Raw genomic sequence first — 70,758 nt, 5'->3', positions numbered from 1 at the left:
AAACACTTCTTGTTTTCCTCCTCTAACTATAATAAAGGACAAATCAGAAGTGTTTTTGGCCTTTCAGATGATTCTTACCCCTGCCTTTAAATAGCACTATTGAGAGCAATGTAGGCCCTTGTTATATCTAGTTTGCACTGGTTTGGAATAGGTGGCCTTTTGGGATCCATGTATTATTGTTAGCCTAGTCATTGCAAGGGAGACGTGTATATTTTTCGGTAACTGCCTCATGAATTTTAGGCTACAACAACATCAGAAATATATTAACTCGCAGGGAAATGCATTCAGAATAGATTGTGTATGCTGTGAAAAATATTTTAAACTAGCATGTTTCAGACCCTTTGGAGGGTGGGGGCACAAGGATATCAGGAAAATAATAAACTGGTTTGATGTGTCGTATTTTATCCTCAAACAACCTTTTGTATATTTACAAACTTGACTCAGAGCCCAAATTCATTGTGTTGTTTGGAGTGATCAACTGCCAAGCTAATGTCACCCCAGGTCATGTCAACACAATGATGTTACTGGGAAAAAGATCAAGTGCTAAAAAACACTTAATGAAAGAAATAGTACAACATGGTATTGCATAGATTGACTTCTTTATATGCTGATAATTGAAGGACCTTTTTTAAAGTTCCCATGCAGGTTTTTGTTTGCTATATATCTCATAAATAACTGTTTATTTCGTGAAAATATATGTGAGCCTCCTGTGGCCTTTGAAATGCTAACAAGCTAGTGTGCATTAGAAAACATTTTAAATGCATTTTTTTAGGTCATACATTGTTTGTTTACGTGTACACTGTTTAAAAACATAACAGAAAATAAGTGTATGTTTCTAGGTTATAAAAGTTGAAGAAAACAAAGCTCACTCATTAAGTCCAGAAATGCATGTATTAAGTAATTATTAATTTACAACGAGTTTAAACCTTGGCTAATGTGTAACCTACTTAGGACATTAAGGACAGAAAGAGTGGGAAACAAAACTAATCGTTATTGTCGGTGAGACAGAGCTCACCGTTCTCTCTCTCTCTCTCTCTCTCTCTCTCTCTCTCTCTCTCTCTCTCTCTCTCTCTCTCTCTCTATGCACTGCAGATGTACGCAACACAAGCCAGACTGCTAGACAGACAGACACCCCCACACAGTTTCCGTGACATGCCCAATTCGAGTCTGGGTGACGTATCTCCATTAGGTAGATAGTGCTGTGACGTTGCAAGGCTTTGGCTGTAGTGGTTTCTAGCTGCATCAAGTTGTTGACGGTCGGTAGAACGGAGGAGAACCGTGTGAAGAGGATTCCAAACGACCTCATTCAGGCAGGTCTTTTTAAACGGGTTTCGGTATGTCTTTTATTACTGGCAATTGGTAATTTACCACGTTTTTAAGTTTCATTGTTTTATGGTTTACCGAAAAGAGGCACGATTTTATGGTTTAACATGCATTCGCTTATTGTTACTAGCTAGCCTAGGCTAGTTTGCTCTGGCTTCACACAGCGCTGGGTGTGTAGTGGCTAAGCTAAGCTAACCTCGCTAGCCTCAATCTCCGTTTGCTCAGCTCCAATATACATTTTTGTAACGTTACGTTAGCCAAAGAAATGTTAATTCAAGCTGTCGAACTGGCTTTCTGTCATTTTTTTTATTACGCCATCATTAGAACTGTTGACAATGTTGTCCCTTGCATTTCATTTGATTATAATTATCTATTTTATCAGATTATATTCACCGAAACTTAGGATATTTGTTGGTGTAAAATATTGCCAGTAGGCTGCGATTGCTGCTTCTTCAAGCCGGGGGTTTGTTTCTACAGTAGGTCAGCTTGTTACGGTTATGTTGACTTGTGATTGTTGGTCTGTTGACGGTCTAGCTAGTAGTCGCAGACAGAAGCCTAGCCAGTGAATGTCATTATCAGTGCTGTCTGCATACCAGTGCCATCGTGGCGAGCCGGAGGAGGCGAAGTACAGTTTGTAGACGAGGGAAAGGAGGGAGAGCGAGGGTGTTGGAGATGAGGAATGGAGCAGATTGCGAATGCGAGTTGTACGCGTTGTCCTTCCTACGAGGAGGGGGTTACACTACATACAGTGCGAGGTAAAACAGCAAGGGATTCTCAATTATATGGATGTGTGTTAGTGTGTATATATACATTTTATGGAAATATATTTTTTCGAATATTAATATTGACAACCCTATCCGAAAAACGATTTTATTTGATGCTTGGGCAAAATGTAAATCCACGCAGCAATCACATCAGATGAGGCTTACGCTACCTCGCCGCGAGCATATTTGCGTTGGTGAGGATTCAGTATTCATTATTTTATTACGTTGAACCATACTTGTAGGGAATGGGATTATTATATTACGGCAACTAAACCTGCTATGCGGTTTGACTTTTTGTACTTGCTTTAGTGGAAATCTCTGGCTGCACCGGCGGTGTAGTTGCTGCATGGAGGTCAACGGTGCTGCTGGTACAATCTAGCTCTAGTTCGCACAGCTACTGTAAAATACATGGACTGTGAAAACGCCGAGCTGTCTTTAAAATCGGTTTAAATGTAAATCGGCCCCTTATTGGTCGTCCAATGTGTAAATTGTAGTGTAAAAATACATCGGTGACACAAGCATTAATATTATTGTAGCTATGTGAGAGGGTGATTTTCGAGTTTTAACTGCCAAATGTTGAAGCTTTTCGGCGAAAAGGATCCTCATATGTGTGCTGTACTCTCCTAACGTTGGATTAAAATACTCAACATACTGTGTTTACTGTTGATGTAACATTTGTCTTGTCGAATTGATGCGGTGTAAAATTAAATACAGATAGATTCCGTGGTGTAGGGAAAAAACTCGTTCGTCATCCATTGAATGTCACGCTGTGCTTTTCGGTAACAATTGAACGGATTGAATGAGTGCGGTTACTCTTTTATCAATTGTTTTTCACCTAGCTGATGGGGTCAGCGTGGGGTGACCATTAGAGCAGACTTCGGCTTGAGAACAGCAAGCAGGACAACTGGTGGGCTTTGGGAGGCTGGCAATTTAGGCAATTAGGATCCCTTTGGACAAATTGTTAATTTGATTACCTAGCTTACTGATGAACCTGTATTCACTGTACCTAACTAGTGACCTAAAAACGTCCAGCAAAAATATCTGATAAGCTAGTTCTTGATCATCTGGCCACCTGGTTGGTTTTTAAAACTAGTATGTTCTGTGGCCAATGGAATTGTTCTTGACTGGTTTGGTGGGGGATGCATATTGCCCCATGGGGTTCAATTACAAGGGCTGAATGAGGAGATGTTTGGGTGGTGTGGTATGGTAATAGCCATTTGGCCCCCAGTGGGTCCATTGAACCACTCAACCCCCAACCAGGATAGCCTCCATAAAACATTTAAACACCTTTTTAATGTTATTTTATGCTTTGAGAAAAAACATCTAACATGCTGCTTAGATTTACGCCTTTTGGATTGCATAAACAAAAAACACAGTGTTTGATAAACATAGTTTTAAGTTTTACTTTGGAATTGGTTAAGGCTTTCTTTGCCTCCCGTCTTGTATGATAATGTTTTAAACCTTCCCCTGCAGGAAGCAGACAGAGAGACAGACAGACCGAATCAACAGTCTGAATAGAAACCCATCAGTCTCCACCATGCACCTTTCTGAACACCAGAAGATCTGGAACATTTAAGACGAGAAGAGAACTAGCCAAACATTAACTGAAAGGGTTCTATAAATCCAAGGGAAGGTGGGAGTGGAAATAGACAGACCTTTCTTCTCTATTGACTCCGATATGGCCAGTACTCAGACGAGTCTGAAAACCCCATTCAAAGACCTGGCTTCGTTCAAGGGCAACATGAAGCGACTGTACCGCGAGAGGCTAGAGGATGCGCCAATCAAGAAGAGGCTGATGGCTGAGATGAACCTGAAGCGCCGCAACCTGGATGCCCTGCCCGCCCTGCCCCGGGCCTCCAAGGTGAAGAGGGAGGTTGTGGAGGAGCCCAGCCAGCACCAGGAGCCAGCCCGAGGCATGGATCGATCTGTAGAGTTGGACAGTAGAGGGGAGCTCCAGGTATGTGGTGCCAAAGCTCTGGATCTCAGCCCCGGGCTGAAACACACGCTGGCAGCCTTCACCCTCAGCAGCCAGAGCTCATTGGGGGGCCCGGCAGCCTTCTCTGCCCGTGCCGGTCATGAAGCCTCTTCCTCCCCTGGGGTCGGCTCTGGTCCCCGCCAAGGCATGACCCCTATAACCTCCCCCCCGGTGCTGGGAGGGGGCCCACTGCTGGTACCCAGTGACAGCTCCACGGAGCTTAGCCACTCCTCCCTGGAGGGGGAGTCAATTTCCTGCTTCACCGTTGGCGGGGAGAAGCGCCTTTGCCTCCCGCAGGTGCTCAACTCCGTGCTCCGCGACTTCTCCTTGCAGCAGATCAACGCCGTGTGTGACGAGCTCTATGTGTACTGCTCGCGCTGTGACGGCGAGCAGCTCCACATCCTCAAGGTGCTGGGCATTCTGCCCTTCAACGCCCCGTCCTGCGGCCTCATCACCCTGACCGACGCCCAGCGCCTCTGCAACGCCCTGCTCCGCCCAGGCGCCGCGCTGCCTTCCGACTCCGGCGGCAAGCTGTCCGGCCAGGGGCTCCTCAAGGAAACGGAGGCCAGCTTTCAGGTGGAGCACCAGTGTCTGGGCAAATGCCAGGGCCTGTTTGTGCCCCAGTTCTATGCCCAGCCCGAGGCGCCCTGCATTCAGTGCGTCGAGTGCCAGCTGCTCTTCTCGCCGCAGAAGTTCGTGATGCACTCTCACAGGTCACCGGACAAGAGGACCTGTCACTGGGGCTTTGACTCGGCCAAGTGGCCGTACTACCTGCAGCTGGGGAGGAAGTATCTGGGTACCGCAGAGGAGCCGCGGCTCAAACAGCTACTGGAGGACATGAAGGACAAGTTCCACTACAACAGGACCAGCGATAAGGTACGAGCAGATTATTTCGCGGCCTGTGTGTGTCTGTGTGTGTTGGACACGTTGTTGATATTTGTTTGTTTGTCTTGATACCACTGGTAGCTAGTGGGGTCCAGAGATGCCATCCCCAGTTTTTTTTTCTCTTGTTTGTTGCATATTGTATTAGGTCAGAGGAGGGGCTTACAGGCTGACCACTGACCAGCTGCTCTCTGTTGGTCCGCCTCGGGGTGTGTTTGTGTCCGTGTCGTGGGGGAGGGGCATCATTTGTCCTCCAGGTCAGCTGGAGGTCACTAGAATCATCACTAGACAATGGGCCAGAACGCCAACTGACTTGTGTGGACTTTCTCTCACCCAGACCTTTGGGTTGCATGGGTTGCCATTAAATCCCTTCACCTCACTTTACAAGCCATTACATTAATTAATGCGTTCAGTGATGTTTTTAAAAGCCAATTTAAATGGAGGGTCAACACTGACAATGCTTCTAGGTCCAGGACTGGGGTTTAAAAGGATTCTGGGAAGTGGTCCTTTGGCCTTTATCTGTCAGAATGAGTGTACAGAAACAAACTGCCCAGGCCCTTTGCATGGGGAAGGCCCGTTTCCACCGCCCCACCAGTGCCTTCCATTGCCCACCAAAGCCCAGTGGAGGTTTCTAAAGAACAGAGGGTTTCCCCCCTTTTCTTTTCGTTCATTTGTCACATTGGGGGAGAGCGAGCACGGGTCAGGGATCTATAGAAATGTCAGACTCTGACTGACTAAACTAAAAGCTCTAGATGGTTTCATTCCCATTAACTGGTTCTGCTCGGTGTCTCTTGACCTGTTCCTGTTGACCAGACTGGGCTGTCGGGGGCCGGGCCAACAGGCACCCTGCCCTCTACACGGCACTCCATTTTGTCCCGGGCCCATAGCGCTCCGGTCTAAAGTTTCACGTTCCTGAAGTGGTGCGCTATCTTTGGAATAGGGTGTCAGTTGGGAAGTGGGCTCAGTTTTGTATTGTTTAACAACTAACGGGGCAGGTCTCGGCAGTAGGCTGCAAACTAGTCTTTTCAGTACTTTGTCTTCGTTCTCGCCCTACGGCAGGCTATGGGAGAGAGTCGATTAACTTTGAGCAGACAGACTGTGGTGTGTGCGTGTGTACTTCCAGCTTGTGTGTGCGCGGGCAGGTGTGAGAACACTGCCTGCTGTACAGTAATTTGGCACTCCCTGTCTGTCGTGTTTGTGTCTGGCAGGGAGAGGGAGGGGGGTGGGGGGGGAGAAGGCCTAGCCTCTCTCCCTCCCCGTGTGTGTCAGTGACTATGTGTGAGTGTGCCGGAAATACTGTCTGGTGTCTAGTCTAGCCCTAAAACCACATTCCTCCCTCCAAGGCTTGGCTCCATGTTTCACTGGAGAGAGAGAGAGAGAGAGAGAGAGAGAGAGAGACACACACAACCTACTTTCTGGTCAGGGTTACTGTTAGGCAATCATTTCCTGGACGTAGCCAATTTTAAAATGATTTAATGGCAAACTGTCTCGGGTTGCCTGTCATACACCCCAGTATGGTACACCAGTCTGTAGGCCTACAGGTTACTACACGGTACCATGGTCCGCTTTGCACAGCACTGTTACATTATTGCAGCCCGCGGAGCAGCATTTTGCATTTGTATTTAAGTAATTTAGCAGACACTCTTGTCCAAAGCAACTTAGCAGTTAGTACATTTGTTAGGATGGTTTGGTGAGACCACCACACGCTAATGGTGCCCCCAGATTCTGCTCATATTAGTAGCTATCAGCAAGTTCGGTGCATGTAGGACGAAAAAGATGACAAGTGTCAGGAAGGAGGTCGTTAGCTTTGGGGAAACCACGTTTAGCTTGCTTTGGTAGAACAGCTTGACCTTTGTGCTACACTGGTTCGCGCCATATCCTTTATTTCTTATAAATTGGCTGTCACTGACTCATTTGTAAAGTTGGGTTTACATCCTGGGCCAGAAGGCAGATTCTCAGAAAGATCCTTTCCAGTGTTGAGGAAGCAGTGGACACCGAGACAGAACAAACACAGTGTGACGGAACACTTTGTCCCAGCCTGGTCCTAGCCTGCGCACGCGCGCAACTGAGAGGGATGTGGGACTGACAGAAGGCCCGGTCATTTGGCAGATGGGAGCCTAGCTGCAGCCCTGTACATCCTTCAAACTGTAGGTGGGGAAAGCGTCTCAAATGGCACCTCATTCACTAAGTCACAGCTCTTCTCAAAACTACTGCATTATGTAGGGAATATTGTGCCATATGGGATGTGGGTGGTGGAGGGGTACATACCCCCTCTCTCTGTGTGAAGGTATGAGTGCTTCTCTTCAGAGAGGTAGAGGGAGCGCAAACCTTTGGACGGAGGGCGGAGAGAGCGCTAACCTTTGGGTGGAGGGTGGAGGGAGCGCTAACCTTTGGGTGGAGGGCGGAGGGAGCGCTAACCTTTGGGTGGAGGGCGGAGGGAGCGCTAACCTTTGGGTGGAGGGCGGAGGGAGCGCTAACCTTTGGGTGGAGGGCGGAGGGAGCGCTAACCTTTGGGTGGAGGGCGGAGGGAGCGCTAACCTTTGGGTGGAGGGCGGAGGGAGCGCTAACCTTTGGGTGGAGGGCGGAGGGAGCGCTAACCTTTGGGTGGAGGGCGGAGGGAGCGCTAACCTTTGGGTGGAGGGCGGAGGGAGCGCTAACCTTTGGGTGGAGGGCGGAGGGAGCGCTAACCTTTGGGTGGAGGGCGGAGGGAGCGCTAACCTTTGGGTGGAGGGCGGAGGGAGCGCTAACCTTTGGGTGGAGGGCGGAGGGAGCGCTAACCTTTGGGTGGAGGGCGGAGGGAGCGCTAACCTTTGGGTGGAGGGTGGAGGGAGCGCTAACCTTTGGGTGGAGGGTGGAGGGAGCGCTAACCTTTGGGTGGAGGGTGGAGGGAGCGCTAACCTTTGGGTGGAGGGTGGAGGGAGCGCTAACCTTTGGGTGGAGGGAGCGCTAACCTTTGGACAGAGAGGGTTGTCTGTCTATGAAAAGCCTCGGACTGTGCTACAATGTGCACATTTACACTGTGTTTAAACCTGGCTGGCTGGCGGAGTTGTCGGGGGTTAGGGGTTAAACACACAGCCTACAGGGGAGTTGAGTGTTTGGGGGGGGGTGTTTGGGTGGTAGCGTGGTAGAGGGAGGGAGACATCTGGAAGTTACTTGCTCTGCAATGTTGAGGAGTTAAAACGTTGCAGGTCCTGGTCAGTAGGCTCAATGTTGGACAACCACTTGACACGGTGGACATCCTGAATGAAGTTGACTGGCTGTGGCCCTAGTTCTCCTCCCTGACATCTCAGTAGGATGTTAGTTCAACTCGGTTCACGTAACTTTGTCCAGTAATGACCTCGGTTTGACCAGAACGTCTGGCTGAAAACACAATAGGGATGTCGGTGAGACAACAGGCCTATCAACTGACGATAGCAGGCTGTGTGTGTGTCATCTAACACCATGAGGTAAGGAGCCTGGCTGGATGACGGGCTTCTTGTGCGCCCACAGACACACAGATAGTCTGGCGTCTTCAGTGGTAGAAAGAGGTTTTCTGTCTTTGGTGATTAGAGAAGAGCAGAAATTCCCAGTGTGTGACTCATGGTCCTGGTTGTGAAAGACCTGCTGGAGTGTCTGGAGGGACACAGTGTACTAAAATACACCCAATCAGATTAGAAAGAAACAAAACGCTTGTTGCGTAGGCATTGTTAAGATTGTGTGTGTGTGTGTGTGTGTGTACACCTGAGTGTTGGTCGGACCAGACTGGTCATGGGAAAGAGGTCAATGGACTGCAGACTGTGGGGGAGGGAGGGAGGCTGTCATTGGCACGCTGTCAACAACTCTCAGCTAACAGGAGATATTTGTCTAATCCATCATTAATTTATTGTATCAAACCCACAACACCGTTACTCCAGTATGTACGTATCGGGCTGTTTATCCTGCATGATGTTTATAGTATCTTGTGTGCAGATTTCCAAGAAGTGACTGTTAAATAATACCTCCTGCAAGGATGGCAAGTCTCAACCGTGAGGAGGTGGGGCATAGCTTAAGTGACAGGGCTGGATGTGTGCTAATTTGTAGGCTAATTTAGCTGTGGGCCTATGAGGATTCTGGATCAGTCGCCCACAGCTTCTCTCTTACACATTCCATGGCGTTTCCATTATTTGGACTGGTTCCATTGACCTCTTTACTGCATCTATGTTGCCCCGTACTGGTTCCAGTCCTGGCGCTGTCTCGTGTGTGTGTGTGTGTGTGTGTGTGTGTTGTCCAGGGCTAGACGACGGCTGTGGTTCAGACAGCTGCCTCTTTAGCTTCCTCTATTGACTATTTAGAAACCAGTGACTTCATTACCACAGGCCAGACCTGCATTCCCTCTGTCTGTCTTCCTGTCTCTTGCCTCCTTCCGCCTGGGTCTTTCTCTGTTCCTGTATTCTGGTAGTTTCAGGTCTACCGCAAACCCTATTGTCTCTCATTGAAATCCTTTTGGAGCATTCTGCTCTGTTGAATTCTAGAATAGATTCCCATTTCCCAGACGGTGTGTCCAGAGCCCCGCCCCCTTGTGTGTTTTTAACCCGTCGACATCCCTGGGGGCCCAATTAGAAGACAATAAAAAAAAATGTGTTGAAACGAGGCGATAAGCCAATAACTTAGCAGAGTTTCTGTGGAAGAGAAGGAGAGCCTAGAGTATGACAGACAACCCCCCCCCCCCCCACCACGGTCTGGAGGGTGGTAAGAGGGGAAGGGGGTGAGTCAGTCCAGGACAGCTCTCTCTATAAAAATTAACAAAAGAGAAATAATCAGAACCAAGCAGGGAATATTCTGCACACAGTGGTAGCTGTGTATTATCGGCTATGTACCGTGTTAGAACAATGTGCCGATAGTTGAAGTATGAATGGCAATGGAAAATAAAGCATTGAGTCCTAAATCATTCTGCTTTCATGGAACACTGGGGTATATGACCTAACAGTTCTCTTAAGTTGTCAGTATTTGATTTCTTTTCAGCTGCTGTGTACACAGTTTAGGCCAAGTTAGCATTCCAATTTGCTCTGTTTTCTGGCAGATTCTTTTTTCCTTTTCTTTTTTTCCTTTTGTGTAATTCTTCTCCCCGTTTCTCATGATTTGGTTGGGTTTATTTGCTGTTTTCCTTGGGCTCTGTCAGGTCTGTTTGGACCCTAACCCACCAGTATTAGTGGCACTTCTGTAGATTCATCTCTCTTGCTTAGTTATGGAAGGTTTCTGAATAGTTTTCCTTTAGGATTAGGGAAATGTAACAGCTCTTTTCAGTAGCTTGGTGATTACCGGGTGTGTTCATAATTCTGCTCTGGTTGCCTTATTAGGTGTTTTGCAGGATTCTTCATGCAGAGTAGAGGTTGACACAGAAGTGAAAATTCATTCCTGTCCGTTCTTGTCCTGTCAACCCCCCCCCCCACACACTGCCTTGATACCAGAACATTTCTATAACCCTGACAACATACTGTACTGTCCTGATAGAGAGGACACATGTCTTGTTCTGTGCTCATTTCTTTTGCGTGCATACATCAGAAATGATTTCCTCTGTTCGCTGCAATCCTGTCAAAACACCCCTTCCTTGCTGCTTGAGAGTTTCCATAGCGACAGCTCCGTTTTGGACTGGTTTTGAGACCAGAGACGTGTTGGCTTGCTTTAGCCATCTACCTTCATTACCCCGCTGAACGTTATGATCTTATGAATAGTGATTGGAGACTGAAGAAGGCATGTTACTTTAGGGTACAGTGGTCCGTCCCTGTCTTTCTGTCCTGCCCATTTTCTCTCTCTCTCTCTCTCTGTCTCTCTGTCTCTCTGTCTCTCTGTCTCTCTGTCTCTCTGTCTCTCTGTCTCTCTGTCTCTCTCTCTGTCTCTCTCTCTGTCTCTCTCTCTGTCTCTCTCTCTGTCTCTCTCTCTGTCTCTCTCTCTGTGTGTCTCTCTGTGTGTCTCTCTGTGTGTCTCTCTGTGTGTCTCTCTCTGTCTCTCTCTCTGTCTCTCTCTCTGTCTCTCTCTCTGTGTCTCTCTCTGTGTCTGTGTGTCTCTGTGTGTGTCTCTGTGTCTCTGTGTCTCTCCGTTCTTCATTTTCCTTTCCTATCTGTACGTGGTTCAGACTTGTAAATGCTGCAGCATGTTATGAACACCCCCCCCCCCCCCCCCCCCCCACACACACACACACACTTTCTGTTCTTCCTCTCCCCCCCTTGTTCAGGGAGAAACTAACCTCGCAAGACCTCTTCTGAATGGAACTCTGCCTGGAACAACCCTCCTGTTCAGCCAATCACACGCCAGGGCTGGCCTTGGTCGCTCTCTTTTCCTCTCTCTAGCTCTTAGCTGGCTTTCTCCCTCTCTGGAGGAAGGCTTGCATGTTGCCCCGGAAGGTGACCTGCAACAGTTTTGACTTTCACAAGTTGAACTTTCCTTCCTGTGTGCTGTAATAACAAACGTTTCAGGGTTGTGGATGTATAATGAACCACTGCCACATTTCTAGATGGACTCGGCTGAGGAAACAATGGTGGAGTCACTAGGGAGACGTCCAGCTCCACTTCTCTCCCCAGAGCTGTGCTCCTGCCCTGTTGTTTCTGGCCGTAAGAGGCCCTGGGGGAGGGGCCTGCAGCAGCTGCTAGCTGGGTGCTCCAGCCCAGAGCCAGACAGCAGACTAAACATGCAGACACACGGCTGTGGTCTTGTCTCCCCTCCAGACATGCACAGGCGGGTGGACGTCTGTCTCCCCCCCCCAGTGCCATGCACCATGTAGAGGCCAGGGTGCCGTACATTTAGATTACCAGTGTCTGGTCTCCCAGAGACTTCCCACTCCTGTCGTCCTTTTCTTGTCTTCTCTCTTTCCCCTGTCATCCGTCTCTTCAGTCATCCTTCTCTCTTTCCATGACGCGGTCGTGGGGAAATCCAGGGAAGAGCGGAAAAGGCTGGCTGTTGCTTTGTGGGAATCCAATCCTCTTTGCGTGGCTTTAGCGCTCGTTCATCTGCAGCAGGTTGTGTCACTTCCCTCACACCCTGTAGTGGGGGTGGCGGCTGATTGGGTGCCATGATGCAGTACTAGATGTGTACTAACGTCGGCGCCTTGGACTGGACCTACCTGGACCAAACAGCCATTTAGAACACGTCCATATTACCTAGAGTGCTTTGGACCTCCACATCGCTGTGTGATTTAGGAGTTCAGTACAGAATAATGTGTGATGGAGATGTTGTGTTACCATGTCCACATGGCCCCTGGGCCATGAAAATACAACCCCGGTTGTGCATGTGACCCAGCTGGCTGCTGGGGGTCGGGCCCCAGTCCTCGGGCCCCAGTCCTCGGGACCCAAGCGGGTGGAAATGATTTCCTTCCCCCAGCGGGAGACTTTTTCAGATGAAAGGCTTAATGTAGAGCGAACAATGGAGAATCACTGCCCTGGCCGATAGCCAGACCTTGAATGGGGGCGATGGAGACAAACACACAGGCTGGCCTTTGGAGCTCTTTATACACTGGGCTTCATAAAGGAGCCAGTGGGCCTGCAGACACACAGCCTCATCCTGGACGTTGAGTGGATGTTTCAGCGGGGTGTTTGGCTCCTGTACTGAGGGGATCCAGTGACACACAGGGCTCCCGTCCTCCTTCCTTGGGTCATTCCCTCCGTGACTACTGCGTGTCCCTGATGATGCCTGGTCACGTGTGTTGCTGCACCCATGGAACTAGGAGGCCCGACTTGTCAAGTAACCTGTTGCATATCAGGAGACATTTTGCTGGTCCTCATGAAAAAGGCTCGGTCATCTTGGGGTTAGGATTTAATTTTGTAAATTGTAATTGTCATTTTGGGAACATTTTGGTCCCCAAAAATTCCTTACAAGTATTGCTATGAGAAGCATTGACAGTTTGTCTTCTGTCTGGAAAGACGGACAGACAGACAGACTGTGTGTGTGTGTGTCTGTCTGTATGTGTGTGTGTCTGTCTGTCTGTGTGTGTGTGTCTGTGTGCGTTGAGTCGAAGGTAAGCAGTGCCAGCTGGGTAATACGTGCTGAAGGCCACACACACAGAGTATAATGGCTGCTCCCAGGTTGTAAGATGGCTGAGAGAAGCAGAGAAAGGGAGGGGCAGACAGGTTGTGTGCTGCTGTCGCTGATGACAGCCGTCTAGTCAGGCAGGCAGACAGGCAGGCAGGCAGACAGACACGCAGAGTACTCATGTGGCCGGAAGAATGTGCTTCAGGCCCACAGCCAACTCTGGTTTGGAACAAACCTGTCCTTATCTATCTATCTGTCTGTCTCGGTGTGTGTGTGTGTGTGTGTGTGTGTGTGTGTGTGTCTCTGTCTCGGTGTGTGTGTGTGTGTGTCTCTGTCTCGGTGTGTGTGTGTGTGTGTCTCTGTCTCGGTGTGTGTGTGTGTGTGTGTGTCTCTGTCTCGGTGTGTGTGTGTGTGTGTGTGTCTCTGTCTCGGTGTGTGTGTGTGTGTGTCTCTGTCTCGGTGTGTGTGTGTGTGTGTGTGTGTGTGTCTCTGTCTCGGTGTGTGTGTGTGTGTGTGTCTCTGTCTCGGTGTGTGTGTCTCTGTCTCGGTGTGTGTGTCTCTGTCTCGGTGTGTGTGTGTGTGTGTGTGTGTCTCTGTCTCGGTGTGTGTGTGTGTGTGTCTCTGTCTCGGTGTGTGTGTGTGTGTGTGTGTGTCTCTGTCTCGGTGTGTGTGTGTGTGTGTGTGTGTGTGTGTGTCTCTGTCTCGGTGTGTGTGTGTGTGTGTGTGTGTCTCTGTCTCTGTCTCTGTCTCGGTGTGTGTGTGTGTCTCGGTGTGTGTGTGTGTGTGTGTGTGTGTGTGTGTGTGTCTCTGTCTCGGTGTGTGTGTGTGTGTCTCTGTCTCGGTGTGTGTGTGTGTGTGTGTGTGTGTCTCTGTCTCGGTGTGTGTGTGTGTGTGTGTGTGTGTGTGTGTGTGTGTGTGTGTGTCTCTGTCTCGGTGTGTGTGTGTGTGTGTCTCTGTCTCGGTGTGTGTGTGTGTGTGTCTCTGTCTCGGTGTGTGTGTGTGTGTGTGTGTGTGTGTGTGTGTGTGTGTGTGTGTGTGTGTGTGTGTGTGTGTGTGTGTGTGTGTGTGTCTCTGTCTCGGTGTGTGTGTGTGTGTCTCTGTCTCGGTGTGTGTGTGTGTGTGTCTCTGTCTCGGTGTGTGTGTGTGTGTGTGTGTGTGTGTCTGTGTCTGTGTCGGTGTGTCTGTCTCGGTGTGTGTGTCGAGGTGTGTCTGCTTGTTGGGTAATTCCTGTTTGTGTCTGAAGCAGAGGAACAGGTGTGTGTCTGTCTGTGTGTATGTAACCTGACAGTCACAAGGTGCCTGTCCGTTTAGTTTTTTTAAGGACCTAGAGTGAACAGGGTGTGTGTCTGAGCCGATTGGATTACATTTACCTCACAATGAGATCTATTATATGGGCTAGTTGACATGGACCAACGCACAGACATGCAGATGGACAGACACACACACCACTCTAATATTGCTTGTATAGTCGTGATGGAACAGGATGTGGTAGATCTAGACAGGGTGGAACCTTGTGTGTCTTCCTTCCTTGTTATCGTTGAGACACCCAGCTTTGTAATGACTAGTGTGACTGGAAGGAAGAAACGTCCATCTGAGCGGGCGTGTGTGCGCGTTCGCACACGGCAGTGGCTGACTCTAGCTCGATACTCTCCCATTCGTATCAGTCCCTGTCCTCTGCTGCAGTCTGAGAAGCATCACAAACCTTCTTGTAGGTGAACAGGCCTCACACGGTTGTTTATTACTGGACATATAGGGACTTTTGGTTTCCACTTAAAATCCTCACCCCAAACCCTGGTACTTCATTCTGTCCCTTACTGCTAAGCCTACAATGTTTTTCTTTTGAGACCAACCTAATTCAATTTGGTTGGCTGTTCTGATACTAGAATAGTAAAACAAAAACCCACATTAATGTGCGTGCACGCGCGCAAACGCACACGTTGGCGACCGCGCCTTCAGTATGTACTGTAGTCCGTGAGCGATTTAAAGCACATTTCCTGCCCATTCTGACAGTGAGACAGTGAATGGTTGGTTTCCCCCCTGTAGTGCCACATCGCTCTCCGTTTGTTTCCATCTCCGTCACCTCACCACAGACCTTCTGTGTGTTCTCTCCAGTGGTATGGTTGGGTCATTATGCTCCTGGTGTCCTTGTCCTAACCCTGTCTCTGTCTGTGTGTGTCCGGGGTATTTCAGAAGGTGGATGATGAAGACCGGGACGAGGACAGCCAGGTGAGGAGGTCGCCATCTCCTGATCCTCTGGTGTCTCCGAACAGCAAACTGGTTGACAGCAGCAGAACAACCAAGGTAGACGCATGGAGGAGCGACTAACACGCTGTCCTATTGAAAAGACACGCTCCACCCCCCCCCCCCCACCCCCACCACCCGATGTCAAAGGCCAAGCTCTCTGTGTTCTCCACGACCAACCCCCCACACTCCACTCCCCTGGACACACACACACTCGAACAAGTCACATCTTTATCAGGCTTTTCGAAAGAACACACACACACACACACACTAGGGCTGCACGATTTGGATAAAATATTAATTTGTGATTTCTTTGACAAATTATTGCAATTATGGTTATGACTTGCGATTTTCAAACATGGGTGTAAACAGCGTAGATAATCTCACTTAAAAATAGCCTGCATATAATGTGCAATTAAACTGAATAAAAATCCAGTTAAAGTTCAGTGTTTTCTATTTTACACTTTTACCAATTTGAAGGAGCAGCCTGTGTCGAACTATTCGTTTAACAGCTGATTTAATGCAGTGGCGTTTGCAGTGTTTGCAGTGTTTGTGCCGTTGTCATAGCTGGTTTGGCAAAAATTCTCAACCTTTTTAGGTTTATTTTCTCCCATATTAAGTTTGTTTGTAGGCACCGACATTGTAGCCAAAACCTTTAATAACCATGCTGTTGTGTATGAGGGACAATATCTTGGTGCCACTCGCTAGCTTGCAGACGACTTCACTAGCAGTTGCAGTGTTAACTCCAACAAACACTGAAAAACCATCAAGTATTTAAACATTTTGTATTCAGGTATTTAAGTAAAAATACCTACAGCATCTGCAAGAAAACCTATTACGGATGTATGATGCGTGCCCGTGATGCACATCTCATTTAGCTTTTTTTTTAGCCTGAAAAGTTGGCGATTTGGATATTGCACATCAGTATCGCAATTTCGATTATAATTCGATAAAGCCTTAACACACACACAATTATACACACATGGTTTTATCTCCATTAAATGAGTTGGTAGTGTGCCTGTCCATTAACAGTTATTGCATATTAACAAGTGTATTAATGTGTGGTTATGTTTTGAAGTGTGTATCGTTGTATACTGATGTGTTTTTTGTTTCCAGGCTGAAACCAACGCCACTCTGGTGTTCAACCGTCTGTTCCCTCCCATCAAGGAAGAGCCGGGCCACGCCCCCATGGTCCATCCCAGGTACATATCACATGTCTGTGTGTCTGCACCCCCACCCCCCCATGGTCCATCCCAGGTACATATCACATGTCTGTGTGTCTGCACCCCCACCCCCCCATGGTCCATCCCAGGTACATATCACATGTCTGTGTGTCTGCACCCCCACCCCCCCATGGTCCATCCCAGGTACATATCACATGTCTGTGTGTCTGCACCCCCACCCCCCCATGGTCCATCCCAGGTACATATCACATGTCTGTGTGTCTGCACCCCCACCCCCCCATGGTCCATCCCAGGTACATATCACATGTCTGTGTGTCTGCACCCCCACCCCCCCATGGTCCATCCCAGGTACATATCACATGTCTGTGTGTCTGCACCCCCACCCCCCCATGGTCCATCCCAGGTACATATCACATGTCTGTGTGTCTGCACCCCCACCCCCCCATGGTCCATCCCAGGTACATATCACATGTCTGTGTGTCTGCACCCCCACCCCCCCATGGTCCATCCCAGGTACATATCACATGTCTGTGTGTCTGCACCCCCACCCCCCCCATGGTCCATCCCAGGTACATATCACATGTCTGTGTGTCTGCACCCCCACCCCCCCATGGTCCATCCCAGGTACATATCACATGTCTGTGTGTCTGCACCCCCACCCCCCATGGTCCATCCCAGGTACATATCACATGTCTGTGTGTCTGCACCCCCACCCCCCCTTGGTCCATCCCAGGTACATATCACATGTCTGTGTGTCTGCACCCCCACCCCCCCCATGGTCCATCCCAGGTACATATCACATGTCTGTGTCTGACTCTCTAGTCTACTGTTCAGTAATCTGTTCCATATTAAGACCTAGATTAACTGGATTACAGGAGGCAGGGCAGCATGTGACCACAGGACACTGGCCACTGACTGGCTAGACGATGACCTCTGACCCCCCACTCACAGTGGGACCAACATCCATTGTTTTCCAGTGCTTAGTTAACCCTTAATGTTCATGCTGAGACTGACCGTCCTGCACTGATACAAGTCAGTTGTTGGATATACCTGTGGATGCTATTTCTTGCCATGGCCTTATTGCGAACCGGGAAGGATTCTGGTCAAGTTTATGACCTGACAAATTACTGACACGTTTCAGCTTATCAAACCAGTCTAATGCCTTAGGGTTCCCGAATCTAATATAACTGTTAAATGTTGTTCTAAACGGTTCTGGCTAAGAAATCAAATCCAAAGCCATTTTATTTCTCTGAAATGGAGGTGGGGACAATGTACAAAAAGTGCTGTCATTTTTAATGGTCATGGATGAAAATGCATGTGATAGTAATTGTATGGTTTTCTATCCAAAGTCTTCCGTACAGGCAACACTAAAAGAAGTCTCTGTCTGTCTCTCTCCCCAGTTACTTCCTGTATACGTATGATAAGATGGTGGCCCCAAATGTTTCTCTGAGAGGTCAGCCAGAGGTCAGCCCCGAGGTTCTGGGTGCGCTGCTCAAACATCACTACAGCAGAAGACTGACCCATGACCATGATGAAGCTGCTCTGGGTCAGTACCACACACACACACACACACATTACTGTCTGTCTTTACTTGTTAGTTTCAGGGACTCACCCATTCCCTCCCTGACTACTCTCCCTTTCTGTGAGATACTCATACATGTGTTTCTGTCTGACTCAGTGGGTGAGTCCCCCAAAGGTCTGCTGCAGTCCTACTTCCCTATCCTCCTACATCTGTGGTCACATCCCACTGTTCCCCTTGGAGCCCTTGTTCAGACCGAGGTCCATGGTCATAGTAGTGCCCTGTAATGATGACCGAGTGTCTGGGTCTCAGCCCTAAAGGATCCAGTCAGTCTGCTGAGGACCACACTGCTACTGACCAGATTAACCTGGAACACACTGTGGGGTTTCTCAGCACATTGACCTAAAACATGACCACAAGCATAGTAAAGCCTGACCATTTGGTCTTCACACATTTCCCTAGAGCAGAAGCATAGTAAAGCCTGACCATTTGGTCTTCACACATTTCCCTAGAGCAGAAGCATAGTAAAGCCTGACCATTTAGTCTTCACACATTTCCCTAGAGCAGAAGCATAGTAAAGCCTGACCATTTAGTCTTCACACATTTCCCTAGAGCAGAAGCATAGTAAAGCCTGACCATTTGGTCTTCACACATTTCCCTAGAGCAGAAGCATAGTAAAGCCTGACCATTTAGTCTTCACACATTTCCCTAGAGCAGAAGCATAGTAAAGCCTGACCATTTAGTCTTCACACATTTCCCTAGAGCAGAAGCATAGTAAAGCCTGACCATTTAGTCTTCACACATTTCCCTAAAGCAGAAGCGTAGTAAAGCCTGACCATTTAGTCTTCACACATTTCCCTAGAGCAGAAGCATAGTAAAGCCTGACCATTTGGTCTTCACACATTTCCCTAGAGCAGAAGCATAGTAAAGCCTGACCATTTAGTCTTCTCTCATTTCCCTAGAGCAGAAGCATAGTAAAGCCTGACCATTTAGTCTTCACACATTTCCCTAAAGCAGAAGCATAGTAAAGCCTGACCATTTAGTCTTCTCTCATTTCCCTAGAGCAGAAGCATAGTAAAGCCTGACCATTTAGTCTTCACACATTTCCCTAGAGCAGAAGCATAGTAAAGCCTGACCATTTAGTCTTCTCTCATTTCCCTAGAGCAGAAGCATAGTAAAGCCTGACCATTTAGTCTTCACACATTTCCCTAAAGCAGAAGTGCTGTTTCCATGTTAGGGGGTTAGGTACATGGTAAAACGTACTGGGGGTTAAGGTTAGAGGTTATATAATGTTTAATTTGAAAGGTTAGGTTATTCTAAGGTTATCGTCAGGACTCATATGGATTGGTGTGTGGAGGTAAGATAAATAGTTGCTCACCAGCTGTGTGAGGAGATGTATGTTATTGTGTACTTATGTGTCTGTGTGTTGGCTATGGGGCGTGCGTGCGTGCGTGCGCGCGGATGTGTCGGAGTCTTTCTGTACTGCTTTAATCTCAACATCAATCCTGTCTTTCTCTTCATCCCCCTCTCCTCAGATCTCCACGCCTCACCCCCTGCTCCTCCTGGAGTCCACCAGGCCAAGTCTCAGCAACGAGTGTTTGCTGACCGGGAGCGCCAGCAGCCAGTTTCCATGGAGACCAGCCCCTGCAACAAGAGTTGTTCTGCGGTAGCAGTTCCCACGGTGATAGCGGCGGTAGATCCAGCAGCAGCGTCACTGGAAAGTAAAGATGTTCTGTCTTCAGGCTGTGAGGACGATAAAGACAGGATCGTAGTGGAGATCGTTCAGATGTACAGCCGACAGCAGGAGAAGCTGCACTCCACCCTGCACAAACAGCTACAGCTAGAGATGGTGAGACATTAGAGATAGATAACTGCACCCTGCACAAACAGCTACAGCTAGAGATGGTGAGACATTAGAGATAGATAACTGCACCCTGCACAAACAGCTACAGCTAGAGATGGTGAGACATTAGAGATAGATAACTGCACCCTGCACAAACCGCTACAGCTAGAGATGGTGAGACATTAGAGATAGATAACTGCACACTAGAGATGTTCTCTTATGTTCTTTATTCTTTCTCTGTAGGAGTTGGAGGCGCTGCGTGGAGGCGAGGCGGCACGGCTGCAGCAGCTGTCTGCAGAGCAGTGTGCACTGCAGAGTGAACTGGAGGCAGTCCACACTGAGCATGCTCAGAGACTGGGGCAGGTGAGGGAGGAGCAGAGGGACCTGGAGAACCGGCTGGAACAGTTGCGGCAGCAGAGCTGTGTGTGTAACAACGACACACACACACACCAGGAGGCGCACTACGCTAACCAGGTGAGGCCTGGGGAAACGTTGTATACACACACGCTGAAACCTGAGGAGTCTTCCTCACATCATACTTGACAGGAAACACTGTCTGTCTAGGAAAAATATACTTCCTCATCATTGTGTGTGTGTGTGGCACTGACTCTTTGTTTGGGTTTTCAGTACTGAGCTTTATCTCCAGAAAGTGCTTTTGGCTCACTCCACAGAGGGTTGAGACAGCGCACACACACACACACACACACACACCCCTCCCATCCGGCTGTCTCATTCAGCCTTGTTGTCTCTCCGTGTGTCGGCCTCTCTGTGTGTCGGTCTCTCTGTGTGTGTGTGTCATACTAACCTGACCTCCTTTTGTCCTCTAGTTGGCGGAGCTGCGTGGGAGGTTGGACCGGGCAGAGGCTGACAGGGAGGAGCTCCAGGAGGAGCTGAGGAGGGAGCGGGACGCCCGGGAGGCGCTGGAGAGGATCATCTCTCAGCTTAAACAGCAGATGGCCCAGACAGCCCCCCGTTCCTCTGCCTCCTCCGTCACTACACAGAGCCCCTCCCCACCCCCCACCCCCTCCACACACACCCCAAACTCGGAGGGACACGTCACAGGTCCTGAGCTGCCGAACAGCCAGAAGTAACCCCGTCACCAAATGCCCCCACCTTCCTCTATTACCCCCCCCCCCCCCCCGCTGATTTAGACCCCACCCCCCACGAAAGAGAACTCGCTCCCTCAATGTCTCTTCCTTCAATGCTATTTCGTTTCCTCCTCTGTTCTTCCTTATCCTTCCCTCCTACTCTATAGTTCCTTGGGGAAAATACAGCTTTGTGTTGTTTTGTTTTTTAATTTGACCTCCAATAAGTGTTATGATTTCTCCTTCACCCCTATCCTTCAACAGTATTTAAGATTTATTAGCTGGGGGTTTATGTATTTGTTTTAATTTATAGTTTTACTGAACAAACCAACTACTGCTTGGCAGAGAGAGATGTGGATGGTTTTTCTGGCCCCTCTTCTCCTTTCTTCCTTCATCCCTCCCTCCCTTCATAGACTTAATGTCTTGTAGCCCACCGTGACATGGAGGTCCATCAGGCAGACTACCCATGACTGTTTTACACTGGGTTTACAGTACCGCTCAGTCTCTGCTCCCCCGGTTTTTCTACTACTACCTGGCACGCCAACTGAAGCCGCTGGAGCCAAGATGGTGCCCGTGTGGGCATTATACCTATCTGTACATACACCCAGCCAAGCCCAGCCACTCTTTACCAGCTACCAGCCACCCACAGCAGGAGACAGGCATTTTATTTTCACCTTTACTTTAGTTTTTTTATTTTCTTTCCTAATTCCTAATAATTGCAAAGTAAAAGGAAAACAACAAACATGTAAAACTTTAAGGTATATGAAAACATTGTACAGTGTTTGCGTTTGTCCTTGTTAAACCTGGTTTAAAAGCTGAGGTGCCGCAGATTTTTTTTGATTGAACAAGATGCGAGTGATGAGGCTGAGTGCTCCCAGGCTTGTGACCAGCCAGCTGAACTGGCCTATTGGTCTGTATGATCACACATGTGGAAACAGACACAGCACATTTCCTTGTGGAAACAGGAAGTTGGTCCTGTTTAACTTTTGGTTTGGTTCCCCTGGTAACAGAGTGGGGCAGACACACCAGTGGCTATCTGTCCCGTCTCTCCTGTCTCCTCTGTCTCACCCTTCTCTGCTCTGCCTCTCCCCTCTCTCTCCTTTCTCCTCAGTTTGTCTGCCGGGGGGGGGGGGGGGGGTTGTAGTAGGACACAGGTGAAAGGCATTAGTGCTGACTGACTGTGTGGTGTGGCTGCCGCCTCGGATCCTGGCCACTGTTCCCTCCTTCCCCTCCATGTTATTCCCCCTCACTGAACAAACAGAGCCTGACTGAGAGAGGGAGACAGGGGGAGCGGGAGAGAGGCGGGAAAGGGAAATGTGGAGGCAGGGAGGGTGGGAGAGCATGGGGCTGACCAGCTCCCTCACTCCCCCGCTGTCTCTGTGATGCTCCCTCTCCCCCGGTCTCCCTGTCTCGCAGGCTGGGTGGGCTGTTAGAGGGAAATGGGCATGAGGGAAGGAGAGGGGGAGCGTCGGGAGGAAGTTGGGGAGCCCCTTTTGTCCCTTCAGAATGGGGGCAGATGCTATAGTCTGGGGCCTCTCGCTCGGTCTCTCCCTTGCCCCTAGAGAACTGGTACAGGAGCGCCCCGCCAGCACACACACACACACACACACACACACACTAGCACCACCATCTATCCCACAGAACAGGTTTTTCGTTCTTTTCTAGCCCACCAGGAAGACCCTAAGACAGCCAGGCATCGTGTAAATAGTTGTTTATAAGAGGGATTGGCCATGGCTTCACTCTTAAGCTGCTGCTTTATGCATCTGCTATACATGCAAATTGATAGACATTCCACTGTGCTCAACCTTTCAATGCAGACCTCTGAAGAGTTCCCTTTACAACAGACTGCAGAGAAAATTCAATCCATACTGCAAATGTATTCTCTCCACCTATTGTTGTTCCATATAAACTTTTCTTGGAAATTATAAAAAGAAAGAAGAATAAGATATTTAATGTATTAACTAAAGATTTATATTCACTTTGTACATACATTTATCATTTAATATATTAACTATGTTGTTATGGAATAATCTTTTAAAGGTTATATTATTGACTGGACCTGACCAGGCCTGAGGCTTCAAACAGCCCAATGTTTTTGTTGAGTCCTTTTTTTTTTTTTGAAGAATTTTGAGTTCACTGTTAAAGGGCCACACTGCAATATTACATTATACACAGTCGGTGATAGCCTGTTTACCAATTATCAACCACCAACATAATTCAAGACTGACCCTTTCCAATTTCTTGAAGCATGCCTACATTAGGACTATGCCAAAGTGGCAGTCTTGGTCGATTTGAATTTAGTGTTGTCACCGTGCTGTGTGATGACGCTGCGGTGTGCGCCTTCCATGGGGTGTAAAATTGCTGTTGGGAGTTGAACTGCGTGGTGTTCTGAGGCGACCACAGGACCGAGGTCAAGGTTGACAAGGAAAGAGGGACAGTATGTTGTTACAGTACTTCCCCTGGACTGATTGCCTTCATTTGATGACCTTGACAGACTGCTTATGTGTAATGTAACATTTCTAGCTTAATACCCTACACTAAATGCCCACCTCAGACAAATTTGAAGATGCACCAAACAATTGTTTATATATAATAACAAAACAAAACCAGTGTGCATGCAAAAAGTGAATAGATGCCCTTGATATAGTTTGTTAGTGGAATGGTTTCTTATTTCTCACTGAGCAACGCAATTTATATTTGTATTCATATTTAAAGAAGCGTATGTCCTGAATGGCACCTATTCCTGGTTCATTGGGACCCCAGCGTCTCCCTCTCCACAACAGACAAGGTGTTGCTCTACTAGCACGACCTCTGACTGGCAGAGGGCATCTTCGCTAGTTAGGTGGTTGAGTACCCTTCAGGCTTGAGAAGGGTGTCCACGTATAGATGGCTTAATGGAGCAGAAGTCCAATCACCTAATAATATCATACAAATGTAGCCTCATTAAATTCGGCAAAGATGAGAGAGCTGAGTGTGTACTGTGTGCGTGTGTGTACTGTGTGTGCATGTTTGCCGTGGATTTGCCAGTAACGAAGCACAGTAGCTATGACAAAGGGAGACGCTGTGATGTAGCGCTGTGGTCGTCCTCCTGAGGGCTCTGTGGAACTGCTTTGTTTACATCACCAGAAGAACAGTATTAGGTTTGTTGTTATCACCATAGTTACCTCTCAGTCTAAAGCATTTTTTTTTTAAATATTGTTTTGAGTTATCTGATGTACTTCTGTAATTTTTTTTTTTTTAATATTCTGGTGAAAATGGGAATTTTACACAAGATGGCGCTCTTTATCTACTTTAGTTTTATGCCATAATTAATAGATAGGAAAAAAATTGACTTAAAGAAAAATAAGTTAAGTACTATACTATAAAACAGCTTGCTGGGGCCTCCTTACTTGCAGTGTTATGAGAGCTTAACGTTTAAGTCCCAAATGGCACCGTATTACCTAAATAATGTGCAACATCAGATCCTAAACTTACAGGCAATGGTTAAAACCAGTGCACTATATATGGACTATGGTTCCATTTGGGACACCTCCAAACCCAGATGTTTTGTACAGTTATTTACATTTTTTGTAGGTGTGCAATTTGCCCAACTCACTACTAGACCACTAGGCTTGGTCCTGACTTGCCTTTGGGAGCACAGCTATGGAGAAACTAGCATTTCCAAACAATCCATCCCAAATGGATCGTTTTAAGACTTAAAGGGATTGCTCAGTGATAATGTATGAGCTGTCTTACATTGTTATTACAACTCTTTAATGAAGGCGGCAATGTAGTATAGAAGTGGCATTCTTTAACAATATCAACAAGTTGTGTTCTGGCTCTGCAAAGTAATGCTGGATCATTTGTTTCCATTTATCCTTTGTAGTTGAATATTTATTTACAAACATCATTCTTATTTACTAGCGTGGGAGATGGCTAGCTATTACACCTTGTTTATATGATTTTACAAAATGGTCATTATTACATTTGCCTGGTATAAACATGCCCGGTTTTCAGTTTATATGTAGTAGGCGACACCTGACACATCACTGTTTAAAGAAGATAAATAATACAATATTTTATGGCTTTGTTAAAAAAACAATTCAAATGTTTTCTTTGAAATGCTATATTCTGAAACATGTATGGCAGTGTCTGTGTATGACCGTTGCATACCATGTTGCCAACAACAACAGTGTGACTGAACGTTTGTTCTTTGCATGAAACGAGACACTGTTCTCCTACCTCATGTTGTGATATAAAATATGTTTTTTAAGCAGAGGACACTGCGTCTTTAACTGTCGATCACAATTGATATTTACTAGTAAATGATGACATACCTGTACATGCTTTTAGCTAATACCTCAGTTGTATACGTAGTGTTCTGTTCTTTTTTTTTTCCCTTCTTCCTTATTTCAAGATCTTGTAAATATACTCTGTATAGACAATGAACTTGGATCAAATTCAAGTAAAGTTCTGTAGTGTCATTCTGGTGTCATGAATCATTTCTTGAGACTGCTGTACCTGAGTCCGTTTTTATATACACATAGTACAAAGTATAAACACGGGTACATCATAAAAATATCTAATTACGTAGAAAAATTTACCTCCATATCATGTAGATTGAAATCCATAAAGGTTAAATTGGTTAACATGGCAAGTGACAATATAATAGACTTGACAGACTTTGACTATAAAGCACATCAACGGAGTGGACCTCAAGACGTCTACCTGGTTAAATTGACTGTAAACTAGGTATATAATTGTTCTTTTCTGTAATATTGATTTGAGGGCGCACCGGTGTCCGATCCTCAGGGGCGCTGCAGCAGTCCATTTCCACCAGCGTCTTCCACCGCCAAATCTTCCCGTGACACAACTAGAAACTCCACAGGATTAACCCTCCAGAGGAGGCAGACATTGTTTTAAAACCGTCTATTCAGCACAGTACAACCCACTCAATCTGTACACCACACATTGTATTAAATTAAGTTGACCAAGGCACTCACTAATGAAGCACTTAATATTGGTGCTGTCAGCTTAACCCATATATAATTATACTTTTTTTAAGAACTAATGTTACACCCATGTTTTGTAATGTCCAATTTGCGATTATGGCCTTGCCTCATCGCAGTAACTCCACAGCTGGGACAAATGAATCGAAGATCAAGAGGTCTTTCCTCTGAAGGACACATTGCCAAGCTGTTCTGCTTTTCACCACACTACGCGCTCGATCAGTTTCGCTGTATATTTTCTGTCAATTTGCCATATTGTTTTTCTTCACACAGTATAACATGCAGCATTGGTGCTTTATGATCAATATTCAATTGTATATGTCCTGAGTTAAATCCATGCTTGCCACTTTTCTGTATCATGTATTCTTGCCTTGCATGCTAACAGAGTGACAAATTAGTATACATGTTGTTTCTTGGAGCAATAATTGATTGCATGAAGGGACCGTCACTTTATCTGTGGACAAACAAATAATCACCATTTGGCACCACACTACAACACAGCAAATTGTTTTCTAACTATATATTTCACACATTCAGATATGGCGACATACATTGTCATAAAATAGTCTATCAGGTCCATTTACCAGCATTTTGCCACATAGCCACCAAAGAAATAGAGCTGCCTGTCTCTTTCCTGATTTGCCTTGCATTCAAATTCAAGCCTTTAAGGTTAAGAATTAACTGAAATTTACATATCAGTCATCAGGCAAGGACCACACATTATTAAATGTATATTTTAGAATTATTTTCACTGGGGGAAAAATATATAAAAACTAATGATTTAAACACAATGATTGCACAAACAATTATTGTATAGGGGCTTTAAATGTCAGTTGAGAAGAATAGGTCCACCAGCACATTGACTTTCTACAGGACTCAGACTCCAGTTACAGAAGCCATCAGTGGTCACTGAACCCTGAGCTAGCTTTGGAGCCGGGCAGCGAACACACAATACAACACCAAGCAGGAAGCTATTGAGCAGACACAGCCAGGGAACGTTTAGCCCCAGGTATCCAGGAATCTCAACCTGGCAGACCAGGCAAACAATCAGAAAAACCAGGAACAGAGCCCACGTGTTGAGAAAAATCCATAACAATTGGTGGACTACCTCAGCTCTGCCCTGCCTGTCAGTGTAACTCCATAATAGAGCCCTCATTCTCACTAACACCCTTCGACCCTGGAAGCCTCTCATAGGGGACTCTGTGTGGCTATGAACATACACAAGAGCACAGGCCAAAGTCAGTAGCAGTGTTCCATCAACTCGACGGGTATGAGCACTAGTGAACACCCAGCAACGGTTCAGCTGGTAGGGAGACTGGTTCCCCAGCACTGGGATGAGCCCAGACCCCAGGATCACATAGACCAGGGCCACTATCCACAGCAGACAGACAGCTGTTAAGTAGGCAATCTTTAGTACCCACACTGGAGGCCTCCTCCTGACGCTGGATAATGTTGCCCCTGGATGAAGACGCTGACCTTGTGATAGCTTTGCATTTCCCAGACTAGTAGGTGAGGTGGGGATTGAGGGAGACAGGGATCTAAAACCTCCCCCCGGGGGACACTTCACTTCAGAGCAAGGAGATCTCAGAGTGGGACCAGGACCCTGGATCTTGTTGGTCCAGAAGTGGTCCAGTCCGGTCACCACCGCTACAGGCCAGAGGAGACAGTTGTAGGTGAAGCCGGCAATCTGGGCAAGCAGACAGATGTGGTGCCTGGTGAAGTGAAGGCCCAGGAGGGACATGTTTTCCTGTGTGTGATGGAGATATAGAAAATTAGGGGGATAAAGGGATAGAGAAAGTTTTTACTGTATTTCTACCAGACAACTGGAAGAAAAAAAACTTAATTCAATTTAAATATTACAATAACAGACAATGCTGAATTAAACACAATACAAAAGACAAAATCAATCAATAAAATCTATCAGCTGTACCTGGAAGTAAAGGGCTGACAGGAACAGGCTCAGCAGAGTGTCTACCAGGGTCAGAGAGAGGGAAAACACACCCAGGAAGCTGTGGTTCAGATAAGATCGGTGGAAGAGAAGCAGGGCCAAGCCCATCACAGCTTTCCCACCCAGACCCAGCAGGATTGAAGGGATGGACACGTCCATGATGAGTCCCGGGACAGATAAAGCTGTTTCCTTGGGGAAACTGGAGAGGGGCATATCCAGTTGTGGAAAGTGACTTTTTAAAGTGCTATTTAAGTATTTAGGGTTGGGGGGTGTATTTACTCAACTACAGACTAAATAAAATATATACTTTTTACCTCTCAGGTGCTTAACAGGTCCTGCCTACAGCCCCTGCTCTGGCAGACTCATTACACCCAAATTATGTTTGAGTGTTGAAGTGTGCTCCTGGTTCCTGGTTAAACAAGACAATTGGGTCATCTAAATTGTTTAACATAAATCATTTGAAAGGATTTATCGCATATACTTTTGATACATTTTTTTAAAACTTTCAAGTAGGATTTTATTGGATGATTTCAGGTTATGGTACTGCTGCTCTCAGGCACAATGCATCACAGAGTGCTGGACACAGTGCTTAGCCGTGGTATATTGGCAATACATCACAAACTGGAAGATGCCTTATTATGCTTATAAACTGGTTGCCAACATAGTTAAAGCAGTAAAAATGTATGTGATATCATAGCCTTAGTATGGTCTCATCAGCCAATCGGTATTCAGGATTCAAACCCTCAAGTAAGCAATAAGTCATGACGAGATGTTGCATATGGCTGATACACCACGGTTAAGAGCTGTTCTTAGGCACAATGAATGTCAGAGTGCCTGGACACAGCGCTTAGCCTGTGGTATATTGCTAACCTATCACAAACCCCTGAGATGTCTTACTGCACTTAAAGGCGAGTCACCAACGCATTAGAGCAGTACAAACTGATGTGGATGTCAGTGATCCCGCAAAAGGTGTTCAGTTGCAAAATCACACTGCCAAACACCACTTCAAATCTTTTGTATAATTTGACATATTTATTTCTGTATTCTCTGTGTTGGTTTTAAGAACTTGATAGCATGGTATCCAATAACCTAATAAACTTGATATTTACTTCAATACTTGATTTTCTTTGTTTTACTCAGACACAAAAACCCATACTGTAGAGCCAATTGGCCTACTTTTCAATTATTACCCATATAATCTTTTTAAACTATATTCCTATCAATGACATAGGTTTTTATTGTTTATTGGGGGCATCAGGGTCAATGGATCCCAGGATTTTCACTATTTTCCAGGGGGGTCACATTGACCTGTCTGCAATATTTGTTTACCTCCCTGCTTTTGAGTATTTCCAAAAACATGTGAGTCAACGGCAGTGTCCTGCAAACAAGCTCCAGAGCCCCAAGCCTCACAGTAGACGTGTTCACACTCCTCCTCCGTCCAGGGCTAAGCAAATGTTCACACTTACATATTTTCATGTGGGCTAGCACCACCCTTAGCCTAGGGCTAACTAGCCCTGGAGCTGGGTTAGCAGCGACTTTTTAAGGGCTTGCCCAACAAACACAGCAAGAATTTAACCAGTGTGAGATCACGATCAAGAACAAAACCATAGAACATACTAGTTTAGTAGCTTACTATATACTAAACATTACATACTTGTTGTACGTAGTATGCGATTTGAGATGCACTCTTGGAGGCGAACATTTTGCCTAGTCACACTGCCTAGTGGACGCACCTTCTACTACTTTTTTCCCTACTTCAAATACGTTGTTGTACCGAGCCGTAGGCCTGCACTAGCTGGCTAGCTACAGGACCTAGCAAATGTGAACGTCCACATAAACACAACAAATAGTGTACACGCCCACAAGCCATGAACAAATCAAGCGAAAAGCATGTGGACACCCACGGTTTTAACTGCTATGCAGCCTATTGAATAAATTACTTCAAATGCATACGTTTGTCTAATCACAAAGAAGGAAGCTGGAATGAAAGTTGCCTCAGATATTCCAACACAATTCTAACATAAATATACTATTTTTATAGCAACGACAACTTCAGATAGCAACCGAAAAGCAGGTTGGCCCTGTCAACTTACCGATTAGCTTTACAATTCGGTAGTAGTTGTAGATATATTGATTGTATAAATTATTGAACTGTTGTAAGCAATGAAGCAAAATATTAAGTCTTTGTAACATGAGCTAAAACTGAAGGTGCAAGTAGGAAATCCTGTTCAAGCTGTGGCCGGGGATAGAAAGATTGTCTTTTGACAAACAGGAAACAGGTTAACGATACACACATAGTCTGGAACTGAGTTCAGAATAGAGAGACAGAAAACCACAAAGGGCAAAGATGACGCTTGGGGCTGCATTTACACATATAAGGTATAGAACATAAATTGGACCAATGGCACACTTGCTTTGCTAACTTAACACCACTATCTTTTGGGCGTATTTGAAGTATAAATAATGCTGTATGACTGTTGATCTTTGGACATTGTGCGGCGACACTTGTCTCCAGAAGCTTCTGTAATAAATGGATATACGATATGATAATTGACCTGACTCCTGGTGATTTATTCTCCTTTCCAACAAACCAACTTGGGGAAGTGTTAGACTTCAACATAGTGTAGTCTGCTGTGTTTGCGCGCAGATGCAACATTAATTGCAAGTTGAAATTTGGACTTATTGGTTCTCGCAAGTAGGGTTGTCACGATTATGAAATTTTTGTTTTAATGTCATGTAATGACTTTCAATTATGTAATGTTTTAATTGTGTTAATTAATTGTATATACTGTACATGTTATGCCACACGTGGTGGATCCGGAAACGATTCTTCTGATTTGTGGCGTTTGCGCAATTGAGCGCCACCTTTCTGGAGCAAATCTCTTTCAATTTGTCTTAAAACCAAAATGCGCCCATTGTTGTGCTGTTCTGTAAGTAAATCAATGTTGTTAACGTTTGCTGTTCACAAAACGCAACCGCAAAGCAATGACAATAACATTTCGCTGCACATCGTGAAGCATCCTAACTTATGGAAACGGACATAATATGCGTGGTATTTGTTGAGATGTTTCTAACATTTGCCTAATAAAAACCTTATTCAGATTGGAAAAATATCATTTTGGAATCAAAATGTTGTGCAAAAAGATCGTTGTCTATAAAATTGCGATCTGACTCAAATAAGCAAGGGCGTTTTTAGGATTGTAGTTCTGGAGGGGCTGGGGGGGGGCTCAGCCCCCAAAATTGGCCATGGGCATGTTTCCCGTGCCTGTAGTGAAGGGGGGAGTGTTCCCAGAAATTATTCAAAGCTGTTAAACAGCTTAGTTTTGAACAGTACATGTTGAGGAGAGAGTATCATAAGACACAGCAACAAAAATGATGTATAATGCTACACCTTAACATTATGCCAGGTGACTCTGACAAGCAATCCACAACTATTTGTTTTGAATATTTCAACTATAATATAACTAAGCATTAATTCATAGTGAATGTTCATGAACACTTATATTTGACCACTTATATCTGAAATGTTTCATGAATAAAACTAAATTGGCCATTAGTGGTGTCAAAAACATATAAATGAACTTGACATATATTAGCAAATAACTTTTGAGTAAAAAAAATCTGAAGTTTACAAGTTTGCAAATGTTGCAATAATACTTTCACTGTAATGAAAATCAAAGCAAAAGCCAACTGAAAAATAAAGCAAGCAAACCAAGTCACCAAAAAAGGTGGGACATACTCAAAATCCAAATCATTGTTCTTTAAAATAAAATAAAAATGTAATACTTAAGACATGTTTCATTTAAAAATTTCAACTGCAATGATATATTACATGATATTATTAATTCGACAACGCACAACAACAAGGAAAAACATTAATCTCATACCTTTTTCCAAGGTAAATGGGATCACCCATGAACCCATGAACAGCGGTACTCTGCCCGTGAACAGCTGTGTTCTCTGCACACACACGTTTTTATTCCTAACAAGATTGTGCTTCATGTGTTTCCACCAGTCTGGACACTGATCAGGGAACAGTTTTCCAAGTTGAAATGAGGGTTGCGATGGTAAATTTAGGGGTGCTGATGCCCCTCAAAATAGGGTCTAACAACGCCAATGCAAATAACCACAATCAGGCATCTATGTAATAACTGCAATAGCCCTACTCTCAAGTAGAAAGTCAAGTGGCATTGCCTCTCATTATTGCTTAAATGGTAAAATGGTCTGGTATAGGCTACATTACAGTTCTCTAGATTTTTGACCAATCATGAGGCTTCCTGGCTAAACACCAGCTAACCCAGGGTTTATCAATCCTGATCCTGGGGACTGCAAGGGGCACTTGTTTTTACACTAGCCCTCACACACCTGATTCAAATGTTGCCCTACCACTTACTTGATCGACGTAAACAACCTACTGTGAAGTCTTTAATTTGAATCAGGTGTGAGTGCTAGGGCAAAAACAAACACGTGCACCCCTTGGGGTCCCCAGGATCAGGATTGAGAAACACTGAGCTAACCTAACTTCCTTTCTTGTAAGCTATAATTACATTAGTGTTACCTTGCCAAGTAGATGTTGTAGTACCAAGTGTTTTAACACATGTACACATGATTTTAAAGAGGCTTTTTCATGGGTTATAAAATTTTTTTTTTAAAGTAACTTGATAGTTTTTTATGAAATAATTTTTCCATTGACTTTTAAAAGTAGGGCTATTCTTTTTTATGTAAAAAATGTGTGGATGAAATACAAAACAAAGTAACTATGTACTGAAAATGAAAATCAATATTTTTCTCAAAAGATGTAGTGGGTAGCCATTAAAATGTTTCAACTTCAGTTCTGAGAAATAACGTTAGACTACACAGTTAGTTTCTCATTTCAAAGAGCATCAAAAACTGATGCCATGGAAGTGTTGCCAGATTTCATACAGCCAATCACCTGAGGTCACTACAAATAAAATGCTCAAATTGAATTTTTTCTATATAACCCCATCTGTAAATCAACCTGCCCAAGCCATTTCTTGTCTGCACACCGTCATTAAAAAAGTTCAGTTGTTTGGGAAAATGTCCCGTCTGGTAATGGACCGTAAGTCTGTTAATTTCGCAACTGTAATAGCAAAATTATGTTTGCACTCTGATTTCAAGATTAAAAGAAGGCCGTGTCTACTCTTGACACTTACATGCACCTTCAGAACGTTGATGTGGGAGACTCAAAGCACCATGTGTGAAGCCATGTGGCATAATCCTTGTACTGTGAATGACCCAACTGCTATGTTGCAAAGTTTTCTGCGACCAGTATAGGTTTTTGGCAAAAACTCAAAGGACATAGTGTTATTTTGTGTTTCCTTAAATGTGATTCTACTGTGGCAATTGGTTACTAACCTTTTAAATTATATTCCTATGACATAGGTTTTTATTGTTTATTGGGGGTGTCAGGGTTATTGGATTCCAGGATATTCACTATTTTCCAGGGGGGTCACATTGACCTGTCTGCAATATATGTTTACCTCCCTATCATTACACAGATGGACCTTACAGGTACAGGAGATAAAAGCCAACTCAAGAAAATTGTGGTTTTGTCACGCAACACCTTTACATTCTCCACAGGTCCATAAATAAAATAAAACAATACTTTTTCCCTGTATACTTTCATTATATTTGTGATAATCACAGCACTGCACTGTCCAACAACAACAAAACAACAATCCAGAAAGAGGACAACACAAAGAACACTTACATATGGAACTTACAATAGGTGATTTAAATGAGGTCCGTCCGTGGGGTGCATTGCTACATCTAATTTTGGTTTGTGTGTCATTCTGGCTAAGCTTAAATGTACTTAACAAATAAAGGAGATTTTGATTAAAAATTAAGGAGGCAATTAAAATGTTTAATTGACAACTTGTCTGTATGAGAATCTAGCACTAGACTATTAACCCATATGAGTTTCTAACTCATCACCATCTGCGCTAAGCATATTGAAGTCAATTATATTAGACTTATCCTTCACTTGGCTGTTGCTTACAGTGGGACTACTTATAAAGAATTTGTCTTTCCAAGTCCATTTTTGAACCAATTAGAATTTTTGTTCAGACAATCGATTCCCATGTGTCCCCATTTATTTGAGTGTGGGGTGACATGCACAAACAACAACCTGTCTTTTAGATATTGTGACCATGTTGCAATCCAACTTAATATCCTGTTTTGAAAACAGCAAGGGCTGAAATCTTGACAAGGGTGAAATAAAATACATTTTTGCAAAAGTGATGCAACAAACAAGTCTAACAGTGATATAAAATTAGCTTTAGCTTTCGACTGGACCCCATGTAATTGGAACCTTTCAGTATCATTGACATTTTGGATGATTCCCCGTGGTAATAGAAAAGTCCTGATCCAGGCGATCTTATTTAAAATGTTGTTCAAAAGTTCAAAATCAATAAGCCTTCTTCGGTAGATTGCAGATAACTTAATTTTCCTCACCCACTGAAAGCACACACAGGGAAGTGCCTTTATTTCCTAGTTTGAGCCAGCGCTTTCTTAAAATGCAAGCACACAGTGAAGGCTCTGTGCATAATGTTGCCCTGGTCATTATGCAAAGGGTATGTTGGCTCCATGCAGTGTTTATAAAAAATATATTAACAAAATAAAATGCTGTCTAATCTAATCTATAGCTAAAATGTCAGTGTTTCCTTTCATCAAACTTCTGTATTCCTAAGGCCCTATAATCCCAGGGCCTTTGGTAATCTAAATTTTGTATCTGATGAGGAAGAATCTAAATTTCACATCTATGTATTTTTTGTTTCATTTCCGTGTTTCCATTGACAGGATATCAAGCACAAGTGGCTAGGGAGAAAGGTACGTAAAGGGAGACAGGGAGAAAGGGCACGTACATTGGGCCAAGCCAGGCATGAACCCCCATTGCCAGGGGGCATCTGGGGTTCATTCAGGAACATAGACCACTTCAACAGATTTCTGCACTGTCTACATGTTTAAATGATATGAATATCCTGATAAGTGATTAGATAACCGCCGACACTTTTTCTTACATATACAGTAATTGACTTGTATTTTGGTAAGTTTTCTCAAGCCTTAAAATAACCTGACTAATTTATGTACAAGACCAACTGCTGCAATGGTTGTTTTGTTTTTTATATGCAAACCACTTCCTGTGGGCCTTCATGTGACTGGTGTGCACTGTGTGGACCAGACAACACATTTTCTGAGCAAAAATACTAACCTTATTAATTAAATGTAACTACATTTACATTTATGTGCAGTAAATAGAAATAGAAATACTAAAACAAACAAATGCAGCTCTTCACTGTATTTCCAGTTGTTTGTTTTACATGACTGAAGCTGATAAGCATTGGATAAATCCAACACCGAATAATATCTGTTTCCATCTGCTATTTGTTTCCTGGGCCCTAGCTTCTCAGTGCCCTATGTTGTTGCAGACATGCAGTTAATATCATTAGAAAGCAGAAATTAACTATTAACTATTAGATAGGAACTATTAGATACCCTGCAATTGGTTCATGTTCTTCTTTTCGGTTTGTATTTCTGTTCTGAAATCTAGCGCAACATCAGTTGTTTCATTTGAATACCAAGTTCCAGAAAAAGGTGGGCTTTAAGAAACAGGTTGTATGTACATGTCACTGTAATTTCCAAATTTTTTCTTTGTATACTTAGGTCGTAAAACTCCCAATCAATGTGCTTAATTATTGCAATTATGTCCTCATTTGGTAAAAGAAACAGAATAATAAATGCAACAAATGAGTGTCAACTTTGATCTAAATTTAGGCTACTAAATAAGCACCTATATGAAAGGTAAATGTATTCTGTTTGGAATAGGTGACATGTTTTTTGGCTAAGCGGTCCCCTCCCCACTTGTGCTTCAGTTCCTTGAGGAAGCATTGAAACAACTTGTTTGAAATACATTTTCCTTGGAGCAGTTGGTTAACAGTGAACTATCTAAAGATGTTGCAGCTCTCTAGCTACAATTTCCTGGATAACCAGATGATTTTCTCAAGCCAAAGACAACACTATGTGTCCACAAATATATGCTTATAATGAACCACAGAGCAATTCTTTAGTGTGAGATTAGGGCTGCCCATCCCTGTTCCTGAAGATAAAGCTTTCAGGATAATAATTCTCTATGACCTGGATTGGGCAAACAAATATACCTATAGTATGCTTTAGCCTACTTCCTGAACAAACAAAGGCATTTCAAATCAATAAAAGCATTAATTTACCTTTTGCTGATGTGTTCTGTAGGTTTATACAGCCATGACCCTCTCCCGTGTTTCCCATATAAGTTTTAAGGACGTGTAAGTGGAGAATGGAAATGTTGATATACTTCATGTTTTTGAAGAGCAGGCTAACAGGATTGCCCAACAGTTAGACACTAGAGGAAGTGTTCAGAAGAGAAAAAAACTATGTTACATAAACGGAATAGAGTGTTTCTTAATTTGTCAGTAGAGAACAAGATTCACAGGTGCACATTTCAAATGGAACTAAAGATATAGGGATTAAGGGCCATGCAGATGTGTGTTCATGACAGTATATCTACTGGACAGATACTAAAGCAAACTGGCCTAACAATGGGATTTGCATTTGTCCATAGAAACTATAACGTTGTTCAAGTGCCCTATTATTCCCCTCTTTTTGGGTTTGGTATTTGTATACTGAATTTTTATTTTTTTATTTAACGATCTGTATTCAATGTAGCATGAGATGCATTGCAAGTCTGGTGAATGTGTATTCATGATCTTCACGAAATTCAACAAGAACAACGCTGATGTAACTGATTTAATTTCCGAAAAGTTTCTAGTTTGTCACATTCATATTATGTCAGCATACTTAACAACCTAAGTATAATAAAACTTTTATGGAATCAAATAAGATTAATTCACCAAACTAGCAATTATGTTACCCTGACTGAATTTGAAACTCTTGATAGCCATAAAAAACCTGCCCTCTTGAAAACTCCTAGTTCTCTGTGGTCTAGTAATGGGTAATTCGGACACAAATGTCTCTTTTCAAACAGATCATTCTGGTGATTACCACTAAGTTTACTGCACCTGAAAGACGATTTCAACATCACACATGCAGCACTGTGATGCCTTTGGACAGGGCATTGGGACTGTAGAGCTTTTTTTTTGTAATTATTTAAATCTGTGTTTACTGGATTAAGTAACACATTACAAGATCATGATCTTTGATGGAGGAAAATTTACATTGGATTTGTGTTTATTTACTTTTTACCAGTGCATTCCATAATCAACAGAATAATGTCTGGTATTTAGCTATTTCATATTGTTTTTAATAGACACAAACCAAATGTATGTACTGTAGGTTCCGTCAGAGACTGCTAACATGTAATTACTTCCACTTTTCAATGTATTAGTTACTAAACATGCAGCCTTCATGCTTCTCATTTTTAAATGAATAACCTTGTGAAGTTGTGAAACAGTGAAAGAGTATGTTAAATATCCAACAACAAGTGAGTCAACGGCAGTGTCCTCCAAACAAGCTCCAGAGCCCCAAGCCTCACAGTAGATGTGTTCACTCTCCTCCTCCGTCCAGGGCTAAGCAAATGTTCACACTTACATATTTTCATGTGGGCTAGCACCACCCTTAGCTATTTAAGTATTTAGGGTTGGGGGGTGTATTGGATGATTTCAGGTTATGGTACTGCTGCTCTCAGGCACAATGCATCGCAGAGTGCTGGACACAGTGTTTAGCCGTGGTATATTGGCAATACATCACAAACTGGAAGATGCCTTATTATGCTTATAAACTGGTTGCCAACATAGTTAAAGCAGTAAAAATGTATGTGATATCATAGCCTTAGTATGGTCTCATCAGCCAATCGGTATTCAGGATTCAAACCTATCACAAACCCCTGAGATGTCTTACTGCACTTAAAGGCGAGTCACCAACGCATTAGAGCAGTAAAAACTGATGTGATGTCAGTGATTCCGCAAAAGGTGTTCAGTTGCAAAATCACACTGCCAAACACCACTTCAAATCTTTTGTATAATTTGACATATTTATTTCTGTATTCTCTGTGTTGGTTTTAAGAACTTGATAGCATGGTATCCAATAACCTAATAAACTTGATATTTACTTCAATACTTGATTTTCTTTGTTTTACTCAGACACAAAAACCCATACTGTAGAGCCAATTGGCCTACTTTTCAATTATTACCCATATAATCTTTTTAAACTATATTCCTATCAATGACATAGGTTTTTATTGTTTATTGGGGGCGTCAGGGTCAATGGATCCCAGGATTTTCACTATTTTCCAGGGGGGTCACATTGACCTGTCTGCAATATTTGTTTACCTCCCTGCTTTTGAGTATTTCCAAAAACATGTGAGTCAACGGCAGTGTCCTGCAAACAAGCTCCAGAGCCCCAAGCCTCACAGTAGACGTGTTCACACTCCTCCTCCGTCCAGGGCTAAGCAAATGTTCACACTTACATATTTTCATGTGGGCTAGCACCACCCTTAGCCTAGGGCTAGCTGGCCCTGCTCTGGAGCTGGTTTAGCAAGGAATTTTTAAGGGCTTGCCCCAGAAACACAGGGACAAAATTACCAGTGTGAGATCACGTTCAAGGACAAAACCATAAAACATTCATTGTCCAATCACAAAGCCTGACCTTTCACTTGCAATTTTTTTTCAGATGCTTTGGTACTATTTACACAATTATGTTTTTTTAACCACTCTTGGTACCCAAAACACAACAAAAGACCCTTTTTAACAACTTTAAGTACATCAGACATTGACTGAGTACAAAAATATCTAGAAAATCCTGTTTCACATTGAAAACAATATGTTCATACAAACAATCACTTTTGATAAGATACTCTTCTCTGTTGTTAAAATACATTTACTATCACTACGCTCATTGTTCCCAATTGATCATTACTCAACCATTTGGTGAAGAAACGTAATGTATTTTACATTGTTTTGCCTACCAAGTTCAGATTGAAAAGTACAGAATAGTTACTGCAGTTTGGTTTGGACATAGATCTAGCAAATATGTCAAAATAATAAAGGTTGACTAGTCACCTTCTCTGCCTTGTGTTCATATTTTCACGTCGCCGTTTTTCTCTTTCTTGGCGTAGTTTTAGCAAAGTTGTCAAAGCAAATACCGACAGACTGGTCACCTTAATCAACCGACGTCAAGAAGTCGTTGATTGAATCGTGGTAATGTAACAGTGATCGCGTGTCAGCGATGTAGTAACATTATTCGCGTGCCGGAGTGAACGTAACATTGTTTCTTGTCATAGACAGAATGTATAATGGTCTGGTCTCGTATTTGTCCGTTAGTCCAGGGCTTAGGAATTCAAGTGTGAATCCCAGACTGAGTGTCAGTTCCTGGATGATGAAGGTTGACTGGCCCTCACATTCTCCAGACCTGTATCCAACTGAGAACCCCTGGGACGTTATAAATCGGTGCACCTGACGCTGCCAAGTAGCGCCACAGACTGTCTAGGAACTCCCTGATGCCCTGATACATATATGGGAGGAGATCCCGCAGGACACCTTCCGCTATCTCATCAGGAGCATGCCCAGACGTTGTCGGGAATGCATGCGTATAAGCTATTAAAACGGTCAGTGGCAAAAGCCATGCAGTAGATGCTATTTGTGGTGGAATAAGAAACGTTGGTCAATTTAACCCAATGCTTAATTATGTCTAGCTAAATATTAAAACTTGCCGTGATATTAAATCGCGACAAAATGATCTGATGTTGAGACGCAATGTTAAGACAGTATGTCCCAATACAGGAATACTAACTCACTATATGCCAAACAGTATACTTCATCATCACCCGGGAAGTACATAGTATGTAGTATTGGATTTGAGATTAAACCAATGTCTAACCTTCCATTTAGGGCTGGATGGGTATATGTTGTTTAAATCACACCTCATTTTGCCTTAAAATTCCAAGCATCTTGAAAGATGCATGGCTGTTACCTATTTACATATTCAAAATTATGAATACACTGAGGACATGGGCCTGTTTCACAGACACAGATTAAGCCTAGTCTAAGACTAAAACAACAAGCTGGAGTTTTCTATGTATTTTTTTAGTCCTAGACTAGGCTTAATCAATGTCTGGGAAACCGGTCCCGTTTCTTAAGGTGGGCCACAGGCTTTCAGGAAACCAGTTTTTTTTTTCGAGCAGAAGGGGTTCTCATTGCTCACTGCAGGTTCATGTACAAGTTATTACCAGAGGCGAACGCTTGAGTAGGTTTTCCCTGCCTTTCTCACCACATATTATATTGAAGTTGGAAAATCTGTTTTATGACAATCCTACTCATTATGCTTTTATAATTTGTTAGTGTAATATTATCGGCTGTGCAACAGCTTGACAAAGTTTTTCCCCACATTACTGTAACATTATTAGAAGTTTAACCTATCTACTATTCTAAATCCATTAATTAAATGTAATTGTATTGTTTGTTGATAGGAAATCATAAACATAATAACTGTTGCTAAATTACACTTGTGTGCTTATTGATTATTACTAATGTGAACGCAAACTATAATGTTATAAGTTTATAAGAGAACTGAGTAGGCCTACAGTTATTCAGTTAAAGCGTGTGCCAGTAAGACCGCTCTCAACAATTAGAGACAGAATGAGGTTATCCGTCTGTAACTCAATTGAATAAAAATATTGGTATATCATTTCAAATTCGAATATACGTATTTTGTATTGTAAAATGTTAATCTATAACAGCTATTTTCTTGTTGCCATCAAGCTGTATAAAATCCCACCATGCAGATGACGAGAACACGCGTGGAACATGCTTTCGGTGTGACGTAAGACGTAACGTTATGTTGATCTTTTTGTTCTGTATAGAGAAAGCTTGCTTAAATAATTGTCAAGTGGGAGTAACAGACAATATTCCACGCCTAACGGTAAAAATATAAATAATCCAATCCCCCCCAAAGATGGTTGAAATTATTTTTTACAAAATCGATTCCGAGGGTAACCACTATTATTCTAGGGGACTCTTATTCTGAAAAAACAGAATGCGTACTGCCAATTTATCGTGCTGCTAGATGAACGTGTTTTGAAGACAATTTAATGTTTTATTTTGTAACTAGCATTATCGTTGTTTGCAAAAAAATATCTAAAACAACAGTCAGACATTTTATTTTACTGACCTCGATTATCAACCCGATGAAGCGGACACATTTTATATGTCGCAACGAGAGCTGTTAAGCAACCAAGTAAGGTAGCGTTAGCAAACCCGGCTAGCTAGCTAGTTAACGTTGTTGGTTTAGGCAGCTTGGCATAACCGTTACATCGGTTAGTAAGTAATCTTGGCATTAAACTAATGTAATTCATGTCTAACGTATTGTATGTTTATTTTTGTTTAGAAGCTGTCATGCCAAGGTCACGCATACTGTTTGAATGACTGTAGTAGTGAAGATTTATGTGAACATGCCAGCAGCTAACTAAGAACTGTTGCTAGTTAGTTACATAACTAGTTACATAACTAGCTAGCTAGTTTTTGTCCGTCACCTTTTAAAACAAAACTATATACTTAGACAACATGCATATAAAGATGGGTGCTAAAATTCGCCCTTAAACCCCAATTTGCATGGTGTGGTTTTCTAGCGCCATGTTGACAGAAGTTTCTTTACAACACTAAAAGTGGATTCAACCAATTATCAGTAGTTCTGGCAGCCCCAGTAACTACGGTCGTTTTTCAAGTATGCCAGTATGTTCCTTTAGGATGGAGGACAGCCAGGAGTCATCATGTTCCTCAGCAACACCAGAGAGAGGCTCCACCCCTCCAGGAATATCCAGTTCCTCCAAACACAGGAAGTCATCTAAAAGACGATGGGAGGGAAAGAGGTCCCAACACCATCATAAGGATGACCAGGAGAGTCTGCTTCTGCCGGACAAACACAAACACTCAGATCTCTCTGGGTCTTCAGCGGCAGAGATGACAGAGAGCTCGCCTAAGAGGTCAGGGTTTGAGAAATACATGTACCCTTGGACAATAGTTCCTTAGTTACTTTTGCATACACACTACTACTGGGACTGAAGTGCCATATAACCCAAAGTACTGGCTTAGAAAGAGGTAGACAGCCAATCGTTCCATAGCCACAGTACTTGCTGCTGTTTATTTGTAAGGTTAGGACAAAATTAATCTGTCTTCCTTTCTTTTTTTCTGTCTGATTGACTCTCTTCATTTCTAACTTGTACAGGAGAGCCCACTTTCTACATGGACCGTACCCTGCCACTCATTTTGGACCCAAAGCATGTATTCTTCCCAACCCAACCTCTGTCATGTAAGTCTTTGGTAGGAAGTTGTTTACAGATACTTTACACCAAAACCATTTAACATAAGAAACTGTTTACCCTCAGTCTGTGTTGAAATTTGAGGGGCATCATACAGTGTTTTGCCCTTATATAACTGTCTCATGCCTGAAAATAAGAGTTGGAGCATTGGGTAAATTGGCTAGTTTAGTGTAGACCAGGAGACACAGGGTCCTTAGTTAAGCCAGGTATAGCCTTCCTGCTAGTTTACACACAATAGTACAAATTAATATCTGCCTTGAGATAGAGACCGGAGGGACAAATGACTCTTCACCCTCCAGCACACTCCACCATGCCTGTGAGAGAGAGCTCTTACATGGTAAAACGTTACAGACACACAGTGTCCATCTTCACTAGAGGTATTCAACTAGGGGGCTGCTGAGCTACTGCTGGGAGTCCTTGGAAAGATCCTTCAGAAATTTTTCTTTACAAACCAGTCAAAAGTTCGGACACAACTGTTTATTTGCTACTTTCCACATTGTATGATTACAGTGAAGACATCAGGGAGTAATCGCAGGGAGTAAGATCGCACTGACAATGGTGCCACATTTACTACGTATTTTTTTGCTCACCATTGTTTTTATTGTATTTATTTTAGTTCATGCTGCACTGTCACACATACAGTATGATCGACAATAACTTTTGGATACTCCTTATGCTTCCTAACTGATTCTCCTCTAGTTTTGCTAGTGTCCTTGTGGCTACTGGTAGCATGAGGTGGTACCTGCAGCCCATTCAGTTTGTGCAGGCAGTCCAGCTACTCCAGGATGGCACATCCATATGTCCATACATGCCGTTGCAAGAAGGTTTGCTCTGTCTCCCAGTACAGTCTCATGAGCATGGAGGAGATACCAGGAGACTGCTGTTACACGAGGAGAGCTGGACAGGTCCGTAGAAGGGCATCAACCCAGCAGCAGGACCAGTACCTGCCCTTTTGTGCGATGAGGAACAGGACGGGCACTGCCAGTGCCCTACACAATGACCTCCAGCGGGCTACTGGTGTGCATGTTTCTGACCAAACTGACACCATGAGGGCGGCATGAGGGCCTGACGTCCTCTAGTGGGACCTGTGCTCACGGCCCAGCACCATGCAGCATGATTGGCATAGATGACAGCAGGTTCAAACTGAGCACATGTGACAGACATGAAAGAGTCTGGAGATGCTGTGGTGAACGTTATGCTGCCTGCAACATCATCTAGCATGACCGTTTTGGCGGTCAGTGATGGTCTGGGGAGGCATATTCCTTGGAGGGTCGCAAAGACCTCCACATGCAAGCCAACCATAGCCTGACTGCTGTTAGGTACCGGGATGAAATCCTCAGACCCATTGTCAGACCTTACGCTGGTGCAGTGGGCCCTGTGTTCCTCCTGGTGCAGGACAATTCCCGGCCTCATGTGGCTAGAGTGTGTAGGCAGTTCCTGGATGACGAAGGCATTGATGCCATTGCCTGGCCTGAATCTAATTGAGGATCTCTGGGACGTTATGTATCGGTGCATTCGACACCGCCAAGTAGCGCCACAGACTGTCGAGGAGCTCACTGATGCCCTGATCGTGTTCTGGGAGGAGATCCACCAGGCCACCATCCGTTGTCTCATCAGGAGCATGCCCAGACATTGTCAAGAGTGCATACAGGGACGTGGGGGCCATACACACTACTGAGTCAAATTATGAGTTGCCGTGATAAAATTCATTTAAGTTGGAACAGCCTTTGATTTCAATTGTTTACTTAGATTTTCGGGATGCGTTTGAATCCAGCCCTCAGTCGGTTAATGATTTTGATTTCCGTTGTTCATTGTTACGTCATTTTGTTCTCAACAAATTACACAATGTACAGTTAAGATTTTGGTTTTTATTATATTTTGTTCTTCGAGACCCGATGTGTAATTTAAATGTTCCCTTATTTTTTTGGAACAGTGTTCATCAAGCAAGAATGGGAAAACATTTCCCTTTCAAAACTACAGCAAGTAGATTCCTCAGTTCCCAAATGGTTACAGAGTGTTGTTAAAACAAAAGGTGATGCTACAAAGTGGTAAACATGCCCCTGTACCAACTTTTTTTGAAACATGTTGCTGACATCAAATTCAAATTGGGCATGTATTTTTCCAAAAACAATAAAGTTTCTCAGTTTCAACTTTTGATATGTTGTCTTTGTACTATTTTCAGTTAAACTTCGGGATAAATTATTTGCATGTCATTGCATTCTTTTTTTATATGCATTTTACGCAGCGTTCCAACATTTTTGGAAGCAGTGATTTAGAATACATACAGTAAAAGAGCTGATTTAGTTTTGCCTACCCCTTAAAAATATAATGAATATTTACATTTGCGAGTATTAAGCAGTAAGTAATTTAGCTGATGCTCAGAATGTTGGACCGTAGTGAGCTCACACATTCTAACACTGAGAATGAAATCAACCCAGTGAGCTTCATGGGACAATATATTGTGGGGGTTACTGGATTGACTAATGGCTTGGATGGGGGTCCCTGGACAGGAATCTTCATAGTAAAAAAAATACATTTACCTAGAATTTTCTCAGACTGACTAGCTGTGGAGTTTGGACCTTGTTCAATTCACCTCTGCCAACATGTCTTTTATGTTAATGAATGACAGCCTGGACGATGAATTATTTTCAATGCAATCATCAGACCTTTTGTACAAGGTAAAATAAAGACAATTTCTTTGAAGACTCATTGAGAGAAAAGTACAATTTTGAAGTACAGTGGTCTGGGTTTTGGTTATCTGGTATGATGAAGGGAAACCAGTCAATGTGAGTGGCAGTGTGTGTGTAGCGTTAGTATTTAATGTCTGATGCTCATGATTGGATTGTACTAGATGAACAAAGAACTTGGTAAGTCTGTCTTTTAGTTATTCATCACTGAAATGGGATAAGCTGCAAAATGATCTCAGACTGGAATGCATTGTGTATTTTAGCATGTTTTAAATAATGCTGGACGTTTGGCTTGTGGACAAAAGTGTCGGTTTTTTATTTTTGTGGGTTTGTGATGCTTGTTTAATTAAAAAATATTAAATAACATTGAAAAGTTGTTGGAAGATATGACAATTATACTGTGTGTTATTTACTTCTCCAATAAAATGTGTTGTGATGAATTGTTATATTTTATTTAATGACTGTGTTGGAAAATGAAAATGCTTGTAATGACTGTTTGAATGTTCTCTATGTATTCTACATTGTCTGTGTTCTAACTGTGTTCTAACTCTGTGTATTGGTTCTTCTCCTCAGGCACATCCAAGACCCGGCCAGTCAGCGTCTGACGTGGAACAAGCCTCCAGTCAATGTTCTGGTTATTAGGAAGATACGAGATGAGAGCCTGGTGGAACCATTCAAAGAACTCTGCTGGTTCCTTGTCGAGGTACTTTACTGTTAGTTGTACTGACTATGCATGGAGTAAAGCTAAAATGTGTTGGTGTTGTGTAGGATGTGAATGAAGAACTTTCAGCTTAATTTAAAAAAGTTTACATCCCAACACTGTTTTTGTAATAATCCAAGGGATGAGGCTTGCAAATACATCTCTGGAAAAAAATTTGTTTCATTCTTTCTTTTCCAAAAAAGTTGGAAAGGAAGGTTTTGATTGAGGAACAGAAGAGTTAAAATTAAGAGACCACTGCAAATTGAACGCTTCTGTTGCTCACTCAAAACTTTCTCACTTTTTGGAAAGGAAGGAAAAAGTTGCAGTGGGCTCCTTATTTTTCCCAGAGCTGTATAAACACTGTTACAAAACAGACAGAGTTATATGAATTCAAGGATTGACCATCCATGAGATTATATGATACAGTGGGGAGAACAAGTATTTGATACACTGCTGATTTTGCAGGTTTTCCTACTTAGAAAGCATGTAGAGGTCTGTGATTTTTATCATAGGTACACTTCAACTGTGAGAGACGGAATCTAAAACAAAAATAATTAATTTGCATTTTAGTGCATGATGTAGGTATTTGATCACCTACCAACCAGTAAGAATTTCGGCTCTCACAGACCTGTTAGTTTTTCTTTAAGAAGCCCTCCTGTTCTCCACTCATTACCTGTATTAACTGCACATGTTTGAACTCGTTACCTGTATAAAATACACCTGTCCACACACTCAATCAAACAGACTCTAACCTCTCCACAATGGCCAAGACCAGAGAGCTGTGTTAGGACATCAGGGTTAAAATTGTAGACCAGCACAAGGCTGGGATGGGCTACAGGACAATAGGCAAGCAGCTTGGTGAAAAGGCAACAACTGTTGGCACAATTATTAGAAAATGGAAGAAGTTCAAGATGACGATCATTCTCCCTCGGTCTGGGGCTCCATGCAAGATCTCACTTCGTGTGGCATCAATGATCATGAGGAGGTGAGGGATCAGCCCAGGACTACACGGCAGGACCTGGTCAATGACCTGAAGAGAGCTGGGACCACAGTCACAAAGAAAACCATTAGTAACACACTATGCCGTCATGAATTAAAATCCTGCAGCGCACGCAAGGTCCCCCTGCTCAACCCGCATGTCCAGTTCCATCTGAAGTTTGCCAATGACCATCTGGATGATCCAGAGGAGGAATGGGAGAAGGTCATATGGTCTGATGAGACAAAAATAGAGCTTTTTGGTCTAATCTTCACTCACTGTGTTTGGAGGAAGAAGAAGGATGAGTACAACCCCAAGGACACCATCCCAACCGTGAAGCATGGAGGTGGAAAAATCATTCTTTGGGGATGCTTTTCCTCAAAGGGGACAGGACAACTGCACCGTATTGAGGGGAGGATGGATGGGGCCATGTATCGCAAGATCATGGCCAACAACCTCCTTCCCTCAGTAAGAGCATTGAAAATGGGTGGTGGCTGGGTCTTCCAGCATGACAATGACCCGAAACATGCAGTCAGGGCAACTAAGGAGTGGCTCCGTAAGAAGCATCTCAAGGTCCTGGAGTGGCCTAGCCAGTCTCCAGATCTGAACCCAATAGAAAATCTTTGAAAGGGAGTTGAAAGTCCGTTTTGATCTCTGTAATTGCAAACAAAGGTTTCTGTACCAAATATTAAGTTCTGCTTTTCTGATGTATCAAATACTTATGTCATGCAATAAAATGCAAATTAATTACTTATAAATCATACAATGTGATTTTCTGGATTTTTGTTTTAGATACAGACTTCTACATGCTTTGTAAGTGGGAAAACCTGCCAAATCAGCAATGTATCAAATACTTGTTCTCCCCACTGTGTATGATATCATATCGTTTTAACTATGTTTTGAAACTACAAGATGTTTGTTTGTTATCACATTGTTACAAGCAAATGAGTCAAACAAGTTTATATTTTGGCCAGAGGTGTGGTGTATGGCCATTATACAGGCTGTTCTAGTGCACGACACAACGAAGTGCCTGGACGCAGCCTTTAACTGTGTGTGTATATACATGCAGTACAAGTCAAATGTTTGGACGCACCTACTCATTCAAGGGTAATTCTTTGATTTACTATTTACCACATTGTAGACTAATATTGAAGACATGAAAACTATGAAATAACACATTGAGTTGTGGAGCATCCAAAAGTGTATTCAACAGATTAAAATGCATTTCATTTTGTTGATTCTTCAAAGTAGCCACCCTTTGCGTTGATGACAGCTTTCCCCACACATTGCATTCTCTCAAGCAGCTTCATATACCTATATATTCATACCTAAATATATTTCTATATATCAAATCTTTGAAGTGCGTTATTGCTATTGCTATTTTAAAGTACAAAATTAAAGTAGCTTCATAACCTAGGTATATTGTATGTTATAAATTAATTGGCTGAAAGCTAATTGGTTGAAAGCTGTGCAATATCAGACATTTGGTACTTTTAGTCCCGGTTGCACCTCACCTGGATGATTGGGTATATATAAGCAATAAGGTGTGAGTACCACTAGTGTTAGGAAACACTAGTGTTGTAAATGTCAAATGTACCATTACTAAGGGCTGTTTTTAGTCCACAGTCTCATATACAACAGCTTTCTGCCAATGACCACTTATGGTTCTAACCAACAGCCATTAGTTTAAACCCAACAGCACGGTTTTAACCGACCGTTTTATAACCGCCATTATAACTACATCAGGGGTTTCCATGGTCCCCAGGGTTCCAAGTCTCCCCTGGGTTGTCCCAACCATCTTCCTTCCTGGGTTCTCGCTCTTTCACCCTTCAACCCTTCATTGGTTACCTGACCAGGGGCTCAAAGTTCTGAGATATTTCATGTTTTTGAAGTTGTGTTCAACTGAAGTGGGAAACTGATCAGGCTATTTTCAATATTTACTAGAATGATAACGGTTCTGCATTGCCAATCAAGAGAAGTAATTTTATAGTCATTAATCAATTACTGCAGTTAACTTACTCTAGGAACACACCCTGGGGCACTAGAGACAAGAGAGTATAATCAGCTAAAAGACCAGAAGCAAATAAAAGAAGGGCAGTCTACACAGAATATTTTTGCTATTAACTTTTATGTAAGAAAAAATCAATTTGTGTGTAAGAAATAGTCTCACCTGTCAGAATTAAGGGGTGAACAGCCTGCCTGCGTCTACGGTGCTTTCCCAGCAATTATCTCCTTCTGAACTGGTCCAGCTGTCATCAAACTGGCCATTAGGGGACGTAGAGATGGTGAGGAATCCCTGTCCTAGCCCTGACCTGGCCCTGTTTCGTATTGTTTTCACTTCAAATCCAATTTCACAGAAGTCCATTACATCATCCAGATTAGGGCTTGTTATTGGCTCCTCCCGCCACCCTCTTAATCTGGGATCGCCGCCCTTGGTAACCATGGCAACCTCCGCTGGGCATTATCTGTTTCCTTTGGCGGTTTTGCTCTCAGGCCCTCTGTACTACAGTGGCTATGAGTGTGTAATGCACCCGTTGTTACATGTACTTCTTACTTCCTCATCCAACCTTTTGCCAGGATATCTGTCACACTTTGGAGGTTTGTGGGGAATGGGCAATGTGCCCCCACTAAGGGCTGCATACAGGCACGCTGCATTGTGCATTGGTGCAGCCCCTAGCTGATGGAAATCTGGAGCATATCTTGTGTCTGTGTGTCCAGGAGAAGCAAATGATGGTGTATGTGGAGCGGAGGGTGGTGGAGGACATCGCACTCACTAATGACGAGGGTTTTGGCTCCATCCGAAACCAACTCTGCACCTTTAGAGAAGGTAACACACAATCTCCTGGGAGTGGGGCGTTTTACTCAAAAAACTTTGGAGACAGATCCAGTTGACCAATCACATTAATTTCTGCCTTTAGAAATATGCTGAAGCTTGTGCCCATTCATGAATTTAGAGCACCAGATTATAATTTACTGTGTAATATACAGTGAGGGAAAAAAGTATTTGATCCCCTGCTGATTGTGTGCATTTGCCCACTGACAAAGGAATGATCAGTCTATAATTCTAATGGTAGGTTTATTTGGACAGTGAGAGACAGAACAACAAAAAAATCCAGAAAAACGCCTGTCAAAAATGTTATAAATTGATTTGCATTTTATTGAGTAAGTATTCGACCCCTCTGCAAAACATGACTTAGTATTTGGTGGCAAAACCCTTGTTGGCAATCACAGAGGTCAGACGTTTCTTGTAGTTGGCCACCAGGAGGTGGCTAGGCCACTCTAGGACCTTAATGTGCTTCTTCTTGAGCCACTCCTATGTTGCCTTGGCCGTGTGTTTTGAGACATTGTCATGCTGGAATACCCATCCACGACCCATTTTCAATGCCCTGGCTGAGGGAAGGAGGTTCTCACCCAAAATGTGACCCCTTAGCAGAAAAACACCCCCAAAGCATAATGTTTCCACCTCCATGTTTGACGGTGGGGATGGTGTTCACCCTACGAGGTGAGATCTTGCATGGAGCAACAGACTGAGGGAGGTTGACAGTTCTTTTGTGTATCTTCCATTTGTGAATTATCGTACCAACTGTTGTCACCTTCTCACCAAGCTGCTTGGCGATGGTCTTGTAGCCCATTCCAGCCTTGTGTATGTCTACAATCTTGTCCCTGAAATCCTTGGTAGCTCTTTGGTCTTGGCCATGGTGGAGAGTTTGGAATCTGATTGATTGCTTCTGTGGACAGGTGTCTTTTATAAAGGAAACAAGCTGAGATAATCTCAGCTCGTTACCTGTATAAAAAACACCTGGGAGGCAGAAATCTTTCTGATTGAGAGGGGATCAAATACTCATTTCCCTCATTAAAATGCAAATACATTAAAAGAAAATGTGGATTTTTTTTTGTTGTTATTCTGTCTCTCACTGTGCAAATAAACCAACCATTAAAATTATTGACTGATCATTTCTTTGTCAGTGGGCAAACATACAAAATCAGCAGAGGATCAAATACTTTTTTATTTGCTTTATTGAGCTCATATTAGTTTTTTATTTAATTTAATATACAGGTCGTTATTGTAAAAAATTACTTGTTCTTCATAGCTTGCCTGATTAAATTAATGTAAATAAAAAAGAAATCCCATTTGCCCTATCCTGTTTCTGTGTGTGTCTTTCCTTCAGGTTATGATGACATCTCTGACTGTATTGATCTGATTATCTGTCTGGGAGGCGATGGGACTCTGCTGTATGCCTCCTCTCTCTTCCAGGTGATTAATGTTAGACCACAGCATAACTTTTCCTATATGGCTCTTTTCAGCCCTTATCAGCACCCATTCTGGTGCTGTGGCTTGGTGGGCCTGAGGTGGTGATGAGGGGTTTGTAACAACTCTGTTCAGTTCTTACTTATTCAGATTTTTGTGTGAACCGTTTAATTGTACTGTTCTTCAGAACCGCTGGCAGCAAGGGGTTCTACAGCAGAAACACAGGCAGGGTCCATGCCTGTACTTTGTACTCAAACTCAGTGCTCCAACCAACAACTGTTTGTTTGGTGTGTGCAGAGAAAAAACGAATCCAGTTTGGGGCAGAATTAGAGAAGCTGTTTAGTACTGATGATTGGACACACGGTGTAGGAATGAATGCAAATGATAGATTATTGAATGCCTTAATAGACACTGCTTTATAAAAACAAACATACAGGGCTCAAACCATTGCTCTGCAGTTTGCAAACTGCTTGTACTTATCTTATTAGTTTGCAGCCATAACTTTTAAAGTTTCAAACAAACTCTTTGTCTGTATGCCAAGCAGTACCTTTTTTGTTGAGAAGCATCAAGTAATCTCAGTCTCAAATAATAGCAATAAGCTTCCTAAGTTGAATGAGATCTGAATGAGAGGCTTGTATGTATGTTCCCTTTCAGGTTTGTTGCTCTCCCGTAGGGGATCCAGTGGGCTTTGGTCATTACTGAGTCAAACAAATTATATTAGCCAAAATATTTTAGTTTTCAGCGAATGACTCTCGTTCTGTCCATGCATGGCCAACAGCAGTGCATGTGGGTTAGTCATCAGGGTCGTCATATTCGAAGGAGTGCTGAGCTGAGTGACCGAGTCAACCCGGTCACACGCTCAGCCAACTGAAATTGCCCTGATCTCACCCTGTCCCAGACATGACCGCCGGGCACACCTCGGTGGGCAACAGATGTTCTGGGAAGGGGAGGCTCTGCAGTTCACCCCAGATCAGCTGGAATCGGTCTTATAAATAAATGATTCGTTCACTACAGTGGGTGTGGCTTTTCAGCTGGTAGGAGATTTCAGATGGGTGATGTTGTGACTCAGTTCTTTGAGCGCCCTAGTCCCAGCATGGGGAACACAGGGACTTAGATTCAGATTCATGTTTTCAGTATGTAATAAGATATTTGCTCACTTACAGGGCAGTGTTCCGCCAGTTATGGCTTTCCATCTTGGTTCTCTGGGTTTTCTGACACCGTTCAAGTTTGAATCATATAAGACAGAGGTGGCGAAAGTGTTTGAAGGTAGTATGAATCAGTATTGTTTTGAAGAATAAATTCCTGTGCGATCAATCGGTGATCTATGCGTCTACGAGTTTGTAATCTGATGGATGTCTCTGTCTTTTTTTGTTGTTCTCTGTGTGTGTTGTGTTTGTGTTCTCTGTGTGTGTGTGTGTGTGTGTGTGTGTGTGTGTGTGTGTGTGTGTGTGTGTGAATTTTCTGTGAGTGTGAATTATCTGTGTGTGTGAATTTTCTGTATGTGTGAATTTTCTGTATGTGTGAATTTTCTGGGTGTGTGTCCTCTTTGTGTGTGTCCTCTTTGTGTGTGTCCTCTTTGTGTGTGTCCTCTTTGTGTGTGTCCTCTTTGTGTGTGTCCTCTTTGTGTGTGTCCTCTTTTTATGTGGGTTCTGTGTGTGTGTGTTTTCTGTGTGTATGTGTGTGTGTGTGTGAGTGAACGGGTTTGTTCTCCATGCGTCTGTTCTTTGTGTGTACCAGGTAATGCAGCCATCACTCTCCGTAGTCGTCTGAAGGTGAAGGTGGTGAAGGACCTCCTCCAGAGGACCGGGCTGCCAGGCCAACAGCAGTACCTGGGCCTTGAGGGCCCGGGGTGTGTGGACCAGGACCTTGAGGGCCCGGGGTGTGTGGACCAGGACCTTGAGGGCCCGGGTTGTGTGGACCATGGCCTTGGGGGCCCGGGGTGTGTGGACCATGGCCTTGAGGGCCCAGGGTGTTTGGACCAGGGCCTTGAGGGCCCGGGGTGTGTGGACCTGGACCATCCTGACAGCCACCCTGAGGCCCAGCCTGACTCAGAGCACAACGGCCTGCCGCCACACGATCACACCAACACAGAGCCTGGTAAAGTTACCCTGCAAATGCAGGTGAGAATGGGACTGAATCCCAAACCGTTGTATCAGTCCAATCTATTATTACATGCTGCTTGTCCCCTTGGGTGGTCCAGTGGGCTAAGACACTGCCTGTGGTGCACATGTACTGCCACAGAGTGGGATAGAATCCTGTGTACTGCCACAGAGTGGGATAGAATTCTGTCTTCAGCTCTTTCAGAAAAAAACTCCTCAGTCACTCCATATTTGTCCACTGCCTCTATATTTTGTCCACTGTCAGATTATTCATGTTTAAAATGTAACTTTGAGTGGAGAGCATCTCAAAAACTTCTCTAATGTTCTTGAATTATTCCTTTAGACAAGGTGTACATAATATATGTCACGCACGTCAGGCTCTGGACAAAACACAATTAATTAGGATGTCATTTGGGATACAAGTCGCAAAGTTTCACATCTTCCTTTATGACATCCCTCTTGTTATTGCAACTCCCCATTAACTTTATTTCAGATTTTGTTGTTTTGCCATGACAGGTAGCCAATACATACTTCATTTCTATATAGACTCTTAACTGAATTAACCCTTCATCCTGGGGATGGATGCTAAGCCCTTTATAGTGCTCTAGAGGAGGGATTATATTGTTTCAAGCATCATGTTATGACATCACTCCCATTTCTTTTCCCTCTCCTCCGCTCTTCCAAACATTCTGTCTCTGCGCGTCACCCTGTATCCATGGCAGCAGTCAAAATATAACAGGGCTGGTTGAATGTTATCGGCCCTGTTGCGCTGGTTGTCGTGGTTACAGGGACGTCACCCAGACTGATTTTGACTGGTGACCGGTAATGTGCTCTGACGTGTTCTTACAACGACGCTCACACACCGATGCTGACACACAGACACTCACACACACTGAGACTCACACACTGAGACACACACACTGAGACACACACAGACACACACTCACACTCCGACACTCACACACACAGACACTCACACACACAGACACTCACACACACAGACACTCACACACACAGACACTCACACACACAGACACTCACACACACAGACACTCACACACACAGACACTCACACACACAGACACTCACACACACAGACACTCACACACACAGACACTCACACACACAGACACTCACACACACAGACACTCACACACAGACACTCACACACAAACACTCACACACAGAGACACATACACTCCGAGACTCACTCACACACACCGACGCTCACACACGAGCACATACGTTAGTCTGTAGTTTAAGATGCATGGATTATACAGAGTAGAGTGAATTTTCACTGCAGAAACATTTCCTCTTCTGCTAGTGAGAACTTTTCTTCACATGTATTGAAGACATACAAGTTAAGCTTCTGCTTAGAATTTTTTCTTCAGAGACATTTTCTCTTGAGAAATATCAACTCAAACAGGAGCTTTGGGATTTTTTGCTTAATGCCACCTGTGTTTATTATACCAGAAATAATAACTGTTTTGTTAATGAGTGTTGGAGCTGGAGTAATGACATTCATAGACCAAGGCTAATTTTAACCATGTTTTGAGTCAAAACGGCTTGTTTAGATTAATATTTTTTACAAAAAGTGAGTAAGGCAAGATGGTGTGACAGTTGAACTGGACTTTGGGTAGCCAGTATATCACTAGTTCATTTCCTACAGAATCACATTTACCAGTGCCTGTGTGCGTTTCTTAACTATATAGTGAGGACAAACGAAATAAATCAGAAAAGCTGACTAATGTCCCCATTTTGAAAAAGGCAACAGGGTTAGAAATAATGTCTGGCATTACCTGTTTGGGTTAGGCATTATGGCTAGGTTTAGTTTAGGCATAAATGTTATTGAGGCCTAACCTCAACAGGTAGGTTAAACTAGGTTGAATTAGTGTAAGGTTTAGTTGTCAGGATTAGTAAAACTGCCGTCTCCATTTAGATGTCTTAAGTAAACGTGTGAGCGCACTTGTGTGTCTGCCCGCAGGTTCTCAACGAGGTGGTGGTGGACCGAGGCCCTTCTTCCTATCTGTCTAACGTTGACCTCTACCTGGACGGACGCCTCATCACCTCTGTACAGGGAGACGGTGGGTACAGCGCCGCGCACTGGTGGGAGGGATGAGCGTCCTTCCGTTCCGTGGCGCCAGTCCTAACCCCTCTACCTGTGTGCAGGTGTGATTGTGTCGACCCCTACTGGCAGCACAGCGTACGCTGCAGCAGCCGGAGCGTCCATGATCCATCCCAACGTCCCGGCCATCATGGTCACACCCATCTGCCCTCACTCCCTCTCCTTCAGACCCATAGTGGTGCCGGCTGGGGTGGAGCTCATGGTGAGGGAGGGTGGTTATTAAATGAAGGCAGCCTCACGGTTTTTGCGCGGCTCGTACTTATCTGGTAGCGCTCATCCGAATCAGGTGGCCACTAATTCTAGTCTTAACCGTTACTAGCATGAAACAATTTCTGACCCTGTGTTATTGGCTATTGCTATGTTGACCGGTCTGTCTGTGTCTGTCTGTCTGTAGATCACCCTCTCGCCTGATGCCAGGAACACATGCTGGGTGTCATTTGATGGCAGGAAGAGACAGGAGATCCGACATGGAGACTGGTAATTTAATCTTCACCATCTTTAACTACAGAGTGTTTTAGCTCTAATATATCATGTTAGAAATGATATTACAGACATGATTGTGACAAGATATTGATCAGGCCTTTTTTTTCTTTACCAGAAGTAAGCGTATGCATCAGTTGGTGTATGCATCAGTTGGTGTATGCATCAGTTGGTGTATGCATCAGTTGGTGTATGCATCAGTTGGTGCATGCATCAGTTGGTGCATGCATCAGTTGGTGCATGCATCAGTTGGTGCATGCATCAGTTGGTGCATGCAGCAGTTGGTGCATGCATCAGTTGGTGCATGCATCAGTTGGTGCATGCATCAGTTGGTGCATGCATCAGTTGGTGAATACATTTTCATACTGTTTGTGTACTGGTCCTCCATGACAACTGAACCCACAACCCAAGATCCATGTTGTACCAGAGCCACACTGGACCCTGATCCCCTCTCTGCCTCCACCCATTCTCTCTCTTCTCTCTCCATTTCCTGCAGTATTAAGATCACTACTTCGTGCTACCCGCTTCCGTCTATCTGCTGTCATGATCTGGTCTATGACTGGTTTGAGAGCCTGGCCCAGTGTCTGCACTGGAACGTGAGGAAGAAACAGGCTCGTCTGGCCGACGATGTTTCTCAGTCTTCGGATACGGAGAACTGAACGCACACACACAGTGACAGAAAGACGGATGAAAACACAGTTCTTGCCAGGACAGTGGAGATAGGTGGGCACAGTCGCACGATGAACAGGTTATGTTGCGAACTGACTGTAGTTTTCATGGGCCTCCTGCATCATTCAGTTCATGTGTGGAATGTGTTTTAGTATAGTTGGAATCATTACTCTCAGTATCCAGTTACATTCCAGATACTTCAGAGGTTCTGTTTGTCAACTGTCCTGTTGACTTCGACTGACCACACAGCTGGAGGGTGATGCCACAGAAGTAGAAGGATGTTTCTCACTTCAGGTCTTCCTACTAAAAGAAGATCTTGTTCCATACATTACCAGTGAATCCCAAACCAGTCCTTGGCCACTTTGTTGTCACGTGCTGACAAAACCACGACGGGTCATTTTGAAAAAACTTTTTTCAATGCTTTTAATGATGCAATAATTGTAACTTTAATATTATATAAAAATGCATTAATTTAAACAAAAGCATGTGACATATAAATAACGCTGTGCCCTATCAGCATTTTAGCATTTCTGGCACAAATTTCATCCAAGTCCAGAGACCTATATTAGGATTTGACATGTATAGTGAAGCTTGATAAAGACCGGAGATGATCTTGACATTACCAACTACAATTATAATATCGCTACCAAGATCATATGAAACAAATCCAATTCAAGTACCAAGCACTTTTCATGCATCATGTTCAAATCATCTGGGTGAGGCCTTTGTTGAGCCTCACAATCAGGTTCAGATGCTTTTGGACAGTTTGTGGATATGATGTGCAAAAAATGCTAATCGAGGTCTCAGGATATGGATAGAATTTGTGCCACAACTGCTAAAATGCTAGGATTTGTAAACATTGCTGGGAAACTAACAAATGCCCGGGTTCCTGTTAAACCTTAGACTGCTTCCAGCAGTGTTTCTCAGCCCTGCCCCTGGACGCCCCCCTGACCGGCAGGTTTTCCATCTCTCCCTGCCCTACCATACCTGATGTTAGTGATGGCCATTCGAGGCTTCATTAGCGTTATTTTAGCAGCAGGATATTATGCTGGCAGCAATCAGATTTTCTTTATCACAATAAAAGCCATCATTGAAATTTATAAGGCAGTATAGTTAACAATCTAGTCTGTGAAAAAGAACAGAATAATATTGGAACGGACATTAAACATAAAATGTACAGGCTATATTGTTAGTTATTTTGCCTTATATATTTCAATTATGGCTTTTATTTTTAAAAAGAGAATCTGAGTTAGCGCTGCTAGCATAATATCCTGCTGCTGTAATGAAGCCTTGAATGACCATCACTAACTGATGTGGCTCATGAAGGTCTTGATAATGATCATTTGAATCAGATGGACAGAGCAGGGAAAGAGCTAAAACATGCAGGTCAGGGGGGTGCCCAGGAGCAGGATTGAGAAACACTGGCTTACAGGATAATGTCACCAATGTGTAATGTTGTTTGGGTGACCTATCCCTTTAAACTTTACCACTGCTAATGGCCACTAGGTGTCACTATGAACACGTTAAATACTTTCAATTTCTGTCTAAGCTATCTGTGAATCTTCTGTACACTCATGAAGTTATACCCTGCCCCTCCTCATATTTCAAAGCATTGGACTGGAATAGTCATGGGCTAGATAATGGTTTCTTTTGTCATTATACTCTCAAATCCAAGGAAGGAAGTACATTATTTCTGAGAAGGCAAAACGCATCAGTATTCCAGTAGTTTTTAGAGAATATGTTCTGGTCATATGGTTGCAAACAAAAGGCACTTTTGACTGCACAGTGTTTGTTTTAATAACCTATGATGGATCATCCAAAAACATTTCCAATCTCCTTCAGTGTTACAGGCATCTGGTCATCTGTAGGCCAGATGTTTAATTATTCAGTTGTTGTTTGTCATTCTGTAAATAGAAACTATATTCAACCACCACATTATATTTATCTTGTAGTGCGCGTACAGTGGCTTCGGTTTAACTATGCTACATTTTATTATTTATCTTACATGAAGATACCTGCTGGTGGGGACTGCTGTGTTTTCATGGTCATCAATGTGAAATGTCCTTGGTGAAATAGATTTATGTTAATAAGTTCATATTGTGTTGGAGTAAAGCTTTGTAACACATTATAACGCACAATATCACACCACTTACTCGTTATATTTGCTGATAATAATATGAAATTAGTTCCTCCAACCTTTTCAACATGCCAAGATGTTCTACTGAGGGCTTGGTAGTATGCACATAAAATGTCAGTTGGACATTGTGTAAAATTGTGCCCTATTTTTATCTACATCTTTTAGCCATTTCCTGGAAAGCACCTTCCTACTGTAGCAATATAATTTATTATAATCTACACTGTAATAAATCAACCATATTGTCCTAAGTACTATCTGATATCTGCTGTTTCCCAAGAAACCATTTCTAATCTTACAGGAGAAGTTACATCACCCTTATGACATCGAAGTCTTCAGTTCTGTGGAGAATGAACATTAAACATACCCAGAACGTTGCTGGGAGCTGTGCTGCTGCTCTTTGACAACATGAAGGGATGAAATACACAGTATATGAAAGGTTGACACAATTCTATACGATGCGTGGTGAATATTTAACATGATTCTAGTGTGTACAGTGAAGTGAAAAAAGTGAGTACAATCCTGGAAAGTATTTTCTTTGTAATTTTAAACACTATTGATTGAAAGGGTATCAATTGGCATTTAAATATTGTACTTTGATCCTTTATTAATCAAAAGTCTTCAGAAATGCAAGTTCATAGTGTGGACAAAGTTAGTACACCCCTTGGTTTAATAGCTGGCGTCGCCATCTTTGACTGAAATAGTTTAATCTAGATGTTTCTTGGAACTGCTCTTACATCAGCAGGAAGGATCAGCTGCAGCTGTTTGACTGATGGCCTTACATTATGGAATTCATGGCCTCTATGTTTTACGGTTGATATGAGTTTTTTCTGTTCAAAGGCAGTGTTTTTGCTGAACATGGCATCTGAACATGCACATGCATTGCAGCCAAAGAACACCTTGACTTATCTGTCCAAAGCACATTATTCCAGAAGTTTTCAAATTACTGGGAATAATTTGAAAACTAGGGGAATGATGTACTTCAAATTGCTTGGAAATGGCTTTGTTACCCCTTCCAGTCTCATGGGCATCAGTAATCAAGGGCCTTGGAAAGCTCTTTTGAACTTAGCATGCTGTGTTACCATACCCCCATATGGTAAGACCAAACCAGACAGAATTTCTAATCTTTATTGAAGGCTGAACTCTCCCAAGTTACTCTAATAATTTTATAATAATTTTCCTGTTTTGTTGCACCTGATCCTAACCTTAATGAATGTGTAGGAAATTTTGCAACAACAAAAAAAACATGAATCCAAATATGTAACAACTTTCTGGGGGTGTACTTTTCACATGACTGCATGTCTGGGTGAGTGCTGAGATTTTGTCCCACCTGTGATTTTGGGAGATCATGGTGCCTAAATGGAATGATGTAGGTGAACTAATAGCTGACCCTTGCATTTATTGGGGCCACTGTGGAGTACGTTTTCCCACAGCCTGCATGATGTCTGTTAAATCCCTGTTTATTTTGACCTCACCAGGCCATCAGCCGTTTGACTCTTCCACATGATGAGACTGACCAGAGTGGTGTCATCTGCCAACTGAGTGAGTCCATTTGCGGATGTACAATTGAAGCTTGTCAGGTAGTTGGAATGCACTGACAGACAATAAGTGGATACTGAAAAACAGTTGTGGATGCCTGACTGAATGTTGGCAGAGGGGGCAGGAAGAAGAGTGGAAAGAAGGATTGATTCATTCAGGGATCTTAAGATCACTGAATTACTAAGAGGATTTGGCATTTCATTACCAAACTAAGTAGGTGGAATAGTACACATTATAATAGTGTACACAAAACTACCCTTTGAAGACTGTTGACTGGATGTTTTCGCTGTGGCTCCTCTCGACTTCACCAACTGCAACTTGAAGTCAGAACTAAAGCTTAGACAAAATATTTTTTTTAAGAAGCAAATGGCACTATATTCTCAAAGATGGTAGATGTTAACACCTACCATTGGTTATTATCCAAGCATGTCTACTGATTGTGGTTCCCAACTCTCTGCACCTTAGCATACTAAGGCCTACAGTTCTAGCTTGGACTTTGCTGACAGCTACGTCATTGAGTTAGGTGCTTGGTTCTGTGGTTCTATCTATCTTAAAATGAATGCACTAAAATCTCTCTGGATAAGAGCATCAGCTAAATTATATAACCACCTGTAATTACAGTGGAAATATTTGTAGCAGAATTTAACTACAAGAAAAATAAGGCCCTCTCAAAAAGAGGTTACCTAACATGCCATTATAAAGCTCAGTGTTAAATGAAATAACATTCTTTGACCTTTTAATCAGTAATTTCACTTCTATGGATTAAATAAAATGCAGGAATAGGACATTAAGGGAGAGTTTCTCAACTAAGCCTGGTCCAAACTAAAAAGCTTTATCTGTGTCGAATGGCTATGATGCTTTGTTCCAGAACAAGGCCTGGGAAACAAGTAAACCAAGTTCAATACCAAGTGGTCTGACTGGCTTTCCATGAAAATCATAGAGGACATAAACGGGAAACAACGTATTCTAGCATTAACATTGAAGGCATCTTTCATTTTAACGTAGTCAACTAGGTAGGACATTCATCCCTACTGGCAGATTCCTCCTGGTGAACCAATTGTTTTTTTTAACTGATACCTCCTGGTGACCTGGTTCACCATGTGATCACAACTTCAGCTGGGTCATTTGGCAACTGGGGATCGAAAGGAAATGGCCTAAATAATGCTGCCCATGCTGGCACAGATGGGAAAATGGATTAACAGACCTCTAATCATTTTTACTGGGCAAATGTACCTTCCTCAACTTTGCTCTTGATTTCCATGTACACCAGGGCTGGCCAACCCTGTTCCTGGAGAGCCTCTGTCCTGTAGGTTTTCTCTCCAACTCTTATTCAGCACACCTGATTCTAATTAGTAGTTGGATGAAAAGCAGACTCAGGTTAGTCACAAATGAGGCTGAAGAGAACCTACAGGACAGTGGCTCTCCAGGAACAGGGTTGGCCAGCCCTGATCTACACTGTTGGCTACTCTACTCGATGAACTCTTTCTTCCTATTATTTTCCACCCACCTGCTAAAAACCCAGGGCAGTCCAAAATGTTAGTTTCATGTTTTTATAATAATATTTTTGTAATGACCTACAAGGTCAAAATTATGCTCTGAAATATTGTGATTTTTTATATTATTTTTGTGTAAGAGCTGTCTAGAACCAAATATATATATATAGGAATAGTATCAAATGTGATCTTATTATAACAAACCAGTGACAGTTCACTTGGGTGGTGGGAAGTGGTCCCAGATTGGCAAAAAATACATACATAAATTAATCAAATCAAATTAAGCAACAACAAAATATGGAGAATGTGAAAGTCGCTAAGTATTTTCCAAAACCACTATCTTTAAAAATATTCATTGTTGAAAGTATTAAAGGTAACTGTTATTGTAAATGGAATTTGTGTACTTTCTAAGTTGACTTGAATTCAAATGGGACCTTGGTTCCGTCATAAAGGTGTAAACTAATTTCTCCTACGACTAGGAGACTGACGTTTCTCCATTTCATAATGCTTTGTGAGAGTCATTTTGTCAGGTTATAGAATTGTTAAAAGTTGTGTTGTCATCACGTAACTTGTTAATCTCTTGTGGACAGAGCAAATTACAGTACACTTTTATTCTGGGTTAACTGAGATTAACCTTTTTAAATGGTGAATTAAAACAAGAGCATTAAAACCACATACATTTAAGTGTTTCTGAATATTTCTAAACATTTGGGGCACAAACCACAAATAAAACATTGACAGCTGTGGAACATGCAGGAAATATGAAACAATCTCTGTTATATAAATTGTTTTTACATTTTAGACAAAAACCCCTAATGACATAAGACACGTCAACATGCAAAGAGTATTGTGATGCCTAATTCACACTGTAGGGCAAATGGGAGCTGTATATACACTGTTTCTGATTTCACAATGTCCAGTGCCGGCTCTAGCCTTTTGGGGGCCCTAAACAAAATTTGGTTTGGGGCTCCCTAGCAGTTGGGGGCCATAAGTGACTGCTTATGTCGATTATGCCTAGAACTGGCCCTGACAGTGTCCTTCACATAAGCACAATGTTTCTGTAAGCAAAACATTTCTGAACGAGATTGCAATAAATAAATCAGATGAAAGTGGAGTTTGGATGTCCTAGGTCCTTCAAACTGGAGTCGGGTGAGAACCGGCCTCAGGCATGATAGTCAGTACATTCTTCCATGACAATTTGGCATATAGAGTAGCTGAGACAAGATACAAAGAATGGCCAGGTTTCAATCTGTAGATGTAATAACCACTGTAACTTATTTAAATTATTTTCTTTACCCCTATGTTTACTAGGTTCGGTGACTGGGGACACTTTCTTATTTACAGCAACAACCTGGAAGCAATCTGCTTTAACTCCAGAATAACGTCTTGCCAAGTCAGGATTTGATCAAGCAGCCTTTGGGTTACTGCCCCTAAAAGTCAATGTATTCCCAGAGATTACAGGTCACAGTAAATGCTGCAGATGTCGGCCCGGTTGAAAATTGACCTTAAAGGGGAAGAACAGTCATATGATCATCCATCTGAAATCTTTTAGGAGCTTTAGGAATGTGGTGACCATGTGAGTGGGATCCCCCTTTAAAAGCCTTAATGCATATAACCTGTTTTTGGATTGAATCCTGGCAACGGTTAAAGCGACACGGGTATGGTAAGAGCTATCCACGAATGTCTGCCACTCAGAAATATAGAAATATAAATGTATTTTCTGGAATGGATCCTATCCTGTTCAAGGCAAACTACCAGTGGCTCCAGTCCACACAGAACATGACCATATAACGTAATTTAGTCTTTGGGTTGAATAGGTGTTCCTCCCACTGTGTAGCCTAATCTTCCACGCAATAATTTACAGTCAGAGTAGGTGAGCATATCACCCCTTTTAAAACACAAGGGCCCTTTGAAGTGCTGTCCATTATTTAGCGTCCTTCGTGTGGTAGACAATGAGCATTCCCTGTGCCCTTCTGAGCTCCTACGACGGGCCCTCCATGGTGACGGTGGTGACTGTGCCAACGAAGCACCTCTGGAACAGTCTCTCTGGGTCAGGCGGCTGGTTGTCACAGTCCAGCTTCCTGCTGAGGAAGTGCTTCCTGAAACCACGCGGGCCGGGCGGAGGTGTCGGGCCAGAGTGACTGGGGCCCCCACTGGTTACCATCTCTGGAAAAGGGACGCGGACATACACAGGCATACACATTGACACACAAACGCACACACACACACAATGCAGCTTTTACTGGGGACAGCATTGTGTATTTCTGTGTTCCTAATCCCCATGGAGACCACACACGTACACCCCTGTGCCAAGACAGCATGGGTTCCAGCATGGACAGCATCGTTTCAGCCATCTCCATGACAAAGTCATACATTTTGGTATAATAAAGTGGCAGACCTCTCCTGATCAGCCGGTTGGAATAGTGATCACGTGACCAACCAAGTTATCAGGAATGATGAGCCAATTACCATATCATCACATGGGATCAGCCAATTAAATGGGACGTCCAACTCGCTTGATGACATAAAAACACATAAAACTTATGCGGTTTCCTTTGGTTATGTCTTCTAATCATCAGTATGAATTGGAGTTGAGAACCTCGTTCATCAAGGGCACCATGGGCTAACAGATTTTCTCAGTTGGCCCAGTGGATTCAAACCACCAAGACACTGATTAATTCCTTTAGGCTAAAGGTCCTTCCCCGGCAGGATACATTACCTGGTGCTCGGAGCGGCAGACCATTGTCAAGACGACTGGGTTTGGTGGAGATGAAGAGGTAGCAGAGGACGCATACGGTGATGAGGAAGGCCAGCAGGACCACTGCTGCTACGGACAGACCCACCAGAGCCCCAAAGCTGGGGAGTTGGGGGGGGTGGGGGGGGGGGTTGAACACAGGGGATGTGTAAGGGAGTGACACAAACACAGAATATAGAAATAAATGAAATGTGAAAAGTGTGTGAAAGGGAGAAAATGCCAGAGGGAAAAAAAATCCCTTTTACTGTACTCGACAGTGGTACTCTTGGATTTCTCTGAGGTCTTTTCCAAACAGCCAATCATGTTTGCCATTCCCATTCACAACACATAATGACTCACATAAAATCCTTGTTATGCATCCCAAGTGTACCTTTAAAATGGATTTTGGATTCCTATTAGGACACTTGAGCAACAGCTACTGTAGCCGTCCTATAAGTGTGAAAAAGGACCAACCCTGTTATAAAAAGGTATTCCATTACCCTAATATAAGACTCATCTCTGGAATACCAAATAGCGAGGGCCCACAATCACAGAAACACAACATGTGCTCCATTACATGATGTGCGTAAGGCACATGAAATGCTCAAGCTTTCTCTTGCAGTTTCTTGAGGTTACGGCGGTATGTGCAAAAGGCAACAAAACTCTCCATTTCATAGCTTACACTTCATAGCTAACTCGTGTTCCAAAACCATGTTTTCACGTGTGAGATGTTGGATGTTGTACTGATCCGACCTCACATGGAATTTTACCACACAATCTCTTTGTTAATAGTTACCTGACGTTTGCACCACCAGGTTTGTGGACTGATGGTTTGGCTGTACATATTTCCACTTATCCTTAAGTATGTACAAGAAAATGAGTGTATAAGCTGTATTCTGGATATAACTATCCCACAGTGTAAAAAAATATATTTTTGTGACCCTACTTCGGACCAACTGAGAGTTAAACTAAAAACCTTTGTTACTAGCATTTGGAATTGTCCTTCTGTACAACCAAATTTGTGAGATATTATCATTGACATATTGCTGGGAAAAATGTCCACACTTAAATGCCCAGTAAATCATTATCACCACTAATGCAACATCATTCTAAAATGATCAGTGTTCAATCGTAACTAAAAGGAACTATTCACAAGTGTTTTGAACTTGTCTATGATTCTGCAGTGCCATGATCATTCTGATTCCTAGAAACACAGTGTTGTTGCCCGGGATACCAAAAAGTCAAAGGTGAACTTCAAAAGTATTCCGACTGTATGAATGAACTTACGTGGTGCAGTTCCATATGTTATATGTATTCTGGGGAAGACACAGCAGTTCATTCTCTGAAAAAATAGCATTTCCCCTTCTCTGCCTCAACAAATTGCTCAGCCCTCATTACTGCTTAAAGTGCCACTTAAAGTGACATTTTTCACAGCTTTCTATCTATAGACTGTTTTTCAAATAACATTTATTCCTATACTCAATCAAGGTTAAACTCTCATCTTTTTTGCCACATACAGTAATTGTCAAGGTATTTTCAGAAATTCATGGCTAGTGAAGTAATGGTTTATTAGCTGTGGACACAGATATCCACAGGGTCAGACAGGCTGGACCCAGGTTTGCTGAATTGGACATGAAAGTAGTGAGGGATTGTGGAGGGTTTTGGCTGAAGGAGCAGTAGCAGTTAATGTGCAGCCGATTTTTTTGTAGAGTTGAGGAATTTTCAGAAAAGCTATTTTCTGCCTGAGAACATCACAGTACATTACTGTAAAGCCAGGACAGCACTGTTACTGATGATGCAGGGGTTGTCAAGGACGCTGTCAGTGCTTTGAATGAAAATCGTAATCATTTAGGTTTTTTTATAGATACAAGGACTTTGACATAATTGATCATTCCATTATACCAAACTCTTAAGGTTTGAGAAATGATGCCCGTTTGTGGTTTCACAACTAAAGTACTTAGGTGGCCGAACTCAGGCTAGTGCAACATTGAAAGATCCAAAACTTTGAAAATTACTTCCCTGGATGGATGACAGATTTAACAAGTCCCTTATAAGTATCCATATCTATAGTGTTTGGCTAGATTGGTGAGTGTGAAACTGAGCCTGTCTCGCAGCACACCAGCAATGCCTTTAGGTCCCACCGATCGTGTTGCATTGTCTCAGGTGCTGCCTGGGTTGGATGTTTGACAGGGTTTTGGTCATGCTCTGGCCATTCTTTGTGGTAGGTCAGGTACCTGCAAACTCAATTGTGGGTATTACACTGTGCTCCAGTACGTTTCCGGGAAAACTTCCTGTATGAGCAAGCGGTAAGACGGCAGGCAGTAAGAGCCAAAACAGATTGACATGTTAAAAAATTCGAAGACAAAAGTATAACCATATGTGGATAGTAGAAAATAATTTTGTCCAGGACACTTTTATGTCTGGTTCAATTTACAGGGTTATCATTTCCATTCACACAACCAATTATATTCCTAAACTGTTGGAACCTGTACGCCACTCTACCCATCAATTTAATTCATGGCTGTACCCTATATGAACAGGTTGGATTGAGCCTCTGTGTATTTAAGAACAGAACAGCCTTATTATTTTATGTTTGTTTACAAAGCATGCATTCAGAAATGACCAGCGTATCTGACTTCAAAGGGTCCCTTGTGTAGGGTGTATAACTGGAGGTGGGGGCAGCAGCTCCTGTCTGCTTGTAAGTCAGACCACACTCATCATCGCTCCCCCGCAGCCTGTGTTGACCTGTGAGGTGCTGCTTCTCTCATTTCTCCCAAAAAAAGAAATATATTTTCCTAGATTTTTTTACTCCTGTTTCTCTCCTCTCCCTAATGTTGTCATATCCATTCATTCAGTCCTGTCTCACGGTAACAACTACTAGAGGATTCAGGGGATTTGAAGATTGTGGCAAGCATGTACCTCCTAGGCATGTACGACAGGCCTTTCTGCCTTTTTACACACTATTCTAGCAATCAAGTAACAGACATGGATCAATGCATGTGAGGGCATACTCATTCAGCTTACAACAGCAGTTAACTGTGCAGGCACCCAAGCCGCCTGAGGGAGTCACTGTAGAGCAAACCAACACGGAAATCCCTGCTGATGATTCCTCCCTGATTCCTCCCATGCCATCCAATTTGCAGTGCTACTCATTAGCTAGTAAGACAGTCAAAGCTGGAATAGACTGTGGTGGTCAGCTTAGTGCTATGAATGAGGACCTTGGTCTGCTTCACCACCCGGGAGGCCCTCTCAAAAGGCCCTCTCAAAAGACTTTGTCAAATCCACTTAATAATAAGATTTGTGTCAAATTGCTAGTTATTTATTTTCTAGTTTAAAAAACTGAAATGAAAACGTTTCAGTTTGGTTATAGTTATTTTTTCTGGGTCTGTTTATATTTTATCAGTTATTTAGTCAGATATCTTTATCAATATTTTTGTTTTGTACATTTTTACAAAATTAGAGCTTAGTTGTAGAAAGATCAAAATGCAGAGCTACATTAAATAAAAGGTGACTATTGAAAAAACAATAACTGTATAAATAGAAATGTAAAGTTGTTTAGGAATGTCACTGATAAAAACAATGTAAAAAACACTTTATATACATCACATCTGTTGTTCAAAAATCACATACATTCATGTGTTCCAAAACCACGTTTTCACGTGTGAGATGTCAGATGTGAAATTATTTTACACGTGATTTGAAATTTTTCGTTTGCGGTACCTATGAAAATAAGTTTTTGAAAATAAGTTGAAAAGATTTATTTAAAATGATTTTGTCTTTTGGTATTTTGTCTCACTACACAAAACATATATTCAAAAGCCCACCATCAGTGGCGCTAGGTAAGATTCCTTACATACCTGAGCCACCACATGTATCCATACTCGTAAGGGAAAAAGCTGTTGGGATCATCACAGCAATACTTGATATCGTTAAATCCGCAACAGAATACCGCTCGCACATCGCCCCCGGTTTTAGGACACCAAGAGCTATTCACAAACACGTTGTCTGCGCTGTGGTAGCCAGTGCACTCCGCACTCATGCTGACAGATAACGCACTCTTGCGGAAAGATAATTTCCTAGAGATAATTCAATTTCAGAGTTGTCAAAGTCTCCCCTATTCTGCTGAAACGTGTACTGTAAGGCACTTATACTGATCATACCAGTGAAATGGAGTAAAACTTTGCATCTCCATCAATTCTAGAAACCCTCCTCTCTCTCTCTCTCTCTCTCTCGCTCTCTCTCTCTCTCTCTCACTCTGAATAGAAGAAGACAAACAATATGTTGAAGACCTCGTCATCTAATTCTAAAACGAATTGCTCTCTACGAGTTAAACGGAAAATAACTATTGATAAAATATACCCTAGTAATTCAAAGGTTTTTCTTTAGCTTTGCTGTTTTCCACGTTATAGTGAAGACATCAAAACTTTGAAATAACATATGGAATCATGTAGCAACCAAAAAAGGGTTAAAGAGGTAATATATATATATATATATATATATATATATATATATATATATATATTATATATATATATATATATATATATTTTTTACTGTACTACCAGCATACCTACAAGCAAAAATGTCCAGTACACATCTACAATGCTATACTTGCTTCAGACACTCACAGAGTTCCCCTGCTAAAACACCCTTGACTTGCTTGTACTATTCAGGTCTTATTTGATGGAAAACAAGGAAGAGACAAGTCACGCTATTATTTAGACACAGTGCCCCGTTAAACAGATCAACATACATTTAATATGGATTCTAGGAAGTAGCCACCCATTGAAGTGCTGATTGCTTTGCACACTCTCAGCGTTCTCTCAACCAGTCATCTTGAAGGAAAACAAGATGTCTTGAATGACAGTGTGCAGTAAAACACGTTTTGCAAAGCAGACATCGAAAGTGTGTCTCAAAAACTTCTCTCCCATTGAAATAAACTGAACTGTCCTCTCTCCCACTGAAATAAACTGAACTGTCCTCTCTCCCACTGAAATAAACTGAACTGTCCTCTCTCCAACTGAAATAAACTGAACTGTCCTCTCTCCCACTGAAATAAACTGAACTGTCCTCTCTCCAGCTGAACTAAACCATAATGTTCTCGTATAAGCCCAGGCCATAAGTACTAGTTACTAAGCCAGTGCTTTAGCCACTAGTAGTAGAACGTTGCAAAACTAAGCCAAAGAGGCTCTGATGTTTAACAGTTTAAAGGTTAACAGTGTCTTCACCAGGCCCACAGACATGGGTTGGCCCAGGTGATCACTGCCCTACCGACTGGAGAGACTGGCCCACCCAGGGTGAGCATTGGTTCTGCCATTATTATATAAAGAAATTATAAATGAAAAAAACACTGAAGGATATACAGCAGAGAAGTGCACAATGTTGAAGCAGTCAAAGAAATATAGATTAGATCAGACTTGACATGGAGGTGTCCACAGAAGTTATTACTTTTCAGAGTTGGGGGAATTTGAAAACGAAACGTAAATGTTCTCCATTCATCATCATTCATCATCTTCCGCTTATCCGGGGCCGGGTCGCGGGGGCAGCAGTCTAAGCAGGGATGCCCAGACTTCCCTCTCCCCAGACACTTCCTCTAGCTCTTCCGGGGGGACACCGAGGCGTTCCCAGGCCAGCCGGGAGACATAGTCCCTCCAGCGTGGTCTCCTCCCGGTGGGACGGGACCGGAACACCTTCCCAGGAAGAAACAGATGCCCAAGCCACCTCAGCTGACCCCTCTCGATGTGGAGGAGCAGCGGCTCTACTCTGAGCTCCTCCCGGGTGACCGAGCTTCTCACCCTATCTCTAAGGGATCGCCCGGCCACCCTGCGGAGAAAGCTCATTTCGGCCGCCTGTATCCGGGATCTTGTCCTTTCGATCATGACCCAAAGCTCATGACCATAGGTGAGAGTAGGAACGTAGATTGACTGGTAAATCGAGAGCTTCGCCTTGCGGCTCAGCTCTTTCTTCACCACGACAGACCGATACATCGACTGCATTACTGCAGAAGCTGCACCGATCCGTCTGTCAATCTCCCGTTCCATCCTTCCCTCACTCGTGAACAAGACCCCTAGATACTTAAACTCCTCCACTTGAGGCAGGCACTCTCCACCAACCTGAAGTGGGCAAGCCACCCTTTTCCGACTGAGGACCATGGCCTCGGATTTGGAGGTACTGATTTTCATCCCCACCGCTTCACACTCGGCTGCAAACCGTCCCAGCGCATGCTGAAGGTCCTGGTTAGAAGGGGCCAACACGACAACATCATCTGCAAAGAGCAGATGCGAAATTGTGTGGTCCCCAAACCTGACACACTCCGGCCCCTGGCTGCGCCTAGAAATTCTGTCCATAAAAATTACAAACAGAACCGGTGACAAAGGGCAGCCCTGCCGGAGTCCAACATGCACTGGGAACAAGTCTGACTTACTGCCGGCAATGCGGACCAAGCTCCTGCTTTGGTTGGACAGGGACCTGACAGCCCTTAGCAAAGGACCCAGGACCCCATATTCCCCTAGCACCCTCCACAAGATGCCGCGAGGGACACAGTCGAATGCCTTCTCCAAATCCACAAAACACATGTGGATTGGTTGGGCAAACTCCCATGAACCCTCCAACACCCCGTAGAGGGTATAGAGCTGGTCCAGTGTTCCACGGCCCGGACGAAAACCACACTGTTCCTCCTGAATCCGAGGTTCTACTATCGGCCGTATTCTCCTCTCCAGAACCCTGGCATAGACTTTCCCGGGGAGGCTGAGAAGTGTGATCCCCCTATAGTTGGAACACACCCTCCGGTCCCCCTTCTTAAAAAGAGGGACCAC

General features: G+C 43.4%; 4 protein-coding genes across 13 annotated transcripts; 2 read left to right on the top strand and 2 right to left on the bottom strand.

The window, feature by feature from the left end:
* Window positions 1–1,151: 1,151 nt before the first annotated feature.
* Window positions 1,152–20,836, top strand: skila (SKI-like proto-oncogene a). 2 transcript variants are annotated; one of them, XM_029119032.2, is made up of 8 exons: window positions 1,152–1,334; window positions 3,561–4,938; window positions 15,115–15,225; window positions 16,282–16,367; window positions 17,750–17,895; window positions 19,404–19,717; window positions 19,955–20,185; window positions 20,539–20,836. In XM_029119032.2, the coding sequence occupies exons 2-8, from the start codon at window positions 3,766–3,768 to the stop codon at window positions 20,800–20,802; spliced, it is 2,325 nt and encodes a 774-aa protein (XP_028974865.1). In that variant the 5' UTR covers window positions 1,152–1,334; window positions 3,561–3,765; the 3' UTR covers window positions 20,803–20,836. The 2 variants fall into 2 exon arrangements, with proteins under 2 accessions (XP_028974865.1, XP_012995568.2); XM_013140114.4 differs by lacking the exon at window positions 1,152–1,334 and adding an exon at window positions 1,918–2,078.
* Window positions 20,837–25,162: 4,326 nt separating this feature from the next.
* On the bottom strand, window positions 25,163–39,256 carry gpr160 (G protein-coupled receptor 160). Of its 6 annotated transcripts, XM_010891444.3 has the most exons (5): window positions 38,805–39,255; window positions 35,979–36,130; window positions 28,047–28,141; window positions 27,715–27,931; window positions 25,163–27,531 (listed from the first exon to the last, which is right to left on the bottom strand). In XM_010891444.3, the coding sequence occupies exons 4-5, from the start codon at window positions 27,889–27,891 to the stop codon at window positions 26,614–26,616; spliced, it is 1,095 nt and encodes a 364-aa protein (XP_010889746.2). In that variant the 5' UTR covers window positions 27,892–27,931; window positions 28,047–28,141; window positions 35,979–36,130; window positions 38,805–39,255; the 3' UTR covers window positions 25,163–26,613. The 6 variants fall into 6 exon arrangements, with proteins under 6 accessions (XP_010889746.2, XP_019899509.2, XP_010889763.2 ...); XM_020043950.2 differs by lacking the exon at window positions 28,047–28,141; XM_010891461.3 differs by lacking the exon at window positions 35,979–36,130.
* A 1,294-nt stretch (window positions 39,257–40,550) lies between these two features.
* Window positions 40,551–57,094, top strand: nadkb (NAD kinase b). Of its 4 annotated transcripts, none has more exons than XM_010891490.3 (12): window positions 40,551–40,662; window positions 41,486–41,722; window positions 41,965–42,048; window positions 45,319–45,448; window positions 49,140–49,248; window positions 50,591–50,676; window positions 51,834–51,936; window positions 52,408–52,790; window positions 54,754–54,853; window positions 54,939–55,096; window positions 55,289–55,371; window positions 55,871–57,094. In XM_010891490.3, exons 2-12 carry the CDS (start codon window positions 41,487–41,489, stop codon window positions 56,031–56,033), a joined length of 1,635 nt encoding a protein of 544 aa, XP_010889792.2. In that variant the 5' UTR covers window positions 40,551–40,662; window position 41,486; the 3' UTR covers window positions 56,034–57,094. The 4 variants fall into 4 exon arrangements, with proteins under 4 accessions (XP_010889792.2, XP_010889785.2, XP_010889775.2 ...); XM_010891483.4 differs by lacking the exon at window positions 40,551–40,662 and adding an exon at window positions 40,769–40,977; XM_010891473.4 differs by lacking the exon at window positions 40,551–40,662 and adding an exon at window positions 40,769–40,982.
* Window positions 57,095–61,801: 4,707 nt separating this feature from the next.
* LOC105022899 (shisa like 2A) lies at window positions 61,802–68,092 on the bottom strand. The gene is made up of 3 exons (XM_013131581.4): window positions 67,801–68,092; window positions 63,929–64,065; window positions 61,802–63,375 (listed from the first exon to the last, which is right to left on the bottom strand). Exons 1-3 carry the CDS (start codon window positions 67,980–67,982, stop codon window positions 63,191–63,193), a joined length of 504 nt encoding a protein of 167 aa, XP_012987035.2. The 5' UTR covers window positions 67,983–68,092; the 3' UTR covers window positions 61,802–63,190.
* Window positions 68,093–70,758: the final 2,666 nt, after the last annotated feature.

The sequence above is a fragment of the Esox lucius genome, chromosome 3 (genome assembly GCF_011004845.1).
Source record: "Esox lucius isolate fEsoLuc1 chromosome 3, fEsoLuc1.pri, whole genome shotgun sequence".
Classification (NCBI taxonomy): Eukaryota; Metazoa; Chordata; class Actinopteri; order Esociformes; family Esocidae; genus Esox; species Esox lucius.
This window is presented reverse-complemented; position numbering and strand designations above follow the sequence as displayed.

Coding starts and splice junctions, on each gene's coding strand:
- nadkb (XM_010891473.4), top strand. CDS start 40,948: ATGTCGCAACGAGAGCTGTTAAGCAACCAAGTAAG. Junction 50,677..51,833: donor ATGCCTCCTCTCTCTTCCAG/GTGATTAATGTT, acceptor GCTCACTTACAG/GGCAGTGTTCCGCCAGTTAT. Junction 54,854..54,938: donor CACCTCTGTACAGGGAGACG/GTGGGTACAGCG, acceptor ACCTGTGTGCAG/GTGTGATTGTGTCGACCCCT.
- gpr160 (XM_020043932.2), bottom strand. CDS start 38,824: ATGAACACAAGGCAGAGAAG. Junction 27,932..38,804: donor ATGAACACAAGGCAGAGAAG/GTGACTAGTCAA, acceptor GCCCCTCTCCAG/TTTCCCCAAGGAAACAGCTT. Junction 27,532..27,714: donor TGTCAGCCCTTTACTTCCAG/GTACAGCTGATA, acceptor CATCACACACAG/GAAAACATGTCCCTCCTGGG.
- LOC105022899 (XM_013131581.4), bottom strand. CDS start 67,982: ATGAGTGCGGAGTGCACTGGCTACCACAGCGCAGACAACGTGTTTGTG. Junction 64,066..67,800: donor GGATACATGTGGTGGCTCAG/GTATGTAAGGAA, acceptor CCAACTCCCCAG/CTTTGGGGCTCTGGTGGGTC. Junction 63,376..63,928: donor TCTGCCGCTCCGAGCACCAG/GTAATGTATCCT, acceptor TCCCTTTTCCAG/AGATGGTAACCAGTGGGGGC.
- skila (XM_029119032.2), top strand. CDS start 3,766: ATGGCCAGTACTCAGACGAGTCTGAAAACCCCATTCAAAGACCTGGCT. Junction 17,896..19,403: donor CCATGATGAAGCTGCTCTGG/GTCAGTACCACA, acceptor CCCTCTCCTCAG/ATCTCCACGCCTCACCCCCT. Junction 20,186..20,538: donor AGGCGCACTACGCTAACCAG/GTGAGGCCTGGG, acceptor TTTGTCCTCTAG/TTGGCGGAGCTGCGTGGGAG.